Source organism: Ostrinia nubilalis, chromosome 7 (assembly GCF_963855985.1).
Source record: "Ostrinia nubilalis chromosome 7, ilOstNubi1.1, whole genome shotgun sequence".
Classification (NCBI taxonomy): Eukaryota; Metazoa; Arthropoda; class Insecta; order Lepidoptera; family Crambidae; genus Ostrinia; species Ostrinia nubilalis.
The window spans coordinates 9,276,813-9,348,901 of NC_087094.1; the positions used below are offsets into that span (position 1 = coordinate 9,276,813).

The window sequence follows — 72,089 nt, forward strand, 5'->3', positions numbered from 1 at the left end:
ATTGTGAAATTATTTGTAATTAGTATAATTGAGTTTGATCGAGCTTTGATACTCGTACAAATCTCAAAGTACTAAAGCTTTTTAAGCTCTAAAAGCATGTGAAATGATTTTCCCACAGAGCAAGTCTATCAGACGACCTTGTCTATGGCTCGGGGTAAGTGGAGTGCAGAGAACGCACACCGTCCATAACCGGGACATTATCGGATTAGGCGGCCGCCTGCCGCGTGCGCGCGCGACGCATGCACTTGTCTTTTGATTTACTGTCAAGTGTGTCAAGGTTGCAGCGTAATTGTTATCAAAGACTCTGGCTGATAGTAGTTGTTGTCTTAGGTCTCGATGGAACAACAATAGTAATAGTGTGGGATGGTTCTGTAACAATTTCAGGAAAACTCTAAAGAAAATTAAAATAAAAAATAATTATAGCCTACCTTCTCTTGAATATCTTAGAAATGTTTTTTATTGTTCTCTTACTTTAAAATAGATAATTACTCGGTAGTTCTACCTACATACCTAAATATTATTATGAATTTCAGTGTTTTAAGATTCTTTAAGTAAAATAAATTATCTACAGACGTTAATAATAATTTATTTTTAATTAAAATATATTTTTTTAATATTATATTTTAATTTTCGAGGCACCAATAATTAATATTATAGGAATAATTCCGAGTAACTAGTCCAAAACTAAGCAATCAACGTGATAAACAAAAATAACAAACGAAAAATCGTGTCGTAATGAATATAAATAATAAATACAGCGTCGTGCGACCGCGCGTCTCTTGGGAGAGCGGCGTTTGTCGCACCAATATCAATATTGCGAATATTATACGCGTCATTTTCTCATGCTCACCCCTTCCCCCGCAAACTTGCATTCGCACCCCGCTGGGTTCACATGCGCTGTTCTATTACTAGAGTTTTAATCTTGTAATTTTGATATACAGTAGAACCTCGATAAGATAAAGACCAAGGGAAACGTTAAATAATTTGAGTTATAGAGGTTTTTACTTACTAAGGGTTTAAGTTAAAGAGTTTTTATCGGTTTACATTTTTACTTACAGAGGTTCGAAGAAGAGCTTTGTTTAAGACTAATAAAGATAGACGAGGTAGGTTAAATTACTTTATTTTACATTTAAAGGTAGGTATATTTATTGAAGTTTATTCTACATAAAAAAGTCGGTGATTTTTTTTTGTTTGAAACTGTTCACGCTTTCCACGCCCGATTCTTGCTTCTTCAAGAATTCAGCTTTGTTTTTAATATGATGGATAATGTAACGTCTTTTCTCTTCAATCCACTTTCCACAGCTTCAATCGCTTTTAATTTCTCAGCATATGTTAATGCTTTCAGTTTTCGTTTTGAATTCATTTTCACTCACAGTGTGCAAAGAGATGCTGCCGGAACGAAGGTTAAAAGATACTGACACAAACAAACAAATAAGTTACTGTACTTAAACTTTAGTCTATTGTTTACATTTTGGAGCCATTTGGTAAACACGTGTAAGCAATGGACAATAAAAATGGTCTACAGGAAACCTTCTTTTATTGCACATTCGTCTCATTGACAGATAATTGAAGTTACAAAGGTCGTCGTCAGTAGGTACAACTTTGAGTTACTGAGGTGCGAAGCCCAAATTATTCGTTTAAGTTATAGAGGGTTCGTATTTTAAGTAAAAGAGGTTTTGGACTCCGAGGGGAAGGGAACACAACATTTTATGAATTTATAGAGGTTATTACGTTATCGAGGCTTAAGTTATCAAGGTTCTACTGTATTTCAGTACTTGATATCAAGTAAAAGATTGTGACCTTTTGTTTAGTTGTAATACGTGTGATTTTTCAACAAAAAATTAATGTTGATGTGTTGTACCTATAAGAATGTCTGCACAAACTGCACATACCTACTACCTAAGACTAAGAATTTAGAGTTTATTTTATTTCAGATATCTACTATATAAAAATAAGTCGGGTTTTCCTCCATGACGCTATAACTCCAGAACGCACGAACCGATTTCCACGGTTTTGCATTCGTTGGAAAGGTCTCGGGCTCCGTGATGTTTATAGCAAAGAAAATTCAGGAAAAATTTCAACAGAAAAGCGGGAAAGGGGGTAAAACGGGATCCACGCGTACGAAGTCGCGGGCGGCCGCTAGTCTTTTTCTAAATATAAACTAGAGACAGAGTACGTAAGTTAATACTGATTTTAATCTATACATTATAAATGCGAAAGTAACTCTGTCTGTCTGTCTGTCTATCTGTCTCGCTTTCACGCCTAAACCACTGAACCGATTTTGATGAAATTTGGCATAGAGATAGTTTGAGTCCCGGGAAAGGACATAGGATAGTTTTTATCCCGGTTTTTGAAACAGGGACGCGCGCGATAAAGATTTTCTGTGACAGACAAAATTCCACGCGGGCGGAAAGCTAGTATAAAACATCCCGTGAAACACTGCATTTTCCTTATCACCAAGTATACCCACCCAGGGCACCCTATTGAGGTAAGTCTTTGGGTTGATATTAAGCTTACTCATAGAATTCGGTATCAATAATTTTAAAATAATACCACACGTTGGCAAATAAAGTACTTTCAGTTTTTTTATTACTTTTACTTTACGTACATTCTAATAATTCTAGTAGACTGTGGATCCAAGTTTGACCATTGCGGGTCAAAAGTTTCGTAATTTTTCCTACTATTTATGGATTTCGAACTGAATTTTGATTTCATCTTAAAGCCTCTAAAATCTTGCGTCACAAGTTTTTTTAGCTTTAAACAAAAAATGAAATGAAATTGTTGGTGACTTAAAGCTTTTTTCGACTGAGCTTTTTAACATATAAAACAGTTTTTGATTTTTTCCGAAAATATTATAACATATCTCTACATTAGTACCAATTTTATATCACCATTGTTCAATAATACACACGTAGAGGTAAGTGACGATAATATATTAACATCTCTAGCAGTCCATTTTAAAGAAAACTTTTACCATTTGTCCAATTTCAAAGCCCTGATAACCTGAAAATATCATTTATAACTGGCAAATAATATGGGATTGTATTGGAACGCCCATCCTTATGCCATCACTCGCTGTTTGACAGAGGCTTAAAACATTGTAATTTCTGTATTTGTAGTTTTGTAGATAAAAATAACAGTTGTATTGTCAACATAATACTGTTGAATATATTGGTAGAATTATTAAATGACACCTTTACGAAGATAGGTTAATAGTGAAAAATGGGCAACATGTATGCTCGCTGTTTGACAGCTAAAAATAGCCAAAAACTATAGAAATCATAACATTATCTTAACGATCTATCAGCGAAATTTTGATGATCATAGGTATCGCTAATTTATTTAAATGGTTTCAGGAGGTCTAAGGAAATAAGTAAGTACTTAGTCTAAAAATTTCAGCTTAAGTAGTTTTGATTTTTATGTAAGAATAGGTATACAGTTTCCAAAATAAATATTGCGTGTTATTTTTTTAGTTTTTAAAATTTTAAGTTTAAGAAAGTTAGGTACATATTCAGTACACTCATTTATTATTCAACTTAAGTTTATAAAAAAAAGAAAGGAAAAATAGTTGCAAAAATCACAGTTTGTGAGATTTCACAAATCATTTTCCATTAAATAAATATTAATAAATTACAGTAAGAAGAATAATGTAAATAAAAAAATATTTTAGTGTAAAAAAATGGTTAGTGCCTATCCAATAGGCATAAATAGTTTCTTCTTCTTTTCTATTGGAAAAACTCATTTATTAAACAATAATAAAAAAAATATAATGCATAACTTAATAACAACAAACATATCAATACGAAATCTTACAGAAAGTTGCAGAACAGCGAAACTCCGGCAAACAAAATATACCTATAGCCATTCATTAAGTGGGTACCTGGATCGTTAATTACAACTTTTTTATTTTCCTCAATGACAAAGGAACTGTCGGCGAAAAGAAAAGTAGACAAGTGTCGTGACACGCACCCCCGGCGAAGCGCGGGCGCGGGGCGGCGGGGGCGCCGGCGGCCAATGAGCGGCGCCGCCGGGCCCGCCGCCGCGGCCATTGGCGCTGCCGGGGGTGCGCGCCCCGCCCCGTCCTCGAGGCTCGCCCTTATTGAATTAGGCTTATCATTCGATTTCGAGTGGGGCGACCGCGCGGACCTCCGCGCCAGCAAAAACTATCGCACGGATCGGATACCATCTGTAATCGGCATAATTCGATATAGCGCGGCTCATCCAATTATGCGGCTGTGAGCCTTCGCGCGGCGACTGAGACGAGACGCGCGCCCCGCGCGGCGCGGCGCCCTCGCGGTGGTCCGGAGCTGATGTCAGGCGAGCTGGTGAGATAGCTGGACAGCATGGAGTACGGGTACTTGAGCGGGGCCGGCGGCGGCTTCGAGGGAGGATGCCTGGGGTCCGGCGGCGGCGAGCTGTCGTGGGGCGAGCTGGCGTCGTGCGGCCAGATGTCGCAGGCGGCGTACCGGTACCAGGGCATGAGGTACCAGCCTCCGCCGCCGCAGTGCGCCCGCCCGCAAGACGCGGCCATGAGAAACCACCACATCTTCCCGCCAGCGATGAATCTGCAACGTAAGTTACACTTTTTCCATTCAATGTTATTGTTGTAGATTGTTCTGTTGATACTCTTTATTTTGATTGGTTGTAACGTCATATTTTTATCTGAAATGGCATTAAATTCTCAAAAGCACCAGTTATTGTTAAATACAGAGGCGTAGTAAAACACAAACACATGAAAAATATCTACATTTATCCTTTGTATGGTTAAATTTCAATGTACTAAACTCTTGGTATAAACAAAATAATATTAAAACTACTCTCACATAATAAGTGTGTGTTGTGGTAAAATAAATGTTTGAATTATACAAAGAAAACTATACATGACGTGAACCATAACATAGGCAAGCATTTTCACAGATTTTAACCATAATATTAAGGAGCAACATTCGTAGCATGATTTACCTACCTCGTAGCAAGCCCGTAGCCGTAGCACTCGTAGCAAATCTAATTTTTAACAATTTTCTGAGAAAAAACGAGAAAAAATAAATTAATAGAGATTTTCCGCTGACTACAGACATTTAGTTGGCCGTTGGTAGTTGGTCAGCTTCTAATTTTTATGAGTAATCGGCGGATACCAATTTAATGTTGGTATTGTCCTTTCTACCTACTTCGATAGTGTTCATGTCCATGAACTACTGATTAACATCCCGACCAAACTATCAGATGACAAAAGTCTGTAATAATAATATTTGTTTTCATTTTAAACTTTGTTAGGTTGTTTTAATTGTAGTTTCATATTAAAAAACTGTCTTGTATGAATAGATTGAAAGGCATTTACTGTAAAAATACTGTACTTACGAACAAACTTAAAAATAAAATGTTCTCAAACCATAACTTTCAACTTTAATGTAGTATTTTATGCAGCAAAATGCATTGTTTTTTTTTAAAGATTTTTTGTCGCATTGTTTTTCACAATTTAAAATTAAAAAATATCAGGAAGAGAATAGGTATTGGTCAGTAAGTAAAAATTTTCAAATTCCAAATTCTGAATTACAGTGAAATGAAACTACACCAGAGTTTATGTTATTGCAAAAAATTTAACTTAAAATGTATTTTATGTTACATTTTTAGTTTGTGCTAGATTAGATTTTAAAAAATAGTTCTACCTACATCTCCGAATATCTACAATTGCTTTGAACCTGGTTGGGTATTTGTGAAGAGTATTTAATATATTTTTTACATTTAATTTACTATTATTAAATCGGATGGCAGTCTATAGAGTACGTACGTTGTGTTTTTTTATTTTAATTGTGTACATACATCAACATGGTCTAGGGATATTTCAATTAAACCTAAATAACTAAAATTCTATTAACTATTTGTTGAGACACCTACACATTAAAATAAACCTTGTTTAATAGCCTATCTAATCTGATAATAAACTTTTAGATAAAGTTAAATTTAAAAAAAACTTAGAAGAAGAGGAAAAACTCACACACAATCTTAACTTTATTTTTGAAACATCAAAACAACAAAACTTTTTTTTTTACAAATATTATTGAAAACTTAAAATTAATAATCCGTGGATCCACCTAAGACTCTCCTGATACATCTGCATCGGTTCTGCATACTCAAAACAAGAGTGTCAATATCCTGTTGTGGAATACTGTCCCAAGTTCTGTTAAGATGCAAGAAAAGTTGGTTTTTATGCACAATATCTTCAGGGAAATTCCTAAGAGCTCTTCTCTGAAGCATATCCCAGGCATGCTAGGAGGATTTAAGTCAGGTGCAGGCCAGTCTAAAGAAAATCTGTTAAAATTACACCCTGTATTTTTGTTGCATCGATCGCTACGATTAATTAGGATGAAATCTCTCTACTAAACTTGATAAATTAAATGATCCTTTAATTTGACCATGAAAACTGAAACCATTTTATTTATTTACAAAAAATGGTATGGAATGGTAGTGAGTGAATTTTCGAAAATTCTCGGAAAATATTTGAATGCAGTTCTCTTTCACTTCAAAGATAAAGGAATTTTTCCTTTGAGTAAAATTTTCTATCTACAGTAGAGTATTTTCCCTTAAGGTCGCATTACAAAATTCCACCCTGTATTGTAACACCAAAATTAAATGGTGGCAGTCTTCTATGTATAATACTTGCCAAATATTGACTTACCGACAACGTGGATGCTTGTAAAAATTGTAATTAAAGTGTTAGAATTGGCTATACAGCGATGCAATGGCTTATCAAGGTAAAGACATAGTAGGTATATGGTTGTAGGGCTGAGTTGCTCCACATTATTTTAACCGATACTTTAACCAAAACCGGTGTTATTTGTATGGAGTTTGACAGATTTTTGATGTTTTTCAAAGTTAAAATAGTTAAGATAAATAAGAATGCAACTCAGCCTCAGTATTTGGTGCTATTTTGCAACTGTGAGTGAGAATCACAGGTCCCAATGACAGTGACGTGTAGTCGGTTGCACAATGGACAAGTTTCTAATTTTTTTCTTTTAATAAATTTGAAATATATGTAAAACTAATAATAATATGTGAAAAAACATTTCTACAAATAAAGAACTTACAGGGCCCTAAAGTTGCGCATAACAAATATTCGCGCCATTTTGATCGGTGTACCTAGTCACGACAGTCATTCAGAGTACAAACAGTGATTTACTACCCCTGGACACGGTAATACTATCTATACAGTATTCCAACTCGGTCATATTTTTTAAATAAATGTCAACAGCCGCGCGGTACGTCACCGTTTGACAACATGCGATAGGGCTGCCCACCTGCGCACCCTGTTTTCATTACATCTGCCTTCTTGAATTTCTATCTAGTTTTGTAAATGTATTTTGTGATTGTAATTTTTCTTATTTTTTCTTATTATTTCGCTTACCCGCATTTATATATTAAAACAACAATATACATTTTAATTTCCAATTAACATCTGTTTCACAGTAAAAATGCTTACAATGGTGAAGTCAGAAAATTGTTATCATAATTTTTATAATTTTAAGTTTCATACAAATCTGATATTTATTTTGAATGATAATAAAAATAAAATGATATTCACTGACTTCACCATACTATTTTCATGCATAAATGTTAACATGGGCTAGTGTTGACTTATAAATCCATTTACCTAACACCCTGTATAAATAGGTACTTGTAATTATTTTTATAAAAAAAACACTATGTTTAAAAAAACACATCGTCCGTTTATTACTGTGGCACATTCGCGACACCCCCGACTTTTGCATGTCGAGCGCATACCGAGATTTGAATTTCGAAGGAAAGCTCGAGTTTCGTCCGTTTATATGAAGTTACAATACTGTATGATAGTATTACCACGGTAATACTATCTATACAGTATTCCAACTCGGCCATATTTTTGAAATAAATGTCAACAGCCGCGCGGTACGTCACTGTATGACAACATGCGATAGGGCTGCCCACCTGCAAACCCTATTTTCATATCATCTGCCTACTTAGAATTTCTATCTAGTTTTGTTTTGAATGTATTTTGAGATTGTAATTTTTTATTTTATTTTGACAAACAAAATAACTTAGTGAATGAAATAGGATAAAATGCACGTTGTTTTGTGATTAGTAGATTTAATTAAAAGTTATATTTGTGTTAGGATTTAGTAATAAATCTTATAAATTTGCGACCGTAAAATGTATGCGCCTCGACTGAGGCGTACAAAATGCTTGATTATTATACAGGGTGTTAGGTAAATGGGTTAGTAAGCCGACACTAGCCCATGTTAACACGTGCATATAAATGGTATAGTGAAGTCAGAAAATTGATAATCATCATTTTAATAATTTTAATTTTCATACAAATCTGATGTTATAAATTTTATTTTATATGAAAATTAAAATGATGATATCACTGCACTGACTTCACCGTACCATTTATATGTATAATATGTTAACATGGACTAGTGTCAGCTTATAAACCTATTTATCTAACACCCTGTATAAACAGGTAAGTTGTAATTATTTTTATAATAAAAAGAGCACTTACTGTTTCAAAAACAATACATCGTCCGTTTATTACTGTGGCACATTCGCGACACCCCCGACTTTTGCATGTCGAGCGCATACCGAGATTTGAATTTCGAAGGAAAGCTCGCGTTTCGTCCGTTGATATGAAGTTACAATACTGTATGATAGTATTACCGTGGTATTACCGTGCCCTGGACCAGTGCTTTTGGCAGATCCACTTTTTTTAAAATCTAGTTTTTAATTTTTCAGCCAGGGTCACTCAAGACTTAACCTTGTTTTTAAATATCCCAGACCTGGCCATATACAAAATGATAAAGAAGACTTTGACATATAGTGTCATTCTCGACTACGCTCCATGGGTGGTAAGCATTCTTTTTGAAACTAGAACGGGCTGCGTGACATCACAGCACCGCTTATGTTTGAGATCCACGCGAAAATATGTAGGCAATTTAAATAATTAATTTCTCAGCAATTTCTTGATGGATTTAAAAAAAAACTTCACCGTCTTTTTAGTTTTGGTCTATATTTTAATCCCATTCAGAGAAATATAATGTTTTCAACATCAGGAAACTTTTCCATTACTTATATGAGTTCAAAACCAAGAAGTGTTATTTGCCAGGAAAGCTCTTAGTTAAGAGGAAATACTCTTAGTTTAATAGAATCGTATCTTAGTAACCGAACACAAATGACACAAATTAATAAAATATGTACTTTGACAAAAACTGAAAAGATATACCAGTCAAAAACTCGTGTAGTCAAGTATGGTGTTCCCCAGGGCAGTGTTCTTGGTCCGCTGTTATTCTTGGTGTATATCAATGACTTTCCAAAAGCTACCAGTCACCCTATGGTCCTCTTTGCCGATGATTCAAATATTGTTTTTAGTTCAGATAATGTTTCTACTTTAACTTATGAGATTAACAATTCTCTACAGTGTTGTATTAAGTGGCTGCAATCCAATAATTTAATAATTAATTTAGACAAAACTAATGTGATGAATTTTAGAATTAAAGAGAATAACAAACCGAAACTTGACATTAAATTCCTTGACACAAATATTGACGAGACTGAGCAAGTTAAATTTCTTGGGTTGGATTTAGACAATAAATTAAGATGGACTTTTCAAATACAATCTTTATGCAAAAAACTAAGTAAGTTCTCTTATGCCCTATACATGTTGCGGAAGATATCCAATGAATCAACAGTATTAACGGCATATCACGGATACGTCGCGTCAATCTTACGATACGGGATAATCTTTTGGGGTAATGCTACTGACCGAGAGCTAGTGTTCAGAGCACAGAAGAGATGCGTACGTGCAATCTGCCAGCTAAAACCCACAGATACATGTAAACCTCACTTTATACGGTTGAACCTTCTAACTTTGCCATCTATGTATATTTATGAAGTTGCGGTCTTCGTCAGACAAAACCCAACATTATTCAGAAGTCATCACAGATCACGCGACAAGAATTTAATATGTAAGGATCCTTATAAGACAACTTTTTTTGCTAAGAATATTGTAGGCATGGCACCTAAGATTATAAATAAATTACTAAAAGACATTAGATTAATTGAACATCTAAATTCATTTAAAAAAACTTTACTGACTTATTTAATTAATAAATGTTATTATAATATATCTGAATTCTTTGACGATAAATCTAATTAGTTTATGTAACTGCCAAATTTTATTGTTGTCTGACAAATTGTATGCTCTTTGAGCGGAACATAGTGATACTACCTAATGTAACATGTCACCATTTTACCTATGATTCACAATAAATGATTTTGTATTTGTATTTGTATTTGTATTTGTATTTGCCAAAATAAAAGAAGAAGAAATTTCAGTTTTTTACAAGTCGATTAACATTTAGAGTTAGCCATTCAAACATCTAAATAAATGATTTTTTATGCCGGGGACAGGATCCAGGCCCCATATAGTAAATTGGAATAAAAAATCATAAAATTTTTTTTTCTATCCATAGCAAATTGTTGTTGTATTTTAAAATACTCAGATCTCACAGGTTTATGTGTGAGTGAGTAAAGGTGGTAACTAAAGCCTGAAGATAGGTACTTATTTTCCAGCGCCCCATTATTTGTGTGTTACTACCACAAAGTGCTGACAGAATTTACAAACCATTACAACCAAACCAAATTAATTTAAAAGTTAAAATTTAATGAATTTTCATTTATTTTGGAAAATGTTTATTGTTTAATTACATGAATCTTTTGGAAAAATTCACAATAACATTTTTCGTTTATGTAGCTACGACATAAAATATCTACTCATAATTAAAAAAACCTCTATGTAACTTACTCAGAGGCAACTCAGAAACCTACTTACAACCTGTATTCGGGATACTGATATTAATAGTCCATCTTTACATTTTAAATCTCTCTATTCTATTTAGATCCAAATGTACCAACATGATGCAATAAACATTTATGACATGTCTATGACTATTTATATAAATAAAACCTGTAAGGTGTAATCGTAAAAGACTTGGTATCAAAATAAAATAAGATTAATCATTGTCTTTTCTTAATTTTTATTTATTCAAATGTTATTTTAAGTAAACGTAATTACATGGAGTTCGGTATATTGTACGCCGGGTAAATTGTACCACCCTCATATTTCTTAAAGTATTTATTGAATGTTTGTAATTGCAACACTCAGCGATACGAACTAAATTCATTGAATATAATCGGCCTTATGGTTTTTGCCGTGTCAATGAATTGAGATGAATTAAAAAGCTTTTTTTCATTGTTTTCTTGCAACTTTTGTCGATGCATGTTTAGTTTGTAATTTTGTTAAAAATCACACAGTGTTTATAATGTATTATTTAGAAGCGTAAATTAGTGTGGATTTTAATTATTTGAATCACATTTCGGTATTTATAAGCTATATTTTTAATCGATTTTTTTAAAAGTACTATCACCTAGTAGTCGGTTAAATTGTACCACATCAAGTTGTATCCAATTTTACATTTTATTTTTTTAGTAAATCGTATTTTGAAGTTCAAATAGCATAGTTATGTTTGACTTAACAATAAATGAAAGCAAGACTGGCAAATTAGATTAGGTACAAGTGTGCGTTGCGATAATTGGAATCACAAAACTTGTACTCAAAATCGTGATAATGTGTAAAACAATATCGATTTAATATGTTATTAACTACTGTTCCTTTTCGTTACCTAATTTGTTAAGAATGTAGCGTATAATATTTTGCCATAGTTTTTTTTTATTGAAATCCAATTTAGTAACCCAGTGGTACAAATTATCGAACCGGTTGGCTAAATTCAACAAGTCCAATTTAGCCAAATATTTTATTTTTTATATTTAGTAGTCATGTTGAATAATACCTATGAAATAGTAAGTTGAATAATTTATCTTTTATTAGGTATATGTCATGGACATTAGCAAAAACAAAACAAAATTGTGTGTAATATGAGATTGAAAAAAACTGGCCCAAATTACCGGACTCTCCCTTAATTATTCTACGAATACTAATATTATAAATGTGAATATTTGCGAGGATGGTGGGACATTTGCTACTTTTAAAACTACGCCCTGAATGGACTTTGACGAAATTTCACAGTATTTTTGTTGTTATGTCCTACATAAAAATCACAGACCTATAATAGGCTTTATTATAACGATCCGTGAACGTGATCCATGCCGAACTGAATTACACGAGGGTGAAACCGCGGACAAAAGCTCGTATGTCAATAAGATGAGAATATCTAGTTAAAATCTGTATTGGAGTCTTTTTTAAATCAAAATGTGTTATTCAGTAGGTACTTATCTACTTTATAATCAGTATGAGCACAAAATACCGCAAGGAATGCTAATATATACAATTATAAAGTTACAAAGCTATAAGCTGTAAGTAATAGACCGTACAAACTTCGGAAACCAAAGCGAAAAAAGGTGGAATACCTTTCTTAAAACTTTATCTTTATTGCTTCTCTTGGTAATACCAAAGTGAAACCGTTTTCATTTGGCGAACAAGTGGCGGGATGGCGGGACGGGGCTGCGTCGACCACGGTCACGAAACAAAGAGTAGTGCTGGGCGGGGCGGGGAGGGGGACTCCGCCGCGTGAGCGATTGCGCTCCTAATTGGCAGCGGCGTCCGCGAGAATCTTAAGGGGAGGACAACGGAGCGAGCCTTCGCTGTCTTGCGGCGGCTTCAGCGAACCCACCCCCGCCCCGCCGTGCTACACAATAACTCACCTCGGCAACGCTCACGTAATCTCGAGTAAGTCCGGATTATACCCGTTAATCACGCGGAAATTAATTACAAGTTTGCGTATTAATTGTAGTACAATTACGTATTACGGGGTTAAGTTGTAGATGGCTCTGTTAGAGGCTTTGCGTCTCTTCGGGACGGTAAACATGAGTTGCGGGATTACATTCGCACTCGTTACCATAACTTTTGATGAGAGTCTTGTAAGTAGGTACCTACTTAAATGTAAATCTAGGCTTGGTAAGATTCAGACCAAAGTTTCTTCGCCTTACAGCACTTTTTCCAAAACTTGAACAGTTTTGTTTTCCTTGAATTCGCATAGTAAGTGAATGTACGATTTTCCGATTACAGAGGGAAAACATTTCGGGATATCGCCATTCGTATTCTCGTGTCGTCTTTGTATGCAAGTGGACGGGTTAATTCGATTTGATGTGAGGACGGAGGGCAATATTTTATCGCATCATGTGATCTATTCTGTGCCAGTATAGTATAGTAGAGTGGGCCATAAAAAAGGCAATATCTCACAGTTGAGCTGCGCCGGGGCTCGCTCGTAACTCGTACAATGTTACTGCGGTGCGCTCGACAAGGGAACCGACTTTTATTTTTAGAAGGGAATTATTGTTTTCTTTCGACGGTTAACGTCGCCAGACGTGGAAACGTCTAGGTGTCGTCTGGGAGGAATTGATCAGCGCTCATGAATATTGTAATGTAAGCATTGGGAGTGGGCTTCACCTCGAATTCTATAGTTTTATCCAAACTTCCTATTCTCTAAAATAAGAAAGTTGACAAATATTATGAATAGTCGTGCTATGTACTAAAAATTTAATATGATGTATAAATATTGTAAAAGCTTATCTTGAAAATACGAAAATGTAATACCAATAATGTTCCAACGAAGTCTTTAATCTACTGAAAAATACTGTACCGTTCATAAAGAGTAACTAAGTGAAAAGGGTCAATTGCTCAAAGTAATAAGACATTTGCTTAAGTGGCTGAGGTGTCGTAAAACACAATTGTATACAACAAAGCTCCTTCGTTATGTTTTTACGATGGCCTTCGCGCTTCCACCGATGCTGCCGTGTGCTGTTTTACAGCCGCCATTACGCAAATTTACCCACATGTTTATTTGTAATATAAAACATATTGCCATGTATTACTTCGGGGGTTTATAACTTCTTATTATAATCAACAAATTTTTTTCAAGTAGGGGACTATCAACTAAGTACTAAAAAAAAGTCTCCCCCGTAGATTTTCAATGAGAATCATAGAGCTAGATATTTTTACTTCTATTCGTAATGTAAATCTGGAATGTAGCTTGAACTACAAAGCTATGTTAGCCTTTATACTAGAGTCATCACCAGTTGCAGGCATTATTAAAATTTTTAAGTAGGTACTTAAACATTTCAAGCCATTGACAGGTTGTCGAGTAGGAACTGCCTGATGCGCGCATATGCATAGTTTGTCCCATAATCCATTGACTTTCAGAACCCATAATTATTTTATTGTGTTTTCTTGGGCACATTCAATTTCAAATGTTGTGTTTACTTTAGCGGCATATTTTGATTTGGTTGCTAAACATCTTTATCATAACCAATTCCCACATGAAAAGGAGCACTTATTTGCAATAAACACACGTTTTTACCTCTTTACAATAAACATTTTTGTACTGAGTTTAACCCTACACCGGTATGTGATGACGCGCTGACGGGCCTGCATTATGGATGCCCGCGAGTTGCGCGCGTGACGCGAGAAAAATGAACCGCGGGCCCGACGGATGGATTGCCATAACACGCGATTTACTACCAGCTCTCTTGGTTGTAGCACGAATCAGTGCACGCGCAGATTTCAACCCTTTTTCAAGAAAATGGGACAGTCGGGCAGTTTTAGGAGCATTTTCTTGGGCTAGGAAATTCAGAATAAAATTATGTTAGGTGCCTATGTGGCAAGAGGCTTATAATAATGTATTAATTACAGAGTTCACTTCTCTCATTTGCAATAAACAATAGGATGAAATTAAAGTAACTTATTAACTTACATTACTTTTAAGTTACATACATCATAAGCCTCGTTTTCATTCCTCGAGAAGTAAAATAACCATTTTACTCAATCACACATTCGATCGAATATTTACCGGGTGTACCTACCCATGTATTTGCAAAAAAAATGGCTATTCATTATTTTCTCACATAATAACGTTCCAACCGAAAATTCTTTTCACTTATCTTACTACATAACCTACAATAACAGTAATAAATTTTTCAATGGGAGTCTTGCATCCGAGCGTTGGAGAGGTCCTTAGCGCCCTTCAAGCAGTCTCGCCGCCATGTAATTAGCAGGGGGCGGCAGCGGGGAGGGGGGTCACGGATCATATCACCTGTGAATTAATCGGTCTCTGACGATTAATTAGTGCCACGTGTTACCGCGTGAGCGTCTTACGTAAGCACGTGACTTGCTTCGTAAGCCGCCCGGCGTGTGAATGAATTTATAATGTGTGTACAAATACTCGAACAACGTGTTGAAGGTAGTTGTGAGTTTTTACGGAAACTATCGCCCTCAGAATGATTTTAGATTAAGTATTTAAACTTTGTTAGCTGTTATAATATAGATAATACATAATGATTTTACTCCGCGAAAGAGAAAATCTATGAATACTAAATAGTTAAATAAATCACTCTCCTAAATTATCCGAAGTAACTCTAACTAAATGCTTTCGTTTTAAGGCATTATTTCATTACATAGAACAGTTTAACACACTGGCTGACGTTAGTTTAACGATAGGTATATAATAATTCTAAATATCACTTAAAAAAGTTAGGTAGGCATTATCTAATTGACTTTAGGCACTGTTTGAACTCCGCTATAGGTATTTAAAATACAATTAATAAATGTATTTATTACTTAAAAAAATTTAACTAACCGATAACGTGTAAAATTCAGCATAATGTCATAAATAAAGCGATGGCAAACATCGACCACGCCTTTCCAATCGACTGAAAGAGCTCCCACACAACCGCCTGTGACCGAGACCGAGCCGTAACGAAACGGAATCAAGTACAAAGGTGCCGCTCCTTGTCCGATAAAACACAAGCCTGCAATAACAATGAGCGGACCTGACCCACGAACTGCAAACTCAAATTAAACATCTTATGAACAGAAACATCTTGCCAAGATCCTCTTCATTAGGTCCCGCAAATTGCGGAGGGGGTAGGAGGGAGGGAGGGCAGTGACACGCGGTGCGCCCGCCCTCCCCAGCCTCTATTAATAATGCAAATGAGACCGCAGCACGGCCAAGAAGCGAGTCTCGATTAATTCTGGTTCATTTGAGGTAATTGTCGCTGCGCGTGCGGTCGGCGGCCGGCCCATGCGACCGGAGCCGTAATGCCCACGTCAGTTACGGTTTCATGGGATTTCCTTTACGGCCTGTGTTAATTCGGTGGGATATTTCAGGTTGATGCAATTTAGATGATAGCTGTAAAGTTTTCACTTTTACTTAGGCTTGAAATCGAAAGCCAAAAATTAAAGCAATCGTTTATGATGATAGAGGAATGATGGCACCTTAAATTCGATGTTACTCGCGCAGTAAAAATTTGAATATGCATTTGATTACATGTTTTAAAATGTTAGTAACCTTGAATTATTTGAACTCCTATCCAACGTTAGATTCTTCAAGATTACCTGATTACGAAGATGTGATGAGATGATCATTACATGTTGACTCCTCATAACCAATCATAATTACATAAGTCGAACCATCAAGGTATCAGGGTTGTAGAAATAAATAAGTACCATAAAAAATTAACATCAAACATTTACTTTGCCCAATAAAAATATAAAACCACATTTTATTGTAATCTGGCAATAAAAAGAGCGCTCACGTAGCAGCTACGGCGTAGCGCTACACGCTACGATCGATACGCACAGCGCACGCCGGGCGACATCCGTAGCTACGACTACGAGGCTTTCTACGAGGCCAACCATGGACTTACCGTAACTCTTACAACAAGCATCCGTTAAGTTACTTAATTCGTCGTATTTTTATAAGTTATATTTTTTCACAAAAATATTTTCTCATCACTATTTAGACAATTTTGTCTGGAGCATAAAATTAATGTATTCGTATGACATTGCATGAAAAATATCCTAATTTACTTACAAACAAATCTAAATTTCGGATTTATCAGATTTATAATCAATGTTAGATGATGAGTTGAATCAAGATACAAATTAATCTACCTACTTATGTGATAAATAAATATGTTAGATCATTTATGTTAAGAAATCACACCTGTTTGATAAATCATTAGCATTTTTATACGTATAGGTAAGTAAAATGCTAATAATATCTTTTTCTATAATGTACGATTGTAATCGCTGGAAAAGTGAACCGTTAACCGCGACAGGAAAAGCGTTGTACCCAAACAAGTATGTACTTGTATCGTAGGTATATTCCGCCGAGGGCTGCTCCTCGCGAGGGGAGACAAAAATGGCCGACCCAGTGCACACAACTTTGTTTTCATTCAACATTGTACTCTGAAAGTAATATTTTTAGTTGGTCGTCGGTTATTAAGTTCTTTATTTCATGTTTTCGACTTGAGTTTAATAAGATTGTTCATGTTATTTTAGTAAAAACATATTCTATGTACTAGACTGGTTTTAGCTAATGTCTAAAAATTGGGTATAATGTGTCACCCAGAGCCAGACAAAGAAAATGAAATTCAATTTTAGCTGAATACTTGGCTGAGTTAGACAGCACTTAGGCTGGGTTGCACCATTTTACTTTAACTTTAACAAATGTCAAAGATCTGTCAAACTCCATACAAAAAGCACCGGTTATCGTTATAGTTATGGTTAAAGTAAGGTGGTGCAAGTCAGCCTTGGTTTTAGTTTATCATTTTTTCAGTAAGGAGTATGTTTGAAAAGCATTATGTCATATCATATAATTTTTATATAGTAATTCTAACAACCTAGTGTCATGATAGATTTTCATTTTTTAATAAAAAGTATTGCATGTGGCATAAATGGGACCTACTTAATAAGGTTTTATGAAATACTCGTATCAAATAACCATAAGTGAGCAAATTAAGATAACCTTATAAAATTAAGGTAACCTTCAGTACATTTAATTATTTGGTTTTGTATTTCACTCTAGTCTGAGCTAATTTTTCTTGGTTACAATTATCATCTATATAAAACGTTTTTCAATAGCTGTCGCTAAAATCATATTTTTTCTGCAGCTGGCCTCCCCTACAAAGTATACGGCAGCCACGAAGGTTCGCTGACAGAAAAACGAAAACAAAGAAGAATCCGGACCACGTTTACGTCAGCCCAGCTGAAGGAGCTGGAGCGAGCCTTCCAGGAGACGCACTACCCAGACATCTACACGAGGGAAGAAATCGCCATGAAAATAGACCTCACTGAAGCGAGGGTACAGGTAAGATTGTAAAGCTAAAACTTCATATCGAAATCAGATGCTCCTTTCCAAAAAATAAAGCAGAATTGCTTGAGGATAACGTTGCGCTGGCTCAGTTAACAGGAGTTGAAAAGAGTTGGTACATTTACAAAAAAGGAAAACTATGATTTTTCTCTTAAAAACGACTGATGAGGCTTAAAATCGTGACCTTTCTTCACAATCCTTTTATTATTTTCAAAGTTTAAAGTAAAATTTGATTTGATGTGGCTTTATTTGAGGCGTAATCAGAAAGATGGTATTATTAATTAAAAAGTTTTATAGTGGATAGTTTATTGTAAACTAGATTTTTATAAATCTACGTAAGTTTATAATACAAAGCTATTACGGTAAGTACCTAATATTAACCCTTTTCAAATTTCAGCTTAGAATTTTCTTAGATCTTGAAAGCAATCTACTTAGATTGCATGCATATTATATCTTTTCATGTAGAGCCTACATACAGATTTTTTCACCAATCACGCTCCTTACGGGCACGTTCATACACAAAAATACCCGTAAGGTGTTATTTTCGTCAGTACTAGGGTGGAAAAAAGAATGTAGCTTTCCCGCACCGTCCGTCACATTTCCACAGTCCAATTAGCGTCCAGTAATTCGGCGTCGGCTGACGGCTGCCTACATAAAAAAAGCTAGCAGACATTTCGCGGTTAGCTCTAGTTAATTTCATAATAAGCGCTCATTTTTATGTGAGTCGGTGCGAGAGTCGTGTGCGCCCTGAATGTTTAATGCAATCCAGAGCCGTGCGAGCCGCCGCAGTATCTGATCACGTAGCGTGCAGCGGCGACCGGTGGTGACTCCGCGACCTTATATCATATTCTGGGAGATGACGCCCTCGGCGAAACCGACGCTCTTATTGTTTCGAATGGAACAAACTTATGCCGACATTATCTTCTATTTTCGTTAACGGAACGTATATTTCAAAGCTTGTATCAGGACATTTGTTTAGTGTGATATTATCTTAGAATTTATGTGTCGTAGTTCCGATTATAGCAGAGAATACAATATGTATTATCTTTGAATGTGTTTCGAAGACATTCATTGTGAAAATACCTACATTATGAATTCAATACCCGTTTAATGTTTATACACTGACCTATAACAACAAGTTATGCAATAATGATGTTATTGACTTTTGATTTCAAACGTATGCACTGCTATTACAGATTGTGAGGCTACTGCGACAAAGAAATGACTCTACCTCACATAACTGTTTATGTGGTAACTCATATAAGGTTTTCTGTAGCTTTGTACATATTATGTATACATATAGCGGCACCCCAGCGCAAGCACTCATTACGTTAAAAAGTGTATTGGAATGGCGATGGCGCGGGGACCGCCCGCCATAAATATCGCGCGCGGTCGCGTAACTCACGCTCGCGCGACTCCTGATAATTAAAACTCGTTGCGAAATACAAATTCGCGTATTACAATTAAAACCGGAGCGTCCCGTGGATAGCTATCAGCTATATTTATTGCTGTAAATACAACGTAAACGTAATTGTTATCTGACGAAATTGAACTACGAATGTTTAGAATTGGCACGCGATCGCAAAATTGATGATGCTCTGTTGAAAGTATCAATGATCTTTTAATCCATTCAAATGTATGGTATCTAGTAAGCAGTGACTAATTGGTGATTTAAAACCGTCAAGCCCTGTTAAACTCTTTTATCTTAGCCGTGAACACATTGTTAGTAGAGACCATTTACATAATTGGTACCTCGCATTGTTTTTCTGACGTTATAAAACTTTACACGTTCATTGACTTGCTGTTTGAGAACGAAAGTATAATCATACTTTTTGGTTTGGAAAAGTATTAAAAGATATATTAAAATTAACTTTTATAAAAGTACTGAAATATCAAACCGCTGTGAGCACAGCTACATAAACGTAATTGAATGTAAGTACGCACCCGTTAGGCACCGGGAGGGACCGGCCACACTCGCCTTTCAATTATTAATATTCATTCCCCAAATTTCGCTTTGCATTCCGATGGCAAATTTTCCTTTTAGTCAACGCCTGAAATGAATTTTACAACGCAGCTTACGCTTGTTATAAATTTAAAAACACAAATTTTCAATTCGTGGAGTTTTTGTACTGCATCTCCTTTGAATAATGTATATTTTTATAATTGCTGTCAAGTTTTAAAATGGTACTTATTTAGAACTCGTTAATTAAATACAGTTCAAATGGTCTTTATTGATACCTACTCGTGATTTGTTACAATTTTACTATCATCTCTAAATTGAGTAACTACGAATGTATAATTTACGGATGAATCGAATCACAAAAACACCGACATCAATCGGCCATAATTCACACAGAAAATTGATTGGGCGAAGTATGACGAGGTCCACCAATTTATACACGAGCTTAATCAACAAAAATTTACTTTACAAAAGAATAAACATAAAAGGTACGTGTCCTAATTCAACACGGGAATCCTGCTCAAATTCATCAGAGGCGGCGAGCAAACAGCGCTCGGAGCCGTAAGCGCTGAACAAACGCACCATTTTCAGCGAACCAGCCGCTGCCTTCACAAAAAGTCCACCTGCTCGGCCAGAACAAAAGGAATCACTTGAAAAATGACCAGATGCTTTTTAATACACAGCGTATTTTTTCTGGCCCACGTTGTCATAGGGATAGGGCAATTTAATCCATCAAGCACCATACCATCCAAGCCGATAAATTCTGTATCACAGACCATTTTGGTTTTATTGTTATCCCTGTGTGGCGAGAGAGATTAGTTCTAGAAAATTGAAAAAATAAACACTTTACCATTGAACAACTGGAACCTGTAACTACATAGTTAGCGCGATTAGTCAGAATTATTAAACTGTTATTCAGTAACTTTGTACGTTGTTCGTATTTAAAGAAGACCTAGGTATGTGTGTTAGTTTTAAAAAGACATTTTAGCGTGTGTATCTATCTCTACCTGTTTTGAAATTGTGATTTGTGGCTAACATTCCACGTCGATAATGTTGTGCCAGAAAAACAAACGTGTTTTTCAGCTTTTCCTATTATAAATTCAGAAATATCACATTAGATACATCCATGCAGTTATATCACAGTACGAAGATCATTCGTAAACACTGATTGAACTCAAATCAGAAACCAATAACATGAGTGTGCCCGACGGCGTAGGAACGGACAGTCTCATTGTTATTGCAACAAGTGCGGCGGTCGCGTATGATGGGACACGTGACGTCGGCGCCGGGACCGGCCAATAAAGATTGACACGCCGGCCCGAGAGGCGAGCAAAATGTCAATCCGGCTAGATCTTACATCTTGCGCCGATCGCCGGGGGATCGTCTGAATTATGCCTCCATTCATATTGCAAGCGGGCTGTTTTGGCTGTAGAGCGTTCCTCTATTAGTGAAGGTAGCGAGATTATTTACACAAAAGAGACAGTTGCGAACATAACTTTCTAATATCGTAAACTAAGTTACAACTCCGATCTATTTATAATAGTTTTGATAGGACAAATTGCGCTGCGCATAGCTTGTTGTATGAAAGAAAATTCTTATCTTATCTTATCTTATCTTATTTACTTATTGGATATTTCACTTTTAGGGTAATTATACCCTGTGTAATGTTTGTTAATTAATTAAAAAGTACAGGTAACATAAGAAAGTTCAGAAATTATAATTTTTTTATTCAGTACGAATTATTTTTGAAAATCTCGATCACTAACAATCTTTCGAAATTAAATAATCGTAACATGTCTGCAATAAAACAAATAACGAGATAAAATCGCTACTATCCAAATAGGGTAATAGCGCGTCGTGGTGTGATTAATTTCAACCCTCGAGTGGCGCAGGTGGCCGGCACGCGGCGGCACGCGGCCTGCGCACGCGCCGATCAGACGCGTCAATGTGCATCTCGATGGCAAATGAGCAGTGAAAACACACATTATCTTTTCGATTTCTATAATCACTTGTTTGGCAAACCGTGCTATTGTTATTCTATTGTGGTTAGCACATTTTGTAAGTGAAAGCATAAAATCTGTGCTCTACATAAAGCATACATAGTAGAAATCATTTCAGAAAATTGACCAGAAACTATGTCAAGATACTTTTTAAGGATAATTATTTCGGTTAAGGATGATATTTAATTACCAAGTTAGGTATTATTTTGGGACAAGTAGGTAACCAAGATCAATTTGTAGTAGAGATTTTGACTCTACAATCGAAAAACGTCCACATGAACAAGGCCTTGCATTGACAAACCTAAGAAGTTAGAATTTTAGTCTAAATATAAAAATATTTTTTTATCAAAATAAAGTACAACATTTAATCTCCCAATCCGAATCTCATATCCCCAGATGTTACGGTAACGAGTCACAGCGATCCATTCGGCCAGCGTGTCCAACGACGGCCACAATGGTATCTAATTGAAACAATAACGTCGAAGTAATGGAACGGTTAGCGCGGGCCTGTTAATCGCGTTGATTGCGACCGTTCACGGCGCTGGAGGATTAAGTAATCACTTAGCGCGGGTCGCTCCGACCCGCCGGCGATCGCAGGGTTATCATCGAAATCATCCGCCATTTTTGGATGTTCTCGGAATATTGTTATTTAGTTTAATTTTACTGATTAATTAATTAATGATAGAGCTGTTAACTTGAATCTGAAAAGTTAATAGAGGTCTTAACTAATAATACTATTGGTTTTTCTTTATAATATAAACGCATTGTTGAAATAAAATTAATAATTTACGTTTTTACATATTTCAGTATAATGATAATTTTCCAGAACTTCCTGATAATTTAATTCAAGTTCAAGTATAAACTTGTGCTACATCACGTATCAGACTACCTACATTTTTGTTGCAAAATAAAGCGTATTACAACTAGGTAAATAAGGCCCCTGTGTTTGAAGAGCTGTTATACTATATTATGTATCTATAACTACTTGAACTATTTCAGGACGAAATAAAAACCATTTAATATGGCCAATATAGTTTTGTTTCTCATGTCTCCAATCTAAGCGTGTCAGTGAAATTCGATACAGCGCCATCAAGGTCGATATCACCGGACAAGCATGTCGCATCGCGTGGGAGCCGCGCGCGCGCAGTGTCGCCGCGTCCCACGGGACACGCTAGATCCGACGATCGTTTTCACGATTAGCCTTGATCAAACTTTCACACGTAATGCTTTTTCTATTTTGAAAATATATAAATCCGCATTTTGTATTTTTCTGTCGCCTATGGGATACATGGGTGGGACACGCTAGATCCGACGATCGTTTTTACGATTAGATTTGATCAAACTTTCACACGTAACGCTTTTTCTATTTTGAAAATGTATTTAGGTACTATAAAATAATTATTAATCTGCATTTCGTATTTTTCTGACGCCTAGGGGATACATAGGTGGGACACGTTAAATCCGACGATCATTTTCACGATTAGCCTTGATCAAACTTTCACACGTAATGCTTTTTCTATTTTGAAAATATATTTAGGTACCATAAAATGAATTATTAATGTGCATTTCGTATGTTTCTGTTGCCTATGGGTGGAACATGGGTGGGACACGCTAAATCCGACGATCGTTTTCACGATTAGCCTTGATCAAACTTTCACACGTAATGCTTTTCTATTTTGAAAATATGTAAAATCGTTAAATCTGTATTTCGTATGTTTCTGTAGCCTATGGGATACATGGGTGGCACACGCTAGATCCGACGATCATTTTCACGATTAGCCTTGATCAAACTTTCACACGTAATGCTTTTCTATTTTGAAAATATATAAATCCGCATTTTGTATTTTTCTGTCGCCTATGGGATACATGGGTGGGACACGCTAGATCCACTAGATCCGACGATCATAATCATGATTAGTGTTGATCAAACTTTCACATGTAATGCTTTTCTAATTTGAAAGTACTTACGTAAAATCGTTAAATCTGTATTTCGTATGTTTCTGTAGCCTATGGGATACATGGGTGGCACACGGTCGCTAGATCCGACGATCATAATCACGATTAGCGTTGATCAAACTTTCACACGTAATGCTTTTTCTATTTTGAAAAATATGTACAATCGTTTAAGCTGCATTTCGTATGTTTCTGTAGCCTATGGGAGACATAGATGGGACACGCTAGATCCGACGATCGTTTTCACGATTAGCCTTGATCAAACTTTCACACGTAATGTTTTTCTATTTTGAAAATATATAAATCCGCATTTTGTATTTTTCTGACGCCTATGGGATACATGGGTGAGACACGCTAGATCCACTAGATCCGACGATCATAATCATGATTAGCGTTGATCAAACTTTCACATGTAATGCTTTTCTAATTTGATAGTACGTAAAATCGTTAAATCTGTATTTCGTATGTTTCTGTAGCCTATGGGATACATGGGTGGCACATGGTCGCTAGATCCGACGATCATAATCACGATTAGCGTTGATCAAACTTTCACACGTAATGCTTTTTCTATTTTGAAAAATATGTACAATCGTTTAAGCTGCATTTCGTATGTTTCTGTAGCCTATGGGAGACATAGATGGGACACGCTAGATCCGACGATCGTTTTCACGATTAGCCTTGATCAAACTTTCACACGTACTTAATGCTTTTTCTATTCTGAAAATATACCATTCATATTTATCTGCATTTTGTGTCTGTCGCCTATAATAGACACGGGAATACTTAGACACGCTAGATCCGACGACTATTTTCACGATTAGCTTTGAATTTTGATCATAATTATCTATTTTAAAAGTGTACATATCTTTTCGTATAGTTGCTATCTACTGCTGGAAAAGTAGAGTGCATTGGAAGATTTTCTTCTATTTTTAACTTCAGATGTGAATCACCCGATTTCACATCTTGAGCACTGTTTTAGTTTATTTAAGAGCTAAAAAAGTGTCGATATGACTCAATTGGATTACGAGTCCACTAAAGTAGTTTTTTTCTCCAAAAGTGATTTTCAGTTTATGTCTCGTATCTGGGAATCAAAAATTATTTTGTAACCACTAAAATACCGATACGATGCGTTGGAACTGTGAGAGTTACTTTAAATGTGTTTAGAATTTTTGACAAACAATTCAAGTGAATAAAACTCATACCTACTAATAATATTTGAAATGTGACACAATTACCAAAATTGCATCGCATCTCCGAGTCCTATCAGACATTATTTTTGCATGAAGCACCATTCTTCTTCTTTAGCTATTCACGATAAAGAAGTGCAAATCGTAGCAAGCACTTAAAGTGATTAAAAAGTGGCGCGAGGCTCATCGTGGGGGATGCCGTGTGTAAGGCGCTTAGAGAATCGTTGAAAATTATATAGCCTCTTTAATATCACTATGACAAAAACATTTGGAGAAGAAATCGGGCAAATGGCAATAGCCATTAATTTTTACGTGTGAGAACTCACTGCTCAATTTTTCTCACATTAACAGGTCCCAAGTCCCAAGATAACTAGCCCTCCCAACATAAACAATTACAAATCCCAGAATGAGTGAATGTTATAACTTTTTGTCTCTATCTCGTTGCTAGTATTATGGTAGCTCGGTCCCTTTCTCTGGCACCCTTTGAGCGCGGAACTCCTGCGCAATTATTTTTCATTTAGCTCGCTACTTGTTGTGCGGTCTCGCGGGACGCGCGGAATCAAGTGCAGCTATCGTCCCTTTGAGATGGAACTACAATTTGAATGTGAGAAAATTGTTCTAGTGTCGGGGATAGTTTGGTGCCTTGGGATTTGTAATTTGGATATTCGCACGGTTTCGCACAGCAGTTTTTGGAGCCATTAATGATGTTGCTTTCTAGTTTGTGATACAAAGTTATCAATGCTTTCAGTAAGGATGAAAAAAGATATTTATTTTCTTTACGATTATATGATCAGAAAGGAGATACCTATATTAATATTTAATGTTTACGTGACCCAATATTACTTATGTCAAACGCAAAAAGCACATCGCAATAAATAAATCTGTTCAAATTCCAAATCCAAAACGAAACGTGAAAATTCATGCTGGATAGCTACGAGGAAACAGAAAAAGTTCGTCCATTATATTCGAAAATGCAAGTTCATCTTTGTTCCATAGAGGCGGCCCGCCGGGGAGCATAGGCGACCCGTCAGAAACTATCACGCGAGCGCGATATATGGATATCATAACCGATCCTCCGTTGTCGCACTCGCGGCGAGGGAATGGGGAATCTGATTTGTAGATGGACCGTAGCTGAAATAGATTTTCGCATTTAATGTTCCTGCTCTTTCATGATAGTGCAGCTTTTGATTTTTCAAATGGACGGCAATATTTTGATGTTTTATGTAGAGCAGTATAGCGGCAGATAACGAGTTACAGGTCTTATCTGCAACCACGAAATACCTACATTGTGCATTGACTAAATAGTCCTTTTAATTTATTACCAAATAATTGGTTCTATTCTCGTAAACTGTGTATGAGTTAAAAATTATTTATTTTAGAAAAGGCTCTTTAAATTACAATGATTTAACTAACTTCTACTTATTGATACAAAGTTAGACAGAAGTAATTAATTTCGAAACTGACAGGAACATTAGTAAAATGTACCCGGTCAGCAAGTCGAGGTAGAGCTATTGTGTTAGAACATCTGCCGATCGCTATCGGCGATTTGTCGTGTCGCGTGCGCGATTGCTGATTGCGCTGCATTGTCACGCGGAAGACGCGTGCGCATTCACGGTGATTCGTCAAATCGGTTCAAATCTGTCCTATTTTTAATTGAAATTGAAAGCACTTCAATATCGATACAGATGATTAATCGAGTCCTTGTTAGCTCTATTTGTTGCTACACACACGTAGCCGCCAAACCGAATGTCGTATTTTACCAGAAATGACAAGCATTTTCCGTAAACAAGTTATTAATATAGTCGAGTAAATCGTAAAATCATTTGCGAGCCATCATTAGCACTAGTTCTATCGTGTTTATTTATGATCACAGTGAGGGAAGGGGAGGCTGCTGTAGTGTAATCGAGCGTAAGGCTATGAACGCATCTGTTACGCCCAGAATTCGCACTATTTTTTTATTCATCAGTGTCATCGACAATCCAATGTCCTTTCATGATAAAGGGATAAACTCCAATGAAATCACTATTAGACTTGGACCCCAGAGGGTCTGTTTTAAATTATATTTTTGACTATCATAAAATTTAAAATCATACAAAATGACAATTTTGTATTATGAAATATTTGGCCGATTCACTAATTCACTGTTCAAACTTTTTATTAGTAAACTTTACTGCTGAAGTAATCATAAAAGCTCATTGCGTATAATTAATTTGGTTCAATTCAGTCACTGATAAAATTTTTCTTGCAAAGATAAAAAATTGTGTTTAACTTTTTGTGATTTTGTCTTATAGGTCCTGCATTTTAAGCTTAAAAATTCTGCAACGCACAGCGTAGCTCTGTCATTTGTTTCATATTATATTTAGTTGTTGTTTTGTTTACACAAGCCAATCAAATAAGATGAGTTGCGTCAGCACACCTGTCATCCTAAACGCTGTCGAATACTCGGTGCCGACATACGGCTTGAATAAACGATGCATTCATCTCTTTATTATGATGTGTTAATCCAGGATTATCAGCAAATGTTAACACATGTTACCAGTTAGTAAAAAAAATATAGCAGTTGCTAAACGACGTAGCTTATCGTTTATTCCCGTACCGTTTTGAACTCTATTATCAGATGTTTTGAGGCGCGTTTTTTGTGTCGCGGCGAAGGCGATAGAATTGGCCGGATTATTGAGGGTAGCTAATATTATTCCGGGCCGTTCGGAGTTGCCTTTTCATCCGCTGAGTATAAACATAGGGGTGTGTTCGCGGTGTTTGATCGCGTTTGTCGGCCACGCCAAAGATTGATTTAAGTTCGTTTCTTGTAGGCGATCGTTTAGCAGTTTCGGTATATCAATTCGTATTTTGTTTTGAGTATGGGTTTGGGTTTGGGTGACTTTATTTCTTTTATTTAATATACATACGTACTACTAGTCATTCAGTCTATTTTGTTAAAAATATAATGATAATGTAAGTTTGTAGTACCTAAGTACGTATGATACAGGTTAGGACTGATGTTGTACCTAGTAGGTAAATAATATTTCGAAAACTTTTAAGCCATTAATTATTGTGAAAGGGTTTTCTTTACAAACTTCCTCTATTCTGTGAATCATATCTCGGGTGTACCTAACCACAGAAATACAACTAGAATCTGTTATATCTTGACCTCAATAGCTACGGGAACAATCGTACATAGCTGCAGTGTTAGTTCCGACAGCCTCCAGCCGTGCGGCGGCCCGAGGCGAGGTGCGGCAAGCGTCAATATTTGCCGGCCCTGGCAGGCTAATGAATACAATTAGATCATTCCGCGCGGCCGTACGTTTTTCATACGCCTCGAGGGCCGCCCTCTGACGTGTCAAATAAAGACGACCCGCCCTATGTACATAGCGCTAGTTGACAGCGCAAATATAGAGTTTTTGGCAGCTGGGATTTAAGGTGTACAAAATTAATTACGACTCGCAAACTGGAGATTTGGTTGGACTCCGAAAATTGGGACGCCTTTTATAAATTTTAGTTTCTTTTTCGTTTAAATGGTGTATTTCTATTTCAGTTTTCAATGTACAAACCCTTCGCTTTTTATCACATTAATAAATACAACGCAAATGTTATTCACTTGTCACGCCATTAAAATGATAGCCAGTATTCATGAACTCCGCATACTTATAACACTTCTGAATGGATCATAAGTTAATGCATGAAAGCACCGGACAAACCCTCTAGTTTCCGCTACGTTTGATTTGCACTAAACATTTTTTATGGTGAAGCGCTAAATAATAGGCTCAACACATGACACTCCCCTAAGCTAATTTGATGAAAAATGACTCAGGATAGCAAGTCTGTTGTACAAAGCGATATAAATGTTTAATTAGGAGTAGAACGTCAGCGGGTGCATCCTCGTGTTTTAGTTTTGCTACGTTCATTAGAAAGCCAAAGTCAAAGTTGTAAAATCGCCGAGTGGAGTCAACGCGGCCGCTGTATCGAAGCTAGGGTTGAAAACTGCGAGTTCAAATATACAATAGTAATATTATTTCAGAAATAAAATAAAAATAAAATTGTGGGATATTTTTAGAACAGATTTTTTTTCCATTTGCTCGCCAAGTGCTCTATGGAATTTTAATGCTGAAATATTAAAGATAAGTAGGTACGTTCTTCATTTTTATAAATAAAAATCAAGAACAAATAATACAGTTGAATAGGGATTTTGGTGTGTAATCGTAGTAGGTATAAACGAATGTGTTGGTACATTGAAATCTTTATAATTTCATACTTACACTTTTCGTTTAAAACTATATCTGATGTTGTAGTATTTTAATATAGATTCAACATTTACAAGCAATAACAACCATAGATGTATGCTCGAAAAAATAGACTCTAGTTGAATAGGGATTTTGGTGTGTGATCGTAGTAGGTATAAACGAATGTGTTGGTATATTGACATCTTTATAATTTCATACTTACACTTTTCGTTTAATGACTATATCTGATGTTGTAGTATTTTAATATAGATTCACCATTTACAAGCAATAACAATCATAGATGTATGCTCGAAAAAATAGACTCTATTCGTAGAAATCCAACTGTCTTGGCTCTTAGAAATGTAGTCTCTATTATTTACGGTAAAATTGTATTTTGTTTTATTTAGCCAAATACTTATCAGTCTGTCGGTAGCCCTGTCCCAAGTAAGGTTGAGCTACCCGCTGAATACATTAGCCGTGTTGGTGTTTGCCGCGCCAGCGCCACATGGCTACGTCGCTCTGTTTATTTTAATACCCAGCCATTGTTGTCGCTGTTTGCCGAGGGAACTCTATTAAAGTACCCCTTATGACGATTGTATAGACCACCTTCTGTCGGACATACTGTTAAATTAAGGGCGATTCATTGTAACGAGATTTAAAAACAGTATTTATTTAGGGCATTCCTTAAACTATGTCTAAATATTTCTACCACCTTCACCATTAAAAAAACGGATCCTAAAATCTATTAAGATTCTTAATATATTATAAGATATCAGTATTATCTGGAAAATGTCCCGAGATTTAGTAACATTAATGCAAATAGAAAATTGATATGATTTTAGACTCCATGGAACTTTTGACTCTGTAAAGTTATAAGTTACACATTATTGAAGTACCTAAACGTTTTTCAAGTTTATACAACTTATTCTGAAATAGAGATAAAATAATAAAGTTTAAAAGAGTTGTTAATAAATCATTGTCCAATTAGAGTAGTTACGTTATCTGATGGATCCATCTGAGATGGCATCTGCGGAGCGCGTGCATCTCGTGTTTAATTACATTTGTCGAAGCGCCCCCGCCCCCGCCCGCCCTCGCTCCGGAGGCCATTCGGTTCATTTGCAAAGTGCATTTCGATGCCACGCTCAATTGTTCCGACCCTGCGCTTAATTGCCCACCCGTTATTTATTATTGACATTCCGCCTGCACATTCATGTGCAACTATCGAACACCATTCATTTACGATTCCACTAAAATAGATCATCAAATCGGAATGTCACGGCTGGAGAGCCGAACCGAAAACGGTCGCCGCAAGGAAAATTTGACGAAATATTTACGAGAAGCAAGCCACACATTCAATAAACATCGCATCGTTTATTTGCCTCGGGCCCACGCTCGGCTTCGTCGACTTCGCATTCCGCTCGCCGTCGTATCGGTTCTCATTTGTATTGGCGGCGGTTCTTGTATTATTTGTTTGTTTGCGGATGCCGCATACGCTTTGATTTTTTCCAATTCGGAAATAATGCGGAAGGCGTGGAGCCCGGGGCATCGGGCGACCGGCCGGGCCGGAGCGATCGCGAGCGCCAATCAAGCGAATTGGCGTGTTCGTTAGTCGCGACGAGCTTGCCGCTTGGTTACCCGGGCACGTACGTAGGACCTTTCCACTCGGAAGCACTGATTTTCTCTTAGATAGGATCCAACAGAATTATGAACTTCAGCAATCTTCCGCTTGATTTGAAGAACAAAATGTATACGCTCATAGAGACAACGGGTTTTGTTTACTTACGATTCTCTTCTCTTCGATCTTCAATGTTTTTGTTAAGAGTCAATTTTCAAAACAATGTGGTCTAGCCCTAATTACCAACAAAAGAAAATTATAGGAACCTACGAGTTAATAACTTTCGACGAATAGATTGGTACAGTACCTACTGAAAGGGCTACTTAACGGTGCATACAGGTGATGAAGGAGGTACCTATATTTCTGGTTTTTACTGCTTAAACTATTTTCCTAACTAATGCCTATAACTGATGTTGATAGGTACCCGTAGTCATGTTTCATCGCAATTTCGTAGTAGGTACTCGTAAACGAGTTTTTGTTGACAACGATTTAAATAGAAGATTTGTGGTAATAGTGGGAATAACTCACGATACAATTTTAGGTGTTGTAAAGCTACATGTTGCTAATGATGCTGAGCACCTCGTCACGTGAGTTAATGGCAAATTAAATCATAATGATTTATGTTGACGACACATTCCGCGTGTGGGATATTTGGACCATTCCGCGTCCATTAGCGATATAATTGGTATCAAGTGTCGGTAATGGCTCGTCAGGCTGTCATATCTGAGGTGATGTTCAAGTTCACTGGGATGGGAACACGAGTACGTGTTCAGAAGAAGGTCATCGCTCTAATATTGGAAGAAATATGACTTGACTACTGAATTAATTAATTCTCGAAAAATAACAATAGTGTCTATATGTAAGACGAATTGAAAATATTACTAAGAATAGTAATTTAAATGACTACTCGTAAATACTTAGTTTAGTAGATAGGTACAACTTTATCACCATACCCCAAATTTAGTAAAGCTTTCAATCATTTTTTAGTTAAACAAAATATGTGTGTAATTTATACTTTAAGCACATATTTACATGTTATGTAGCCTTTAAATTATGATAAAACGTCTGTGACTGCGAATCTTGAACAAAATAAAAAGACTTTGATGTTTTCTCTTTGTTAAATTTAAAAAAAAAATGTTTTACGACTTTCGCACGAGTATTTCAATCCGAATCCGTATATGATGCATGTCGATGCGTGGGCCTCCAGGCTACAAAGCACAGCTGCGCACGCGCTGACATACGGCTGATGTGAGTGCAGCATTGCCATATATCTTGCCTCAATGTCATGACCACTGACTGCTGCACAAATTATGACGCGGTAAATATAGACAGCATGCAAGGATTTGTTTTGTGACTATGCGGAAATGACAGTGGTAGCAAACCACATCACTCATATCTTTGATTTACATTGTAAACAGACGTAATTACCATCGATATTGAATTCAATATCGTTGATACAAAATCTTGCAACTGAACTTTTACCAACTAATTCAGTGTCTTTAAAGACAGTGACTCTACATTTTTAGATCAATGCAACAAACATTTATAAAATGATCTTTGTTATTACGAACGCAAATATTACTTAAATACTATGGCTCCTGAGAGCCCCAACCTTAACAACTGGACCACAAAGACGTCACTGTTGATGACGAAATAATTTGATTGGCTTGCACACCGATTACTAAGTAGGTATTTTTAGTGTGTGGACATTCTAGTTTCAGAACCAATAATGGTGTTTCAACCGCCTGTCTTGTAGCACCATTAATAAACCTCGGAATCTTTCTAGAACGCCAGTAGGTCATTAACGTTTGTCATGATCATTGCCAAGGCGAATTTGCGCAGACGTCTGTAGGCGTCCACCATTATGTATTGTACATACAACTATGTATTCTGTGGGCTGGAGACGGCTTTATTTATTTGAATTGGCCCACGTACATTCTATTTCGCTATAACAAATTAATGATAATTTGTATGAACACGAGCCTGTAAATATGGTCGTTTGTCTTTTTAGTCATGCACCCAATTATGAACTAAGCCAAAGGTCACTAAACATTGATGGAATGCCACTGGCTCACACAAAACTACTTGAAATATTTTCAAATAAAAAGTAGGTATTCTTCTGAAACTCAAGCGTCAGAGCCGTAAACTTTATTAAGCTCTGGTAGTTAATTAGTACGTTGTATTCTTGCATACTTAGCATTTCATTTGTTTCGGGTCACAAGCATGCAAATGAAGGAGCATAAAGGTGAGCAAACATCATCAGAGCGCGCCGCGATGAGTAAATAGAGCGTGCGTATGATTGTGCCGGCCGCGCGCCCATACCTGCGACGCATTTTTTACTCGCAACTGCCCAATCAGCGCCAGTGGCAGTTGCAATTATCTCTCGCACCAAATCGAATTATGATCAATTCGGATTTGCGCGCATTCGAACGAATATAAAACGGTTTGCATTAAAATTTGGCGCGCGATGCACGGGATGCGTTCCCATTAGTCGGGTCGAGCGCTTTGTTTGTCCACTCGAGCCCGTGTGCGCTTGTGTTTCATTACCTTTTTTTGTTGTTTCCAGCTTTGTTTACGATGCCTTTCGCATCATTGGCTTACAGATTTTAATTTGAGTATAAAATATTTCATTTTGAATGTACGCTGATAAATCACGGTCGCAACGAAAATAGTGGGAATTGTTTTGGTGGGAGGTCGGTCTGTCAAATTCAAGGAAAATTAATGGGTGGAGCCATTACATTCGACGTTATTTTGTGATATTTTATTCAAATTTATTACTTACAGCAAAGTAACTAAAGTGTTATTGGGAAGTTAAAGCTTTCATGTAAAATGGAATAGTAGTCTCCAAAGTAATGTATCGTTGCGAAGTATTTTACATGTATGTTTAGGATATTTTGACGCGAGTTACTCATAGCTAAAACAAATGACTGTCAAATAAATTGATTATCTCGAGCCCTCGTCTTCATCAAGTTGCTCTAATCTATTTCAAATACCGTTGTTCTTTTGTTTTCCAGGTGTGGTTCCAGAACAGGCGGGCCAAGTTCCGCAAGCAGGAGCGCCTCGCGCAGCAGAAGGCGGGTGAAGCCCCTGTGAAGGCGGAGGGCAAGCGCGACAAGCCCGCGTCCCCCGCCTCGTCCCCGCACCCCGCGCCGGCGCCCGCGCCGCAGCCCGCGCACCACGCGCTGCCGCACCTATCCCCGCCCGACTTGAAGCCTATCACTTCAACAGGTAATAAACATGAGAAGTCCTAGTTTTTGTGGCAGCGAATATAAGTTTCCAATTAGATTCTTGTATAGCCGTCTCATTTGGAAACACTCTATTTCACCTACTTTAAATTCTGTTTCCAAATAGCTTTGTTTACCTTACATTAAAAGCCTATCAGATGTACACGTGTATGGGCCCAATCAGTGCACTTTCTTGTTCACAATCGGACGCATGTTCGCCGTGCAGTCTGAATCCATGAAAACGTAACGAACGCAAAGCTCGAGCCATCTCGAGCTGACTTCACCAGTTTTTAAACTACATATACAGCATCTATTCTTCTTCTTGCGAAATATTGACAAATTAGGCACGATAACATCATTTAATTGCCTCGTAGCACTCGTAGAATCGTAGCAACTATTTACAGTTCTCAGTAGTCTGACTATAAAAATAAAATTAAAAGTGTTTTGAAAAATAAATATCATCGAAATAGTTAGCGTTTCATCTATAACGAATTTAGAGTAACGTATAAATAAGTGGTTACAATAATATCAAGCAGCGCACCCATAAATTGCAGTAAGTGCGTGATAAAATATTCGGCGCGCATTTCTAATTTTACGATTAAAATAAGGCGCGGTGGGCAGGTAGGCGCTGGCGAACGACTCTCTCGCAAATGTCGGGTATGGGACCTTGAACGTTAGCTTATTTATTCCAAATTTACATAGTTACACATCGTTTAAATTAGAGGTGTTTTTACAGTTTTCTATGATTATACATAGGGTAAACCGACAGTTATTGGGCGCTGCCAATCATTGGACAAAACGCCCTTTGAATGTTCATAAAATGAATGAATATTTATTCCTTCAAATGAAAATTACAACTTAACGCCCTTTAACTCCATCAGTCGGAATCACTTAGTTGTTGAAATAGAAATCCTATTTTTAATTCAATAAATAACTGTCCAATAACTCCTTTAAGTGGCAGTTTACCTGGTTTTTACTATGACTGGCAGTTTACCCTAGTTTAAAACAAAGTTTTGATAAATAACGACGCCCAAATAAGAGCAGTATTTTAATCAGCTGTGTGCTTAATTTATACACTTTGAGTCCTTAAGTAATCGAGCCAACATTTTTAAGTCATGTACCTAATTTCAATTTATAACGATGTTAATAAGTAAATACTTGAAGTAAGTTAAAGGATGAATAAAAGATGCTGAAATGATACGTGCGTCACTCGTGCGTTACAGAAAAACATCTGAAAGACGTTTCGAAGCTTTGAAAGAAAATGTATTGACCCACTTAAATAGAAGGTAGAATTTATCATTGAAGTCATCCGGTATAATGTTACAATAACAGACGTAGTAAAATCTATACATGTAACACTGAAACATGTAAAGAGGTGGCGAGAGTATTATCGAAGCGAAACTTTCGTCAGTTTTAAACTTGTTGATACGCCGCTCGTGTGAGGCAACGTCTATTTTTGCCCGATTATTTTGGCTGTAGTATGACGAGTACAATGAAAAATTACACTTTTTCCTTTTCGTCAGAATACTGTTTTTTTGCAAATTTCGACCCACGCTAAATGGTGACAACTGTCTAATTAATGGCGTCTTCTTTCATGTTTAAAACTCTAACGGCTACAGACAATTAAAAAAAAGTTAGAAAATAGGTTTTAAAAATTAAAAACACATAAATGTTTCTTCTGCCGAGCAAGAAACAATGATGACAATAGCGGTTTTATTAATATTTGACTCCAGAATATACGAACATACTCGTATTGCAATACGTCTCTACATTAAAGTATGAGCCTGACTGAATTTAATCTTAAATTATTTACCTAAAACTGATGCTATTCCTAGTGCCTATACCACCTCCGAACAACTCCATTACTGACGACACTTAATACTTACAAATATGGCTATTATTTGTTTGTAAACATTAATAAGTATGTAGATTTGTATACTGTTTAAATGAATAAAATAAATTCGGTTGTCGTTTTTGGAAGACTTGTTATACTTCGGATATATTAACACGTCTTTACAAGCTTTTAACAACCACTTTTTACACCCTGTATATTTATTTAAGCTTCACTCTACAGACTAGCTGGAAATGCGAATGTAATCACTAGTTCCAATTCCAACGATTCCAGAAGTATAAAAGCAAGGCTGTTTGATGGTGCAGAAGTTAATTACCGCGTAACCAATACACACAGGCACGCCGCGCGGAAAATGTTTCGTTAAACGCGTGAAATTCCGTTGCGATATTTTTACTTCAGCACGATATCATGAATATTTTTAGCACATACGAGTATTCACCAAATCTCTCTTACATTGATTGCCGAAATTTAGCCGAATGACTCACCCGCACAAAATATCCGACCAATCGGCAACCCGATTGTACTATTTTAGTGCCCAGGTTTGCGTGGGCGAACATAACAAGGATTTTGATGAGATAAACAAGTCACACCGAATAAGTGTACATTAAATATAGCATCTTCATCATGGACACTTTGACGATAGCGGGTCACGCGCTTTGCGTAAATAAGTAGGCAGTTTCGCTACAAGATCAAAGATTTAGGAAAGCTTTTCATACTACGAAATAAAAAGCTTTTTTATTGTCTACCTCAAACTTTGGGAAATCGATTCTCCACTTCACGGTTGTTATTCTAAAGAATTTAAAGCGTTTGTGCCTTTTTAAAGTCTACAGTAGTTCACGTACTAAAAGTGTTGCTTTCTTCCTATGGAAAGCTTTCGACCTAATAGAGCTTTTGACCTCCAATCATAATCTTCTAACAAACCATAAACTATCTTGACACCGGTAGCACAAAACATAAATGTAGGAAGTGTTAGTAATGAGCTTGAGTGTGAACGGTGTGTTTATTGGTGCACATTATATTGCAAGTTTGTGTTAAGGCTGCGGTTACTTTGTAACGTATCAGTGCGGGCACGGCTGTGGGCACAATGGCACAACATGGCTTACCGGCTAATGGCGGACTTGCGGGCGCATTAATCACATTACGCCCCCCGCAGCCGCCGCCGCCAGATTTTCACTTCGGCTCATTTGCGCTAATTGTGCGCGCGATTGTCACTCAGGCTTGAATAAACAACGGAGCCGCGCGGCAAGGATTAGGTGATTAGCGCTTAATTGCGTTACCACGATTATTTCATATTCGCCCGTCGAGCTGCAGTCTGATTTCATATCCGAGCAGATTTGTATGCAGGAGTTTCAATTGTTTGGCGTGCTTAATGCAGCAGTTTTGTAGCTCGTCGAACAATTTAAGTGTTATGTCCAGTGGTTTTGCCACAAAGAGCGGCATTGGAAAGGTTCTAATGTTGTATTTTTTGTTTTGCAGCGAATAAGTTGTGTGACGAGCTGAACGGAGGCGGAGGAGGGATGCCTCCGGTGTCGGGTGCCGGCGGCAAGTGGTCCGGCGGGTGCGGGTTGCTGCGCCAGCCCTCCGGGTTCCCTCTCCTGGGAGTGGCGCCGCCCAACTATCTGCTCTCGGACCACCTGGGCACCCTCGCTAAGACGAACAACCATCTTTTCTAATGGGCGTAAGGTCGCCCCGTTGAGTCACGCACCACCGCGCCGAGTCCGCGGGAGCGCCGCTCGCGGTCACGCGTCCCTACTCGACCTCGCATTCCATGTGACATTCCACGTGTCGGACGCTGTCGAACTTTCCTTCGAATAGGAAAACAAAAACGCTTAAAGTGACTGAACACAGTGAAAATTGTTTATCAAGTGCCAAAACGTGTCCACTAAATCGTATTACACAATAATGAACGTTGAAAATCATTTTTAGGTTCGCCTTTATTGTAATGATGTGTTTCATGTGCGATTGCACAGACAAGGGTGTATAGCTTAAAATAAATCTACTTATAAGTGTAATTTAACTAAGTATTAAAAATGTTAGTCAAATGAATGGAAAATAAAACTTTGTGTGATATTTAATGTATGTAAATAATATTTCCAACGTTGTATACGTTTATCAAGTATACTTAAATTTAGATGAAAGTAAATAAACCATTCCAATTTTTGAAACTTAATAGAGGTTTAATAATTATTTATTTGTATTTACGTAGATTTTGAACAGTCTGATCAGTTCTAGTCATGGTATTTTATTTAGTCAAATAAATAATTTTAAGTTATCGCACGACACGCAGTATTTTCAATTAAATAAACATGAGCATTATTAGTTATTTTAAAATAGTTATTAAATATAAATACTGTCGGGAATGGCATGGGACAACTTTGTAAATATGTAATAAATGAAAGACATTGTACATAAGTGCATAGTGACTGTACCCGAGTGTATGTAATTAAATTGACGAATTTGTCGAAGAGTGTTTTAATAAAGAGAATAATAAATGGGATTTCCTTATTTTATTTTTCTCAGATAGCATTAGATCCACGATTACCCCAATGGAAAAATCTACTCACAAAAAAGATAAGTCAAGTCAAGTACTCGTAGGAGCTTTCGTAGCGGCACCGTAGTGCTACGAAAGTTTCAGAAACTTGAAAAATGAATATTTCATTCATGTATAGTATTTAAGATTTCATTTAAACACAGTTAATAATGTTAGGATTATTTAACATCAGAATGAACTAAGAAAAATATGCCATTTTCAACTTTTGGGTATAAAACTTAGTGTTTATTATGTACGTAACGTAGTGTTTTCCTTTTTTGAAGAATGTATTAGAGAAATTCAATTATGATTTGTACCTTTACAACACAGCATTATGATTGTACATATTATTATGATGTCTTTTCAACAACGTTTCAATAACTTGCTATTACTCGTATCGCGTCGCTTTTAGTTTCATAACGCAACGAGTGTGTTCTGCACCACTATAGCACTGATACAGGTGCTATAATGTAAAATTATTTGTTATTGCAAAATGCTACAGTGTTTAACTTTCTCTGCCGACGTCTCTAATAAACGGAATCTATGGAATTCAATGTGTCACGCTATGCGGAATTGCCTATGACTAATCCCATGCATTTGTAGGAGCTTTTACGAGAAACATTAGAAGTTGTTTGTGACTTGTTTGATGTTTGCTACGAAAGTTGGTAGGGTAAACCAGAGAGTGATTGCCCACTGGTAGTGATTGCCCGCTTTAAGAATAATATTGTCAGGTGCTGACTTTGAATCACTCTAGTTAGATTTGAATTTACTAAGTAGATGGCTCCGAGATCAATGTACAGTAGATTTAAAATTTACAATAGGAAACACTAAAAAAAAAACAGTTATGGCGGATTTTGTCAAGACGGGTGAAAATGTTACTCAAACAGGTAAAGACTTTAACAATTTTACTAAGGAATTACTTGCTTAGAGGTTAAATTTTTTTTGCAAGTTATTTAATATTCAACTAATGGTGTATAGTCATGATGAAATTATAAGTGTTTTCTCCATTATCAATGAAAATGACTGATAAAATTTGATTTCTAACGGTCATTTTAACGGTGGGTAATCACTGCACGTAAATCTGTATATTTTTAGTTATTGCCCACCATCATTTCAGTTATTGCCATATGTTAATGTATAGTTATTGCCCAGGGCAATTATTATTAGAGTGTTGCCACCATGCAGTAGCAGTGTTTAAGTTGCTCATTGCTAGACTTGTTTTGCAATTTACAGGCATAAATATTGAAATGGCTTTTAATGTTTTATTTTCAGTATGCCAAAGACTCCAAAAAGTCCAATATAGCATAGAAAATTTGCAAAAAGCGATCGAAGCTGTACAAGATGTATCCAACAATTTATCTACAAGATAAATTGCTGAAAAATATGGTTTGGCTTGAAAAAATTGATAAAAATTCAAACGCAAACACAAAAAATGAAAATCCTACGTTAAATCTACTAGTGAAAATGTTAATTGTAAGGAAATAGATACAACTTTAGGGAAGAATAACCAACAGCTAATTGAACATTCTGAGCAACCACTTGAACTGATATCAAAGAAGATAAAAAAATAAATACATATAAAATTCAAATTTTTGCGTCATCTATATGTTTTGAAGTAGATGATTCTGTCTCTACCGATTCTGACTCATCAACGTCAGCTCAAGAAATATTTGATAATATGTTAATAAGGCCAAACGCAATTTATTTTGAAATTTTGAAGACTGTACGTAATAATAATGTGTAAGCATTTAAGTTTAATGTGTTGTTTTGTTTATTTAAAGCCTATTTTGTCATTTTAAAATTGATTATTTTGTTTTAAGATACTGGGCAATTACTGTGCTTTGATGTGGGCAATTAGTGTAAGTAATGGGCAATGACTGTACTTTTTGGAGGATTTTAAATTTATTTCAATATTTTCTAAGTTACGTAAGTTTTAACTAAAAACTGTTAATATTCTGTTTAACAGTTTATTGAGTTATAAGAAAAAAGTCATAAATGGTCGATAATTAAAATACTTTTTTTAATTTTTCATCTCAATGTGTTTGAAATCTTTAAGTGGGCAATAGCTATATGGTTTACCCTATATGAACTAATAATCAAAACAAAGTAGGTAGGTAAGTACCTCTGTTCTTTAAATGCCCTGAAAAGTACGTCTTTTTATGAAAGCTCATAAAAGTAGGTAGGTATTTAAACTTTCATTGACGATAAAAGCTTTAAAATAAGACTTTCAAAGTATCTGCATTCTACGAAAGTAAAATGAAGGTAGTCGCATATTATAACGATTAAATTCCACTCACTAAAAGCAAGACAAGGTTTTATAGCTTCTTATGAAATGCAGTTATTTATTTCCCATGAATCACAGTTTTTTCATTGGACCGAAATACTCAAGGTTGAGAGTACCAAGGTGTTTTTTATATTCGTGTCCACTCAGGCGTGGGCACCGGCGACAATGATAAGTCATCGGGTACTCACTGGAGGGTGGTGGGAGGGCGCCGAGTTCGAACAGTAGGTACCTACTACAAGCCGTGACGTCAATGGTGGAACGTGCCACAAGTTTGGCGCGTGTAGTCCTTAAATGGGTAAACTGGAATTAAAACAAAATACTTCATTATTATCAAAGGCTGAACATCCATTACTAAGGCTCTATACTTCACTGGCTTTCAGTGTAATGACTGTAGACTAAGTTGTACTTATATGCTATCAACTTCTGAGGGTATTTACGTCCACTCTCTGCAGAATATACTATTGAATAGTGATGATCTAAGTTGTTACAAAATCTCCAGGTTCGATTCCTGGTTAAGGTCTATTTCACAAAAAACTTTGTTTTTTAATTAATTTTATTGCCAGTCACGCTAATTCAAAAGTTCATCTGTAATTGAATAAGTATTATGGACGGGTTTCAATACCTTCGCCTAAGGGTCTACGATTTAAATTATTGTCGTTATGTAGATCGTGTTGGCATAATACAAAATTATTTTAATATGTTTATCGTTGGGGTACCAAAGATCAATTAAATATGCATCAATTAAATTAAATTATTGTGATGACCAAATGTTAACCTAGTACCCTCAAATATAGTAACAGTTAGGTGCTGAAATCTGAACTCAGTATTTCAATCAGCACTTGTACTTGATTGACCGACAGTTTGACGCAAAACAATATTTCAAACACCGAAAAATGAGAATTTGAATGGCACGTGTACCTACAGTTGGGTGAATGAAATATGTAGTTATCATCGTGATTTATTAGTGCACTTCCTTTTATGTGGCATGTCCGAATCTAATTTCGCTATCTTGTAACATTGGTCATTACCCTTTTTTTAAAATAAACTTTACCTACTACAACATCACGTATTATGATGTCAAGAAACTCGTATTGAGATAAAAATAGTTATTTTTATAGTTCAGCAACGACAAAGGTTTACCTAAATAATTTAAGTATTCGATGGTAGGTACTACGTCTTTGCTTGGTCGAAAATGAACCATTCTGTGAAATTTATCATTGATTAAATCATTCGTACTTTTTCTCCTTTATTTGAGCATTTGAACAGTCCAGTACCTCTAGCATGAACAACTTTCGTCTTCGAATCGTTTGCGTATTCGATAAAATTCGATACTCAGTCTTCGAATTAAACGATAACGTGACAATTTTGATTCTCAAAATTAGTTTCGTGCAACCACATCTCATACTAAGTTCAATTTACGACACGTTCACAAAGGCGCTGTTGTAGTTTTCTTACTAAATCTTTTGATGGCGATTCGAGTACGCAAACGATTTGAACTCGAAAGTTTTTCGTGCTAGCCGTACAGGTGCGGGAATAAGAAACGGGCCAAAGAATCGGAAGGATCATGGACGAAAAGGTTATTTAAAAAATCATTAACATCGTTATTTTGAAACTATTGCCAGCGTCCATTTTAAATTGACTTTTTTTTAGCATTTTTAGCGAAATATTACTTGTATGTCACTGAAAACTTAAGTGGTAGGAACAACAAAGGTTGTTGAGTCAGAGCCTATTTTGCGCGAACGCTCATCGGCGCGGGCGCAACGCGCGAGTTTTCCAGAAGGGCGGAACCTGCGCCACTATAAATACGTGCTCTCCGCTTTCAGGAGTTCAGTCTTACAGAGCTTTCAGTGCACACACACAGCCAACGCAAACCACACAACATGTCTCTGGAACGCCAAGTTCGCGCCAAGGTATATACACACATTTTTATATTCACAATAACGGTCTTCTAAATAAACGTTTAGTCAAAGCAAATTTTGAAACTCAAAGTTTAGCCATGAAATAACTTCACTAATTTCACCTTAGTATTCTTTAAATAGTCATTAAAACATTTTTTAAGCTTTTTGAAATTTAGAAGTTATTAGACATCCATATCGAAAGCTTTTCAGTGCTTAGGATAGATACATACAGTGTTTTCGTATTACTGATATTTTGTAAATATCCAGTAAGGAAGCAGCGCCGTTAAAACAATCTGCTTTATCATCCGATTCGAACACAGTACATTAACCCTCAATTCTTCCTCAGCTCGCTTCCAAGCGCAACCCCGACCAGGAGAAGGAGGTCCAGGAGTGGATCGAGACCGTCCTCGGTGCCAAGTTCCCCCCTAGCGACGCGTTCGAAGATGTCCTCAAGGACGGCACAGTCCTCTGCCAGCTCATCAACAAGCTGAAGCCTGGCTCCGTCAACAAGATCAACACCTCTGGTGGACAGTTCAAGATGATGGAGAACATTACCAAGTAAATAACTTTTTTATAGTTCTATGTACCTACCATGAGTTTACGTTAGGTGTGCTCGCTAGCGAGTACGTCAAAAATCTCTATGAAGATTTTGTTTCTTGAAAGTAGCCGCTAGGGGCGCTGCTCAATATGTCATACAATTAATGTCATTTTTTTACGCAGTCGCTAGCGAGCACACCTAACGTAAACTCATGGTAGGCACACTGGTTAATAGTCGTAACGTAAACGAACCATTTTGTAGATGAGCAAGGTCTGCTGCCAAGATAGAGATTGTAAATTCTGAAGACTCGTAAAGACCATTACACTAATCTGTAGAATGAGACTAAAACATCCAACCGTTGCCATTTTTCAATGAGGACGTAACTGATTACTCAGAAGACGTATTATTATCATTTAAATTGTGACATCTAACCAACCAATGGTTTCTTTGTACAGCTTCCAGGCCGCAATCAAAGCATATGGAGTCCCTGACATCGACGTGTTCCAAACAGTCGACCTTTGGGAGAAGAAGGACATTGCCCAGGTCGTCAGCACACTGTACGCCCTCGGCCGTGAGGTCAGTATCTATATAAAAATTACCATTAATTATGTCATAATATAAACAAATAATACCTAGATGTTACGACGTAATAACGGGCTAAGAATAATTGTTACGATGTTCGCTTCCCTGGTGTAGGTGGTAAAATAATAAATAGTCTGGATCTGTTTTAAAATTACGCAAGATCATTTTATGATTTTATAAACATTATAAAATTTACGATAACTGATCCGATCCATATTCGTTTATCGCATAACTTCAGGAATAGAATCGTGATAGCTACTTAAAACAACGCGTTCACACACCATTTCGTTTTGCGATACGTTTCGAATTTGAGTAGTTGGAAAATCGCCAAGTTCAACAGAGATTTACGAACATGCAACATTACCTCGGTTTTCATAAATATCCAAGGCCATGTGGTCATGTTGAGGCCGAGTAAGGGTTATTTAAGTGTTGCACAACGGATTTACACATTCTTGGGTTTTGAAGCGTTCTGACTTTAATGTTTGATGTTTGGTTACAGACTTACAGACATCCCGAGTGGAACGGTCCCTACCTTGGCCCCAAGCCCGCTGATGAGTGCAAGCGTGACTTCTCCGAGGAGGTCCTGAAGGCCGGCCAGACCATGATCGGTCTGCAGGCCGGTTCCAACAAGGGAGCCACCCAGGCCGGTCAGAACATGGGCGCTGGCCGCAAAATCTTGCTCGGCAAGTGAGCACTTCGCCATAGCTCTGCTCCAAGTGATATTATTTTTAAGATTTTTGTACAAAACCAAGTGCACAAGAACATTGTTGTGTGACTATATTGTTCTTGAGAAATCTAGTCAAAAGTGATGGGAATAGAAACATTGTCTCAATTGAGATTAGGAAAACACCATGTACCTAGTTTAGTATAGCTGTGCCTATTGTCTGCAACCTATTTGTTCCATGTAGCGCACACAAGATTTTGTACATAAGTACTTAGGATAAGTAATATATTTATTTCCATTTTATTATGCCTTTTTATAATAAAACAGTACCCACTTCAGAACTCTGAATTTGATTTTCATTCATTTGTATTTCCTAATCGATAATATTGAGATAAAATACTTACCATTGATGTTCATGTCATTGATAAATACCTACCATTTCTTCAAAACAGTAGTTTGTCCCATCTTATAGTACCTACAACTGGTTAAATATTGCTATTCCGACAACTATAAATCTAATTAAAACCTATACCTATTGGTTTTTGTATAAATATTTGGAAAGATTAGTAACTAATTAGAACAATGTTTTAAACACAAACTAAGGAATTTTAACTCTTTTCTTAACTTACCCACTAAAGTCTAATAATGGCATTAAAATAATGACTACAGTACCACAGGTAGTCTTATGGGAGAAGGCACAGTTTAGATTTCTATCTAGAATTATTTAAGTGCCTCTATACATTGACCTATTACAGACGCATGCAAACCTACCTTCGTTTTACATTTGCCTTCCAAACTTCAAATTTATTATTTCGTAGCAGCATTCTTAAGGAAGACGTGGGGCGATACAACTATTTCGGAAATGTTATCCAACTACAGACTTCAGTAAGATTTGCAGAGGGAGGAGTTAGACATTGATAGGAGAACGATTGACGAACGAAGGGTCTAATTAGGCTCGTTGGCATTAAAAACCTGAGTCCATGAGCAGATTAACCATACATACATTTGTCGTTTCAGCCAAATGACGTCCACTGCTGGACAAAGATTTTCCCCAAGGATTTCCACAGCGATTTACTCAACCGTATTGTTATGTTATCTTAAACCTATAACGATGTTCAATAAATAAAACCAGAATGTGGTAATCAAACATCCTATTAAAAATTATAGCTTGGTACACGTAGCAGTCGTAGTGGAACGTAGAGCAAGGAAATCTAATAAGATAGGTTGTGTTTTATAAAATCAGGTCCAAAGTTGCCACTTGGCGAAGTCTCTCTGCAGTGAGATGTATTTACGATAATACGTCTGTATAATTACAGACTTACCTACTTCTCTTAGTACTTGTATCACTGCTAAGCAGTTAAAAACAAAACACAACTAAACAGCTGTATTTATTCAAAGTTTTGTACACGTCTAACTTTTTTTATACCTAAGGACTAATTTTACTTTATTGCACAAAGAGTACAATTGGCAGTCTTATCTTAGTGGAAATACAAGCAAGAATAAATGGCGTGTTCAAGTTTTTCCTAAATTAAAATTTAATTTATACGTGCCTAGCCCGCACTTATTCCATATCTTGTAAATGGTATTTCCTGTAATAAATAAGAGGCTGAAAAGGTGACTGAATTTCTTCCTCCATTTTTAGGGTTCCGTAGTCCTGACAAGGAACCCTTATAGTTTTGATATTTCTTTTCACGAACTTTCAAAGGAAAACTATACGGTTAAGATACATTAGTAGAGTAATAGTCATTTAACTCATATGTATTATAAAATTTCTTAACTAGTAAAAATTCCTTAGAAGAAAATATTAATGACTATTAGATGAAGTGATTTCTTGCTTCTGAAAACAACTCGGAACCCTACACTGCGCGTGGCACGACACGCACTTGGCTAATTTTTTCAGCACCAGTCGATATTTTGTTCCAAAGGATAGGGTAAGCTTTATTTGGGACATGTATTACAGTTTCTTGAAAATGGCCTATTTATCTAATAATGCATGTAGATTATTGCACAGAGCACGTAATAATAGATGTAGCGGGTAGTACTTTACATAAAAAATATTAAATAATATCATCCTCGTAACGCCATCTAGTAAAAAATGTTAGCAATATGTGGTGAGAACCAAAGAACGATTGCGAAAATTTTGCCTTACATCGCGAGTTTAAATCAAGAATCCAGCGCCATCTATTAAAAGAGTTTATAATTTTGTATATGTGTTATAGTCAAACCTCGAAGCTCAGGCGCTCCTAGGTTTGACTAGTCAATCCTCAGGTTTGACTTGAAGTCTTAGTCAAAGCCCAAACATTTCGGCCTTTGACTAAAGAATGTTAGTCAAACCTAGGAGAAACTAATTTGGTCAGTCAAACGTCGAAACTCCATTTAATGAAATCGGGGTTTGACTAGTCAAACCTCAATTAAAACTTTAATCTAAACTATACTTCATTCTGTTATAGAACTTATTGCATAGGAGTTACGTTCGGTTTTCTCTAGGAGAAGGTAATTATTTACTGTTTCGAGATTGATCTTGAAATTACTACTTTTAGGGTTCTGTACCTTAAAAGGTTAAGGGTAAAAACCATTTCCAAAATATTTAGTTAAATACATAATTATTCACTTTAAAAATAAGTAATAAAAAAAAACCCGAATGTTAAGGGGGGCATACAACAATAAAAAAGTCGTACGGAAACCACCGTGCGCGTATCCGACTCGAACTTGGTCGGTTTTCTATAATTGCTGCCGGCCTCTGTAACGCCCCGCGTCTACTTTTGACCGAGTCTATCAGTCGCTTCTAGGATTGACTAGGCAAAGCTCGAAACAGATTATTTTCATTTCGACGTTTGACTGAACAGTCAGAAACTTCTAGGTTTGACTTAGTCAAAGGCCGAAATAGGAATTTATTTCGGGGTTGGCCCGAAGGCCTTGGTCAAACCTAGGATAGACTAGTCATTCCGCGAAGAGACTGCATATCGACCTTTGACTATGACATAGGTATGCATTATGGATTTAGTATGAAACGAGATCGAAATGAAAATTAATCTTTACAAATTATTTTAGTAATTTTAAAAGTTTATAACATTTGTAGGAATTTATGTATTTTTAGTGCTTTCAGACTTGCAATTATATGTAGGTATTATTTCATGATTATGAGGTAATGGAGAGTCAATATAAGATATAAATACCAATAAATAATAATGTGCAAACGTACAGGGGTTATCATTAATTCTAAGTAATAAAGGTGACTCTACCACTTTAATGGAATGTGATTGCCAGAGAAGGTATTTTTACTCAGAATAATAATAATATCACTTCAGAACGCTTTTTACTTAGTGTAATCATTTCAGGAGATAAGTATAGGTAATTATGAGAAATTCCAGTAGTATTTTACACCTCACTTTACTATAGAAGGAAATCTCTAGAAAACTAAAAATTCCACCGACGTCATAATATTTACTGGAACAAATATTTATAAACGACCCGCCGCCATCTGGCGAACGAATCGTTGAACGCCTGGCCACTTCTAAATATGTTCCGAGTAACGGCTAACGAAAATAACGGCTGAGCAACGAATAACGGCCAGCCTAGATCTCGAATTAGCCTCGAGATTGCTGCGCAAAACCTCTAAATAAAACGAAGCCATCTTGATTACAGTGTAGGTGTATTATTAGACGTGTGGATGTAGAAGCCTGCGCGGTTCAGTCGTTCGACGGTGCGGGAGCCTCCCGCACTGATAAACCGTCAGCCAGATGGCGCAAAATCTTCAATCTAGTACAATTAATTTCTATTAGATGGCGTTCGTTCGGGGGCTGCATCGCAAGCTCTCTCAAAGAAATGGTTCCCTAAATCGCTACGAGATGGTGTTACAAGCAACAAAAAGACTGACTAGCTGTAAGGTAAGAGACCAATTGAGGAGTGTCTATTCAAAAGGGGATATTTACATTTTTATTATTTATTAAACTGAGTATGCAGTCTTGTTCTTAGTGCTGAATACTCACTTTCGTCACTTGAATCTTAATCAAAACGGGATATTCTCCCAAGTAAAGCAGCTTCAAATATGAGTGTTCATTTCAGAACAGGATATTTACACTTACAAAATTAAAAAAATAATAGTTATTTTTCATTTCATAACAAGAGAGGATATTTACAATACAAATATTTACACTATACCGATTAGCCGTTTCAAAACGGGATATTTACTTTTACATAGTGTTTTATTTCCTTTAACTTTATGCTTTAGGATTTATTTTTAGACATTTTACTCTGTAGAACGGAACGCAAAATTAACGTAAAACGGAATCTATGTTGTGTGATTGTCTGACACCTGAGCCCCGATTACGGTAACTTTTAACGTCAACAATCCAGACACGCTTCTCGATTCTGCGATACGATTGGTCAAAACAGCTGACGTACGCTGTTGAACGACCAATCGTATCGCAGAATCGAGAAGCGTGTCTGGATTGTTGACGTTAAAAGTTACCGTAATCGGGGCTCTGATATTGGACAAATCAGTGGGTCTAGTCAAAACGCACTTTAAAATCGCAAACCCATCGCAAACCAGTCGCAAACAAATAAACAAATCGCAAAAGAGGTCGATAACAAAAAAGGCTTAGTCAAACGGCAAAAAATCGAATCGCAAAGCCCTACCTATCGATAATCGAAAGACTGGATTGAAATTTCCCATACAAAGGCTTAGCCAACATGCATTTAAGACTCAATCAAAATCGAATCGAATCGCAACACCCGCCATTTTCATTGCGATTACTAAAACCCCGGTGATAAGCTTGGATTCGATCGAAAACCAATAGGGTGAGTTGCACCACCTAACTTTAAACGTAACTATGACGTTAACCGGTGTTTTTTGTATGGAGTTTGACAGATTTTAGACGTTTGTCAAAGATAAACTAAGATGGTGCAACCCACCCTAAGGCTGTTTTGACAAATCCGTATCGCGATGTCGTTTTGACAGCTAGTTTGACAGCGAAGCATAGACGTAAACAGAGAGCAGAAAGAAGGAAGAAACTAATTTAAAAAAAAAAAGCTAGAAAAAGTAAAAACAATCGCAAAGTCATAGACATTTTTTAACTTTTATTCGATTTTGAATGAACTTTTATATCGCCGCGTCGTTGGTGGTTCAATGTGCATTTTGGCTGCCATTTTCCGATCGAATCGAATCACTGGTGACGCGGCGACTGACATTAGTGAAAACTTCCCATTGGTTTGAGATGGCATTTTGACTAGACCCACTAGTGGGTCTAGTCAAAATGCCATCGCAAACCAATAGGAAGTTTTCACTAATGTCAGTCGCCGCGTCACCAGTAATTCGATTCGATCGGAAAATGGCAGCCAAAATGCACATTGAACCACCTACGACGCGGCGATATAAAAGTTCATTCAAAATCGAATAAAAGTTAAAAAATGTCTATGACTTTGCGATTGTTTTTACTTTTTTTAGCTTTTTTTTTTAATTTGTTTCTTCCTTCTTTCTGCTCTCTGTTTACGTCTATGCTTCGCCGTCAAACTAACTGTCAAAACGACATCGCGATACGGATTTGTCAAAACAGCCTTAGGGTGGGTTGCACCATCTTAGTTTAACTTTGACAAACGTCTAAAATCTGTCAAACTCCATACAAAAAACACCGGTTAATGTCATAGTGACGGTCAAAGTTAGGTGGTGCAACTCACCCTATTGGTTTTCGATCGAATCGAAGCTTATCACCGGGGTTTTAGTAATCGCAATGAAAATGGCGGGTGTTGCGATTCGATTCGATTTTGATTGAGTCTTAAATGCATGTTGGCTAAGCCTTTGTATGGGAAATTTCAATCCAGTCTTTCGATTATCGATAGGTAGGGCTTTGCGATTCGATTTTTTGCCGTTTGACTAAGCCTTTTTTGTTATCGACCTCTTTTGCGATTTGTTTATTTGTTTGCGACTGGTTTGCGATTTTAAAGTGCGTTTTGACTAGACCCGCAGGATTTGAATGTCTAATAATTAAAAAAATATAATTCTGTTTAGTAGCGTCTTTAATTTTGGTCATTATTATTATTAAAAAAAAAATCTGTGTTTTATTATCATTTAAAATCTTGAGATGTACAATACAAAAGAGGATATTTACAAAATAGTAGGCTCAACTAAAGGGGATATTTACAGTAAGTACAGAACAAAGGGGGATATTATAAAAGATCCGTGTCAAAAGAGGATATTATGATTTTTCTGAACTCTGTAACTTTAAATTAACAAGTCATATTTTTTGGCAAAAAGTGTAGTTAGAACACTGTAATGAAATAGTTTCATAACAGAAATAATGCTTTTCGGTAGGTCTGTAAATATTTCCCATATAAGTTTTTCCCATTTTGTGAAAAATAAGATAGAATGTAGGTATCCCCTTTTGAAAAGACACTCCTCAATTATTGTAGACTCTATCTAAACTCATTTCAGGTTTTCAGGTATCACGTGAACCTTAAATTGAAATAAAATACTGCAGCATACATTTTTTATGAATTGTAGAGATGCCTTTTTGTACTTCTTCTTTAGTTAAGGGACTATAGGTATGACCCTACTCTACATTTACTATCTACTTTAGTGTATCTGATTTAGAACCATAATTAACATATACGAGTACCTACCTACGTCATATAGGTAAGCATTTACTCATTATAATCTTTTAATGATAAAAAGTTTCCGGTGTAGGTGCCGAATGAAGATTGAGGTATCATCTTTGTAGAGAATTAGAACCTGAAGTCATCAGGGTATTTTGTTCTGGAATGACGTGTATCTTTATATTTTTTTTTAATTTTGTTTCGGAATGGATAACAATACTAAGCAGGTACTACGAGTATTTAAAAATCCTCACTAAGAGGATCATCTTACTAAGCTGAACCACAGGCTGCACATCGTTATTGATGCCTCGTAGCATACCGGCTCTACCTAAATTTTAACTGTAATTAGTAATACATTCCAGTACACCACATCAGGTTCAATCTATAGGATTCGGACTTTATTTACATATAGCAGCTAAATAGCTCTATCTACAAAATATTATGGCACTAACCAACCCATTTTTCTTACGTATTTTCTTTGTTGACATTAGCTTTCAATCAAAAAGTAAAAAAGTAGCATAAGTAGGCTGCTACGTAAATATGATTCGCCGTTTGACCAATTGTAACCCTCCTAGTTAGGCTACGATTGAGCAGAATTTTATGTATCATACTTACTGAAGATCAGAGAGGGGAGGGGCACAATGTCACACAAGGGCGTCTACTGGTTGCAGAGGACGAATAACAAAGTTGGTAGTACTGAAATACTTTTCGTAGCTATCTACGTAGGACGGTAAACTACAGTGACATATTCCTGGATCCGATGCAAGATCACACTGGTGTTCTAGTTAGTTAGTAGAAAAAAATTAATCAAGGATTCTGTATTTAAATTCCAATAGCTTTTTTTCATCATTTTCATCTGCTGCCTTGCTGCTGAATGATAGGCCTTTCCCATTAAACTTAAGCGCAAACTCTTCATAGTGCGTAAGACTATGCAAAGCACTATCCACCCTAATCAAATATAAATAATAAAGCACCCAGAAGTTGTGCTTATTAAAAAGAATATATCGTGCCTAATAAATGTAGTCTAAAAGAGTTGTAACTATTTAATTGTAATTTGAAAATTATAAATAACTTGAAAAATCGAACTGCCTAAGGCGAGAATTGAACCCACGACCCATTAATTTCAAGTTACCTGTTTATAATTTTCAAATTAGTTTGAGATGCAACTCTTAACGCTAAAAAGTAAATAACTATTTAATTGCCTAGGTACCTAAGTAAAATTTAATAATTTCAGTCTACTCTACTGTCAAATATATTTGATTCATCTTCTTCGAGAAGCAAAGAAGTCAGTGATATCCAGTAGTAGCGTAAGTAGGTAATTGATAGAACCTAATACAAAATGCAGTGATTATGCATTTCTTTGTTTTACACGCTATGCGCTTGAAGGAAGTACTTTCTCCGTACAAGCAAATAAGCACACTGGGTACATTCTTGTATAATTAGATTTGAAGTTTAATTGCTGTAACGTATTGTTAAATATGTAGAGATTACATAGATCAATTAGCTAGCCTTAAAATTACAATGATTGGTAAATTACTTTTACACAGAGATAAAATTAAATACATTAGCCCCCTTATTAATAAAAAGTTACACCTAGGATGAACCCTAGATTAAAATGACATTTCCATACTAAATGACAATTATTAAGCCAAAGTTCAACTAGCGTGTAACTTTTATTAATAAGGGGGTATAGGGGTACAATAATTTCGAGCTTATAACTAATTGATGACAGTTGATGTAGAGACGTATTATTAAATTTTAATGGCTACCACGCACCTGAAGTCGTAATGTAGACAATGGATAATAAAGGATGCAGGAAGCGGGCAGGACTGATCGATTAATTAATAGTCCAGCAGTGGATGTCTTTCGGTTGAAAAGAAAGGAAAAGTTCATTAAATAAATACTGCTATACTTAAATACCTACTTGAAATCTTGAAATAAATGTTGTGGTATATTCAGCGGAAATCTTATAACTAATTAATAGTATTTTCTCTTTTATTCCGTCAAATTATAATATTACTTCTTGCTTAATTGAAATTTCAAACCATTTTATTAATTGAAGTTATTTCTCGAATTAGGCTCATCATACACCGTAGGAGTTCTACTGCTATGTACTTGTAGACGATTCATAGAGTAGTAAAAAAACTCTATTAGGTAGGTACACTCCTCTTATCAAAATTCTACTTACCATCCAAAATTAAACGACCAAAGCTAAGGTCGAGGTCATAAGACAGAAAATTCTGGAAACCCCTCCAAGGACTGAAATCACAAAGTGGACGATATTATGTGGCAGATGTGCGTCGAGCCTAAATGTCTGCTCCTCGCCAACAGTTTGTTTCAACTATAAATAGTTTGGTCATCTCCTTACGTACGACTTGCAATATTAATAGAATATGGTACCTATTCTATAACTACGAATACATTTATAATTGCTATCTGATTGTGTCAAGGAAGTGTGAAAATATACGTCTATCTTTAGGCCACAGGTAGGTTGTTGGTAAACAACGGTTTATGACAATAGATGACGAAGAATGTCAGTATTTGTTGGCAGGGTCTGGTATGAGCAATCCAGCTATTCGTATGATGGACTGTCCAATAGTGCGGTGACGCACAGGCTGCGCTGGCGTGCGTCATCCAGCTCCTGTCAACGAACCTCTAAATGTCAGACACAGGGAAAATTCCATAGGGAATTCATAGATCATTTTAATGACTACGAATTTATTGTAGGGGAACGTAGAGTTTTGATGAAATATTTAGTATTATTATGTATTACGTTTAATAATTCGTCGTGATAGGGGAAAATAATAATTTAACTGTAGAGACAGTATAGAACCATTTAGTTGAAACGCCTCTTCTAGTAGAGGATACCGGATCTCTTTTTGCTGCAACGCCACCTTCATTAATTATTAAAAAAGACGTTGTCCTCTTTTATTCAGTTGGTTCAGTTGATATGTAAAACTCTTAGCTAAAACATATAACGTCTTTAATTATTTTTATGGGTTTTACGTGATACAAAACAGACATGATGGCTCGCCATAGGCGTCTGATATGGCTCTACCAGACCAACAGCGTTATGTGCCAATATCGTATTTCTTTTTATTCAAATTATTCCTCTACAATTTAACAAGCCGACGATAAATGCCTAACACAATTCATGAAACCCAAGAAGCGTGATCTCTCTTTTACTCATCCTTTCTTTTATTTCGTTCTTTCTCAAACATTTCATAAAAATAGACAGTATTTGTGTTAGGCCTAAATTGTTGCCTGTTACCAAATTAATACGTCGGCGCGTAATCTGGACGTTCCGTGAAACGATCGTGCTCCAGCGTGCGCGCGCGCCGCTACAGAAATAGCTTGTTACGAAGAGTCTCTACATTTTTTCCTCCGGGAAACATTCTTTTTACTATATTGTTTTCTGGCCAAAAACATGACAAGTGAAAAAGATTTAACACGTTATTATTTGTTTAATTAACATTATCTTTGCTCTCTTGTGCCCGGCTATATTTTTTAATGTCAGAACTTTAAAAATGTTTCAAATTATTTTCGTTGATCAGATAAATAAGTAAATAGAGAGCTTTTTCAAATATCTCTAGAAAAAATAATTAGACGGGACTACTCGATACAAAATAAATAACATGTATTTATTATGAAATAGAGTAAGTACCTCTCAAGATACCGTGAGTGGTATTTTACTACCTAATTCGAACGATTCTACGAAATTGAGATCACCAGACGAAATGTTTTATCGAAATAGTGCATAAAAGCAGGAAATCGTTTGTGTCGAAAGTTCTATTCTGGTGGCTGCTTAAAAATATCTGGTTTCAAATGTTGTGCATTTCACTCGCAATCGCACAGGCTGCGTCCGCGCCGGCCGGACTCGAATAACTAACACTCACTGGATATTTGGGTCCGTGCATTCGCAAATTAGATGATACTCTGCAACATTGTGTAGATTAGATAAATGTTTGTGTATCTGAAATAATTCCTTTCCACTTCGGAATCCTTGCCAAATTTTGATGAAGAATGTCGCGGGCATCATGACTAATTGCTCACTTGTCATGACAGTGTTATTGTTTTGATGTTCCCGTTTCATCGTTATTAGTCATCTGTTTTTATCGTAAGTTTTATTTAACCCAGTAAAATTAAGAGGCATTTTACCAGAATTTCAGCAAGCTCGGCTGAAGTCAAATGGCATCATGTTGTTTTAAACTTTTGCATTACATGTACGAGTAAGTACTTAATCATGTACTAAAGGTAGAGTTTGAAGTCTCATTGCTCACAGTTTTAAAGGCTGTTAGTTAAAAAAATATATTTTCGTATTGTAAAGCACGACTCACTTTTGTTATTATTGTTTTTTTACACGCTTCAGGGTGCTTGGTCTTGAAAAAAAAATGTAACTGGGTTAGTTGCATTACTTTCCTCGCTCGTAGTACGAAGCCAAGTGGGTTATTCTGCTCAACGTGGGTAATATATGCATGTGATCGTTGAGCGTAAACAACACTTTTTTACAGTGGTAAAAACTCTCACACTCGCCCGCGACAGAATTATTTATTTTATCATGCTTTACATAAATCTGAAACGGCGTGATGTTTGTTTGAGATGCCCGCCAAATGATTACGTTTTATTTAAGTTAAAAATAAAGTGCAACAAACAACTTATTTTTCGCAAATCTGCCAAATAGGAATTAGATCCCGGCAGTCATCAGAAAAACAAAATGGTTTTTACGCGAATTCACACAAACCTTTTAGAGATCATTATGATTTGGATAGGTACTTTGTATTACACACCACATAAAACAGACAAAAGAAATACAAAATTGAAAAAATTTCAGCCAACTTGTCGCTACGAAGCGAGAAAATTCTCCCCTGGGAAGAGATGTTTTACACTGTGTTCGTTACATTGAAAATATTGTTTATAAGTATTAAATTATGGCAGATATGTAAATAACAAGGAAAGTTAATAAACAACAAAGTAGATGCAATGACCTTATTTCCCATGCTTTATAAAAATAAAACTCTTTACAATTTATGTAAAGTATTCTTTATGGAAATTGAGTATTCATGCAAAAAGGTGCAAATACCTAACTGAAAGTATTAAATTAACAGTAGGAAGTAGTAGCGTTGATTTTGTTAAATTATAATTTGGGGAAAATAGAAAGTCGAATCAATTCAACCATAAAAATTAACTTCTTGCGTGTTAATTATGTTCTAAATGATGTTAATTATTTAAAAACTAATTTTAGCACATTTTATCAGTTTTAATAAATGTTAACGACCTACCTACCTGTATTTACCATACAACTTTTTAAGGACTCTATTTTGTTGAATTATTTAAATTATAAGAGCAACAATCCTCACGCTCACCGCCGACTGATTGTTCAGGTAGCGCTTCGGTGGTATTCTAAAAGTAGTGTATGAAATTTTGATATGGCGTGGGTGCCGGCTGCCCACGGGCATGAGTAATCCGCAAGTTTGCTGAGTAACACGACGAGTTTCCACGTTATTTTAGACGCGGCCCACGCGCAGCTCCATGGATCCACCACACCTGCGGCCTGAGTCGAGAACACCTGAACGTTATCCAATACTGAATCCATAACATTCGTTTTATAAACGCTCCTTACATCACTACGGATCAAAGCTTTCGTTCAATCGGCCGAGTGGAAAATTACAGGAATATCTTTGCCACTTATTCCTGACTGCATCGCTTTAATCTGTGTGCAGCAGTAACTTGCGATTTATTTGTTTGTTTACCATGTAAATCGGTTAAAAACATTGAACAAGAATAACCAACTTCAGGACTACAAAATTTTCTTTTAATATATCCTGTGGAGTTTTATTTTTACAAACGTTTTAAAAACATAGTTGGCATTTATCAATGCATATGAAATAGTAAATGCTGCCTTATGAATTAGAAACTAAATTAGGGCAATTAAAATTTTATGATCAACCATTAGTCTCAATCTGAATTTTCATTAGTTGGTTGTCAAAAAGATTATTATGTAGGTAATATTAATTATATTAATATGGAACGTAAGGTTTAATTTTCTTACAAATAAACATTGACGAGTTAACGAGAGGTAACTAATGAATGAACATCTTGCGGACAAGCTTGCATTTGCACCCTCTGGGTGGAGAGATGGTAATTAAGTAAATTCAATAAAAAAACGTAAAAAAAATTGAAATCCGCGCATAAGATATAATAAAAATGATTAATATTTATATACATTGAAATAATTTCTGATTTAACTGGCTGATGAACGTTAATTATAGCGTTTTTAATTAAATTTAACAGAAAACCTAGAATCATTAGTCTGGAGACTCACGTCACTGCAAAATAATCGGCTTCAAAGCGGCGCGATCGCGATATGGACAGCTTTGAATGTGTGCCAGCGCAGATTCTCGCGTAAGACATTTTTCAAAGATCATTTCACGCCATAAAATTAATGTCGCCTCTGATAAAACTTGAGGCGAAAATAACGCTCTCAATCGTCTGGTTTGACTTTTAAGTTTTCAGTCATATTCAAATCTATCATATTAACAGTCCACCATAGTACCCGATGCAGGATAGATCAGTAAGTACTATGGTTTGTTCAGAATCATAAATATTAACTGAACAAATGAGTATCTCTTTCATCTAGCACTCTAGATAGTAGAGTCCTAAACGATATGGTATCTTTAACTAGATAGTGCATAAAAGGGGGGGAGATAAACACACACGAGGATTTCTTAGAGCATCAAATAGTCTCTTAATCTGGTACCGACTGTTCTAAAAGTCAATGGAGGATGTTCTGGAGGAGTTTTAAGTTCAGCTGCTTTAGAAATAACGACCTAACTTAAAAATTAAAAAGCGCCCAAATCGATCACGTAAATAAGATGATGTTACTGATTTGTGCAAATAACGAGTGTGGTATGTTTGTAACACCTCTGATGAACTGATTGTGACTGAATTTTTTTACATGTCAGTCAGTTCTTAATAGTTTATACACATAAAACAACATAAATAAGTACATTGGGAGTTCTCAGTGCACATATGGTCTCAAGTAGGTACACGTTACTTAAAAGGAATCAACATTGAACGAGAAATGGTACGCGACGTTACGTGTCTCGACATTCCTACTTGCTTAAGTGATGGATAGGATATAACTTAGGCATAATACTCGTATTACGGATTTTCTGTGACAAACACAAATAAACACGTCTTCTAACTTAAATACGATAAAATTATAACATCATATCTTTGTATTAAGTAGGTAATCCACCAAAGGCTTGCTTAATAAATTATTAGCAGACAAAACTAACCACCCTTGTTGCCAATACTGTTTTTCCGAACATCATTTTGCCTTATTATGATATTCAAAGAGATGCTATTTTTGTGAAAAATATTAATAGATAGGCAGGTGCGCACAAGTTGGCAGAGTATGCCATGCCTTGATGTGACACGGTACTGGACTAATTGTAAACGTATTAAAGAGCATATTTGTTGACTATTTCTGGCCCAGATGTAGATATCCCTTCGTGAATCCCTTCGATGCAGTTTTCAAATGCCGCAATGTTATCCGATCATTGAACCGTGCGACCAAAATGTTGAGGAACTAAAATTAAACGTGTTGTTCAGACATTTCAAGATGTTTGCACTCATGTTTTCGTTTTCAGCTATCTGTTTGTGTTCGATTCGTAATCGGTGACGATATATCTGCAACCACAATATGCAGTCATGAATATAATTTTATAGTTTCATCTTGTTACTATGCCAGCTATAATTTTTAATGAATAACACAGTTCGTTTCACAAATTATATCTTGCTGCCAACAACGTCTCATAATTACCGAAACGAAAAACATATTTTTATTAAATCATATTTATCGTTTAGGTAACGGATTGCAAAACTGCAATAGAGAATAAACATGTATGACAAGGTGACATCATAAATGTGAGTGATTGCTCGCGGTATTCTGAGTGGTGGCCGCCAATGCACATCTGTTTATGTTTTGAGATTACGAGCACGCCTTTGTAAGGTAGGTGATGAAGTGATACGCGGCCCTTGCTCATTGCCGAACTACATTTATGGACACAACTTACTTGCCAAAATTATGATTCAAATGTGTTCCTTGTTTTATTTCTGTCCACACTGGCTTGATTTAACAAGAATTTAATAATAAACTGTACACTGTATGACAGTGAATAAGTAGTGTAGGTACTTTAACTGTCACCAACTTATATTAGGTCTACATCTACATATTGATTGACTGCTAATTAGGTCGCATTGTCTTTCAGCATAGTATTCTTCTATGCTTAAGGGCATTTCAGGATAATATTAGTACCTACTCGTAACATATGGCTTTCCATGTAACTTTCTTTAGGAAGGAAAGGTCTCGTGTTTCGCTTTGGGCTCGCGTGGCTACTACTCAAGAAGCTTTTCTTAAATTGCTGATCAAGTCCCTTTTTGCGCTATTCGTCGCACCTAATTTTGTAAAAATAATAAAAAAGGATTAGGATTGGATGTAAGGTTATCAATCTATACTATAATATTACAAACGCGAAAGTAACACTGTCTGCCTGTCTTGCTTTCACGCCTAAACCACTGAACCGATTTTGATAAAATTTGCCATAGAGATAGTTTGAGTCCCGGGAAATGACATAGGATAGTTTTTATCCCGGTTTTTGAAACAGGGACGCGCGCGATAAAGGTTTTCTGTGACAGACAAAATTCCACGCGGGCGAAGCCGCGGGCGGAAAGCTAGTTGGTAAATATTTAGAAAAAGTCACTCTACAGGGTGGAAACGATAAGTGATCTCACTCGATTACTTGTAAACTTTAGAAAAACTGGAAAATTATATCACGGATATTATTATATTGGAAACTTCTAGATTGTATTGACAGACGACCGTTTCGACCTTGATTTGTTCATTGACCGTTCATGAGTCAGTATATATATGGAGTAAGTAGTAGGTAAGTATTCTTTAAAAAAGATCCAGATGAACCCTTGGGTGAATCTCAAGAGAATGTCTGTAACAATAACACGTAACTAGTCAACGTTAAGTATTTTATTTTCTATGAAATATGCAAAAGAGTCTATTGCCAGGTGTGAATTAGAGGTGAGACGCCTCTCCCCCGCGCATACTTTCCCAAAATAATGTGCCTAATTCACCTTAACCATTATTACCTGGTACTTAATGTTTTTAAGATGCAAGAAAATACCTACGTAGGTAACCCGAAGCTTTATAGGTTTTTTCTATTTAATAAACCGGAAACATCGTCTTTTTGCTTTAGAATAAAAAGCTCATTTTTGGGTACGTATCAATAAATTCACAAAACAATTGCATCCAAAGCTAACTGACTGTTTGTATCTGATTTTATTTGGATATGGATCTAAATTACTATTTTGAATTTGAATGTGAAAATAGCTGTCCGCAGCAGTTTAACAATAACGAATAGATCATAACTACTATGTATTATAATGTATGGATATTAGTTCCACTCCCACGCAAAAAACTACTGAACAGATTTTGATAAAACTTCACAGTATTATTGTTTATAAATCAGAATAACATAATTATAGGCTAATTTGTAACATAATATTTCGAAAATATTATATTTTAAAAAGGCTTCTATATGTTTTAGATACCTATGCCGTTTTATATAGTACCTAACTGTGAAAGTTACCGCGGAATGCGAAAGCTTGATAAAGAGCTTTGGTTAATGAACCTTAATTCTATTGATTTGGCTACATCGTCTATCAGATTAATAGCGCGAGACTTGGCAAGAGTGCTTGCCTATGCCTGTCAAGTGGCTCTCGTAGATCCTTCTGTGGGGGGTGTTACGGTGATGATAGGGTGCTACCTGGGTTTTGGAAGATGGGGGTGGTCGCGAGGGCGGTGGCGAGGGCGGCGGTGCGGCGCCCCCCCACTGGGGCCGTGTGCAACTCGCGCATAGACTACGCTGGCGCGCTGCCCTCGCGCACCATTCGACCTCCGCGCACCGCAGTCTCGGCATCTTCGCCCTGTACTGTAATACGCGTTCGGGAGCTCGACTCTCGTAGCGACTCGACGAACAGGTCCGTGATCTGGTGAAAGTGACGTAGATATTTTGACATAACGTAACACGACGCAACCGGGAGTGAATTTGCGGCTTCTTCCCAATGCGGCCTATTATTAGCGATGCAATACCGCGCTCCAGCGGCGTAACTTTACCTGAACGACCCAAATTAGGCGCGTAAGCGCAGCGCCGCCCAGGCCGCCCGCCCGCCTTCCACACCTACCGGCATTCTTTGCGCGAAACGCACGCATTCGGAGGAAGCCAGCATCGCTAACATTCGTGCTTGTTGAGCAATAAAGTGTCAGTTTGGATGCAATTGAAGTGGTGCAGGCGACTTGGATTTCGGCCAACGAAACATGCGTTAACTAGAACAAATTCAACAACAATTTCAATGTTTTAACTTGTTACACAGTGATATAAAACGGTGTGATTTTAATAATCAGTGTTAACTATTTTACATTGAACATATTTCAATGGAGATCAGTGTCACGCTGGGACAGTTGAAATTTTGAATTGTTCGAGATTGTTTCTTCGCGATGCAGTGCCAAATTACAAGTCGCCCTCGCCGCCGTAACCTCGATTTGATCGGTGTAGTAGTCGGTAACTGTGTTTGAACTGGTGATGTTTTGTTACAGGATAAGTTAAGCGAGCACAATGCCTTTCAAACCAGCAGACAACCCCAAGTGTCCGAAATGCGGCAAGTCCGTATACGCAGCCGAGGAGAGAGTAGCCGGTGGACTGAAGTGGCACAAGATGTGCTTCAAGTGCGGTAAGTTTTATAATTGTATATTAGATAGAACATTAAATTAATTAAACAGACTCCTAATTACCTCACCAACAGCAAAATCCACAACACCTAATAGCTGATAATGATATAATTCCTGGAAAAGCTTTGTACTGAACTGTAAATGGAAGGATAATTTGTGTTGGAAAAATTTGGCGTTATTTTGGCAGTTTTGGAATTGCGAATATTACATGCTTAAATGTAAACTAAGTAGGTATTCAGGATAATCTAAAAATAACTTTATGTACTTAGGAATAGGATAGATGGTAGGTAGTTGCTACAAATTCTAAGTGTCAACATCCGATGCCGATGCCAGTAAAATAAGGGAATTATGAAGTAAAAAGTTGTAATAAGTAGGTACCTAGACTATTTCGTGAAATGGGTTTCTACGCTCATAAAATATCATATAGGCTATCAATAACTGACAAGGTTAAACAAAAACCGCTTCTTAACTTAGGAGATGATCGATGGCCAACATCAGTTTCATAAAAAAGTTCCAAAAATGTAAAAAAAATATTCTACTTAGTTATGTCTCCTACTTATTAATTTTTGTATTGTTTGCGTATTCAGGACTGTGCCAGAAGTTGCTGGACTCCACCAACTGCTCAGAACACGAAGGTGAACTGTTCTGCAAAGTATGCCACGCGCGCAAGTTCGGTCCCAAGGGCTACGGCTTCGGCGGTGGCGCTGGCTGCCTTTCCATGGACGCTGGTGAACACCTGAAGGCTGAAGATGCGTAAGTAACAGCCCTCTCAGATCTCCCGCCGCCCGCGCCACTGAGGGTCTTTCCTTATCTAAGGTCGCATCGACGACCGGCCTCTGGGCCCGTGCGTAACATTATTAACCGCGTGTATATAAAAACTCATACAAAAGTAGAAAGCGCGCGCTCGGCTGTACATTACGCGCCGCCTGACACGTGCATGATCAGTCTCCGTTTATGTCGCAACAGGAATTGAGCGCGAGCAGCCATCCAGCAGAGCTAGCGGGTCGCCGACACACATCTCGGCCAACCAGCGGTGCCTCGCGAACGCACGCCATACTGTACTTTAATTACTTTAGTTAGGGTTATTTATTCGCTATTGCTTAATTTATTTTGTTTATCGGAACAATATTTATAATTTATACAAAATCCAATAAAAGAGTCGACTACCAACCCTGAGTTAGTTATGTTATCGAGTCGGAGCGCGGTCGAGGCGGCGTGGGTCCCTCGTGGCGCCTGACGCACGCCGACTCGAGCGCGCTCCTGCCCCGACCAACCCCTCCCTTACGACCGGGGCGACCCGAAAACAACGGAGCAACGGTGAGAATACAATCTGTTAAGCCTTAGCACGGCTTATGGCAACGCTCCAGACGCACCTAGAAGGCATGCGCTCAACTACCTCCTGTCTAATAACTTTCTACGCCACTGACTCTAAACTAACAACGCTAACGCTTCTTCTTAGCTTTAACCGTTAGTCCTTAAATGTGATGGGATAAGGAAAGCGCCCTCTATGTCCATACCTGTAGTGTTATAGCGAGGCCGGTGCGGAGCGGGCGGACGGGAGCCCTTACCTTCTCCCATTACGGCGGAGGTGCGCCGCCGGCACGCTTCGCCGTTGTTAGAATAGCGGCAGTCGGAGTGCTCCGCTGCCTGAGAGGCTTCTAACTATTCTTCTGTCAACGTTGCTGGACTGGCAACTGGTCGAGCTACGACTCACACTAGCTATATGTGCAGGGGTGTAAGGACAAACGGAGCGTGCCTGGAACCGCGTGTCATCGCGAAGGCTCCACCCGGCGAAGGATGCCCGCGTTGCGGCGGTTACGTCTACGCCGCCGAGCAAATGTTGGCTCGCGGAAAGGTAATCTTGCAACTATTGTTTTTATCTACCTACTCACCTACACATTTGCTTTATCCCATACTTGATCTCTTCTGGGTTATTGGTTGTAGATTTTAATAAAATAACATGAATTTCTAATGACAGGGAAAAACACTAGGTTTTAACGTAAAATTCTTGTGCTCTAGGGCTATCACAGGCGATGCTTCAAATGCTTAAATTGCAACAGGACCTTAGATTCTACAATGCATTGTGATGGACCAGATAGGGAGATTTACTGTCGAGGTATCTAGATATTATTCCCCCAGAGATTGAGTTCAATCGACGATGTTTGTGCAATAACATCACTATCACTGTGATAACTGCCTGCACCTGTAGGTTAACCAGTTACCGACTCTATTCGCAAGTCCTTGCATGCTCAACACACCCTCATTGTTGCCTTATGTCCAGGCGTGGCACAGGGAGTGTTACAAGTGCGGCGACTGCCACAAACGGCTGGACTCTACGAACTGTTGCGAAGGCCCTGACAAAGACATTTACTGCAAAGGTTCGTTTTTTCTTCCTTATTGTATTTAATTAACAAAGCTTGGATGTCAAAAAACTGATTCCAAGCTGATAAAATGTGTGATTTACATTTTCATTACAAAGTTTGCACCTGTTTGTTTTGTGATATTAATTCTGTGTTTTTTCCTATAGTATGTTATGGGAAGAAGTTTGGCCCCAAGGGTTATGGTTACGGCAAGGGAGCCGGTGTCCTTCAAAGTGACCCTTACGCCAATGGGTAAGAAGAGATGTTAGCTGTAAAATATTCCATTTACTCATCTGGCGAGGGCACAGCTATAATGTAAACGAAATGCACTTCTAAACTTATATCCAAAACAAATAAACGCTGTGTACTCATTAGATGTAAATATTAATGCTTATTTGCTTTTGCTGTAGGATGCTACGCACAAAGATTTGGTCCTAGGGGTATTGGACATGGGGGTATGTCATCCCTGGGTCTTATGTGTGATATAAAGGACATGGAGTGGCAAAGGTATATATAAATGGTGTTACACTAAGTCCCTACATGGATGCAGTCTATAGGACTGCAGGTGTTCACAATTAACCTATCATCTAACCTTATTATTTGCTTATAGATGCTTTAGCAAACAGTTTTCGTATTTTTTGATCTGTATTATTTTTTCTACGTTTCATAATAACCCTCATAACTAAACCCACATATTTTATTTTTATTTAAAATATTTGATAACTTGTTACGTGTAGAAGTTCTCAAGTTACACGACAGGTTCAGGTTATTTCCATCGTATAGTCACTTTCATAAAAACAGCTTATAATACAAACAAGAGATGGCAACATGCCAATGTTAAAATAGAACGCGCCTCGCTCTCGGATGAACTAATTTTAATATCGGCGAGACGAGCCACCATGCGAGTTTCGAGTTTACGACATGTTATGTTATCTGCGATTAATCCAGGATAATCTCTGTATTAAGTAATGGGTCACGAAACCTCGCAACTTCCTGCTGTTAACTTTCAGTAAACAACCACATTACCTACAGTTAAACTGAGTGGGCGCTTAATCTTTTTTGTAAACACTAATTTCATGAAACTTATTATGGCTCACGAGCCGCATTATGTATGTGACTGGATTTTAACACTTCAAGAAAGAAATATTTGAACACAAAACTCTACTTTTCGAGAATATCATTCATCACACATTTTAATCCGCACGATTATCCATGAAAATGAAATTTGAAAGAGTTCAAATAGTAAAAATAATAACGAGACGTTTGTTTGTTGGGAACTCACGAATATTATTTATGGGTAATGGTGTTTTATCGTATTTCTTGACTAACCCTTCACAGCCTTTTACAAAAAATATCAGCATAAAAACGTTATCAATTTGTCGTACAGTGATCAAGCTCCTAAGACCACACTGATCGACACCGCGTCTATCATGGCTCCCCCCGGCAAGGGTTGCCCGCGGTGCGGCGGTGTTGTGTTCGCCGCTGAACAGGTGTTAGCCAAGGGTCGCGAGTGGCATCGCAAGTGCTTCAAGTGTCGCGACTGTACTAAGACACTGGACTCCATCATCGCTTGCGACGGACCCAACGGCGAGGTCTACTGCAAGACCTGCTACGGCAAGAAGTGGGGACCCCACGGCTACGGTTTTGCTTGTGGCTCAGGATTCCTTCAGACCGATGGCTTGACGTGAGTTCTTTACTATATTTGGTAATTTATAACAACGAAAGTTTATGTATGTTTTTGCGTCAGATACGCGGTTAATCGCGATGAGCGCAAAATATTCCGAGTTCGATTCCCAGTCGAGATAAACTCAAAAGAAATGGGTTATTTTTATTAAAGGCTTATGAATTTCAGTCCAGGCGGGAACATGTTTTGAGAAAGAAATTATTGACAAATTAAAATCAGTTAGCCATATCGTTAAAATGAATTTAAAGTTAATTTTGTTTGTGCGGTGGTTAAAATTTTAAATGTTTTTGTTTTAGCGAGGACGAGATCTCGGCCAGCCGTCCCTTCTATAACCCAGACACAACTTCCATCAAGGCGCCTAAAGGACAGGGCTGCCCACGTTGCGGAGGCATGGTCTTCGCTGCCGAACAACAACTGGCAAAGGGAACCGTAAGTTATCATAATGATAAAAAATTTATACGATATATTAATACGATAGAGTAGAAAAATTGCAGTAAAACAAAAAAAACACACGCTTCCACAAAAGCAAAATGATTTTCAACCCTGATTAAAGAAACTGGAAAGTCAGTGACTCAGGTGAACTATGATATCTCTATGATTAAGCTATCCTACTACGTAACGTAACCTTTACGTTGGTTAGTTTCCACCAGGAAACGTGTGGTTTGAATTACTACTACTACTTACTAAGTTATAAACTGGCAGAGAATGCCTTATGGCATTAAGTTCGCCCTTTGTCGTAACAATTTAGGCACTAAACAATCAATAAATAGTTTAGGACTTACCATGAACTGTTTTCTTCTCAGATGTGGCACAAGAAGTGCTTCAACTGCGCGGAATGCCACCGGCCGCTGGATTCGATGCTGGCGTGCGACGGGCCCGACAAGGAGATCCACTGCCGCGCCTGCTACGCCAAGCTCTTCGGGCCCAAGGGCTTCGGCTTCGGCCACGCCCCCACCCTCGTCTCATGCGACGCCGAGCCCTCTGTTACATAGTGAGTATCGTTGTTTTTAAAAAAGTAAACCCACGGAATATGTACTAGTATGGTAAAACTTGGTTTAAAAAATTTATGGGTACCTACCTAAATCTCGTTATGCAACTCCAGTTTGGTACTGGGATACAAACTTTTAATGCTCTTTGTAAATTAAATAATGACGCCATTTCCTTTTTTGATCTAGTAAAAATATTTAATGTCAGGAAAATTAAGAGATTTAAGACAAACACTATTGCTATTGATTGTTTATCCTTTTTTGGTAGATACCTAGGTACCACCTACCTATGAGAGATATGAATTTTCTAAGTAAAAAGAATCCACAAGTTGCTTACTTATTCAATAAAAAGAATAGTAGAGTGAAAATAACAAATTAATATTCTTTTGCAGCACTGAACAGTTACCATTCACGGGACAGAAGGCTGCTAAGGGTCAAGGCTGCCCACGCTGTGGTTTCCCAGTCTATGCCGCTGAACAGATGCACTCCAAGAATGGCACATGGCACAGAAGGTGCTTTTCATGTGCGGACTGCCATAGATCTCTTGTAAGTATACATTGTTATATTAAAAAAAGGTATAGGTACATAGCTGTTCTTCGAAATAAAACACAATATTCTTATTTACACTTAAAATATATTCTTCTCTTATTAAATTTGGTTAGTTTTTAAGTAGTGACGATCATCTTCTTCTTCCTTGACAAGATGAGTGTTTAAAAATTCCTCAACGGAATCAGTATTCCATTTTTCAATTGCCACTGTATCTTTAACGATACCATCCTTATCCAGAAGTTTTATGATAGGGTCTAGACCACGTACGTACTTAATTTGAAGGTTAGGGAACTTAGCGGGTCTGTCACTTTTCACAAACGCCTGAATCTGGGGATAGGCAGGAAACTTGCAAGTACACACTTCTAGAATGGCACGGGCATACTTTTTCTCTTTCGGAGCATTATCGTCATTATGGCAGCATTCCTTGCAGTGGACTACCAAGTCATCCAAGCTAAAATCCTTTAGTTGATCACAGGATGAGCACAGTAAATTGGCTTTAATAAATCCAAGAGAAGCACAGTCTTCAGATGTGAACTCTGCTGAAACTGTGTATGCAGATAGAAGTACTATCGATATAAAAGCTGAAAATGTAAACATTTTCCTAGATTTCTTGTAATTGTAGTGGAAATTAATTAGTTACCGCTACGTAAGTAAATCCACAGATGAGACAGGGAAGTAAATCAGTCTGGCTGGAATGACATTGACATGAAATCAAATGACATATCATATTGACAGATGACGTTTATCAACTGGTTTATTTGAACGTTTCAACAACAGTAAAAAAAATTGATCATACCGGTACCATCGAGTTTTATGTATTAATGGAGAAGACTTACAAAGAATACCTACATGAGTAACTTGCAAAATGTGGGAAAGTTTCCACCAGACCTTAGAAGATTTGATTGTGATTATTAAAGTTTGTAGAAGTTCGCACGGAAAAAAAGGATTTTTACTAACCACAGTCTTATCATTGTTCCAGGATTCCACAAACTTGAATGACGGACCCAATGGTGAAATCTACTGCCGAGGCTGCTACGGCAGGAACTTCGGGCCCAAGGGTGTAGGTTTTGGAATGGGCGCAGGCACATTGACGATGGCGTAAATAATTTACTATAAAGCTGGACTTTGTAGGAATTAAGTGTGAACGGTAGCTTGAAAGGAATTTAATCTATTTTAACAGTGCTGCCTGTCTTTTGATCATACCATTGATTAAACTGGATTTAATAATGGTTGATACTATCCAATGAGACTAATAAGTAATAGATTTTAATTAAATACAATTGTGTAAGTGCAGATATTTTATGGAATGAAGTTATAAATTAAAGGTTACATTCCTTTCATATATGTACAAATTGTGATGAATGTGTCTGAGCCCTTAGTTTATATATTCGTCATAAAATATTAGTTTTGTAAGATAAATAGACTTAAAGTAGGAACGTAAGTAATATAAACAAAATACACAAGAAAATATTTAAAAAGTAAAAAAAAATCGAACAATTCTAAAAGTAAACAACGGCATTGTGACTACCTTCCAACTTCACGCACGTGAGATGGAGGTAGAACAACTATCCTGTAAACGCGGACAAGATTGCCACTGATGCAATCGTTTCGACCGACCAGGTCTTTTTTTAAAGATCTGAAGTGTCTATACATATTTTTATACACCAAAGAATTTTGTATATAATTTTGTCATAATATTTCTTCGGCACGATAAGCTGTGCTAAAGTAATTCCTAACTTTAATATGCTTGAAGCTTTTGCTATGTAACATGCACGTAAAGTAAATTTTTATAATTAAACAATAAGACAGCTTATAGCATATGACAATTTAATGGACGAAAATTGTATATTTTATCATTTTTATTTAATAAATTTATAATTTGTAGAATAATCGTTTTATTTCACCTGGCCATACATAGGTGCAGTACTCGTACTGTGCTCGTACCTACAAGATTTAAAGAAAAACTACCCATTTAAATTTCTTATTTTATTAATACAAAAAATAAAACATAACAATAAAAACACAATTATGCAAATAAAATATCACTGGAATAATGGCATTAAATTGAAATTGTGATGAACGAATTAAATTATACCATATCGAATACTAACCGTTGTGTTCTAAAGACAGTGAGCGAAAAGGTAGACGGACACAGCTCATTTGTAGAGTTCGCTCAATTTAAGGCCTCTACACACCAAGCCCGCCGACGGCTTTATTTTAAAAGAATTGCCGAACAAGTCGATAATGACGTCGACTCATGTCAGCAGATTTGGTGTGGAGACTGCATTATATTTAAAAAAATGCAATTGAATTGAGTATTGCATGTAGCGAATAGAACAAATTGGCTGCGGCTATGTTCGAGAAATTAATTAGATTGTTACATGAAGAATTTGTTTTGAAAACAAAACACATTGCAAAAATAATTAGATTCTAGATTCATTAGTAGTCCAGTCAATAAAGCATTATAGATGGAAATCCATGGAACACAATTTTTGACTTCGGGAATTTATTTAGACTAGTTAGGAGGTGAACATAGCAAAAGTCCCCGCCTTTAGCCCTTGAGCCGGCGGGGAGAGGGGGGTTTAAAGGTGCCACTTTTCGGTTTTTCGCTTAATCCTCGGAAACTATGCGTCCTAGTGACATGACTACTATGAACGAAAAAAAGCTTATTCAATTTGCTATAGGTGAGATAGACAAGTTTTTCTATAAATTGTATAGTTTTCGAGGCATCTGCTCTAGAAGGTCTGTAATATTGGAAATTTTATTTTTGTCTTACATGTTCCCATCAGGAGAAAATCGACTAAATCAACATTGAGCAAATATTATAGACATGCGGGAGCATGTTAAGCCTAGTTCCAGGGAGGGGACTGCATCGTGCGTATATTTAGACGAACTAATTGGAGCCACTTTTGACTCCTCATCACTCAAAAAGCACTGTGCATTAACACTTCAAATTTGGCTCATGTGTTGAGACTTGCAAGATAAGCATCAGCTTCAAATTTCATAAATATACCTCAAACGGTTCTTTAGGTATTGACGTCTAAAAATCTACATGGCTGACCTATAAGACCAAATTCTAACCACTTCCAGATGACCTTGAAGGTTCAAATTTGGGATCCAGATAGGTAGTTGTGTAAATACAAAGGAACAAATTAAAAACCAGTAAAGGACATTGGGAACTTTAATATGAGAAAATGCCCCACGGCGGACAAAGATGAAACGTATTTTATTTCAAAGCTTTATACTTGTAGGTATATTGACTTAAAGCGCTATGTTGTGAGATATGGGAATTCTGAGATATGACGAGTCTAAGTTGAAAATATGTTTGTCTAAAATGATTTGATATTTTTACATGTTATGTTGTTTGACATTGCAGAGTAACCAATAAAAGTAAATAAAATAATATAAATAAATAAAAAATATAAATAAAATAATATAAATAAATAAAATATTATAAATACTTAAATTAATATTAGACAACATCTCATATATTACTCCAACCCAAAATAAGTAGCTAAGGCATTTGTGTTATGGAAATCGGGAACGACGAACCACAACACAGCCAAACCAGAGACAATGTGAAAAGATCGTTTTCTATATTGTCCCGGCCGGGAATCGAACCCGGGACCTCAGGATTGGCCCGGCACACCTTGAAAACCGGTGTGTGCGCCTCTCCGCCACGGAGGTCGTCAAAAATGTTACCTAAATGTAAAATAAAATAAAATATTAAAACTTCATTTTCTCAATATTCCCATATAAGAGAGAAAAAAAAAATGCACGGAAATTCATTGGATATTAGTATGTATCATCTGTGATAGGTTTCGTTTGTGTCCGCTACTTTTCGAAAAGTGGGGCAAAAAGTTCCCAATGTCATTTTAACATTTCACAGGTGATAGATAGATTTGAGTGTCCTAAATGTCGATTTTTGAACGTCAATACCTAAATAACCGTTTGAGGTATATTTATGAAATTTGAAGCTGATGTTTATCTTGCAAGTCTCAACACATGAGCCTAATTTGAAGTGTTAATGCACAGTGCTTTTTGAGTGATGAGGAGTCAAAAGTGGCTCCAATTAGTTCGTCTAAATATACGCACGGTGCAGTCCCCTCAGTGGAACTAAGCTTAAAATGCTCCCGCATGTCTATAATGTTTGCTCAATGTTGATTTAGTCGATTTTCTCCTGATGGGAACACGTAAGACAAAATTAAAATTTCCAATATTACAGACCTTCTAGAGCAGATGCCGCGAAAAGTATACAAGATATAGAAAAACTTGACGGTCTCACCTGTAGCAAATTGAATAAGCTTTTTTTGGTTCATAGTAGCCATGTCACTAGGATGCATAGTTTCCGAGGATTAAGCGAAAAAGCGAAAAGTGGTACCTTTAAACCCCCCTCTCCCCGCCAGCTCAAGGGCTA

General features: G+C 36.8%; 4 protein-coding genes and 1 long non-coding RNA gene across 13 annotated transcripts; 3 read left to right on the forward strand and 2 right to left on the reverse strand.

The window, feature by feature from the left end:
- Window positions 1–4,504: 4,504 nt before the first annotated feature.
- LOC135073605 (paired mesoderm homeobox protein 2B-like) lies at window positions 4,505–38,702 on the forward strand. 2 transcript variants are annotated; one of them, XM_063967766.1, is made up of 4 exons: window positions 4,505–4,572; window positions 17,998–18,194; window positions 34,144–34,357; window positions 37,682–38,702. In XM_063967766.1, exons 1-4 carry the CDS (start codon window positions 4,530–4,532, stop codon window positions 37,876–37,878), a joined length of 651 nt encoding a protein of 216 aa, XP_063823836.1. In that variant the 5' UTR covers window positions 4,505–4,529; the 3' UTR covers window positions 37,879–38,702. The 2 variants fall into 2 exon arrangements, 1 of the variants encoding a protein (XP_063823836.1); XR_010257657.1 differs by lacking the exons at window positions 4,505–4,572; window positions 17,998–18,194; window positions 34,144–34,357 and adding an exon at window positions 37,314–37,458 and having other exon boundaries at window positions 37,682–37,770.
- A 4,117-nt stretch (window positions 38,703–42,819) lies between these two features.
- On the forward strand, window positions 42,820–45,049 carry LOC135073230 (muscle-specific protein 20). The gene is made up of 4 exons (XM_063967329.1): window positions 42,820–42,929; window positions 43,264–43,475; window positions 43,911–44,031; window positions 44,537–45,049. The coding sequence occupies exons 1-4, from the start codon at window positions 42,900–42,902 to the stop codon at window positions 44,726–44,728; spliced, it is 555 nt and encodes a 184-aa protein (XP_063823399.1). The 5' UTR covers window positions 42,820–42,899; the 3' UTR covers window positions 44,729–45,049.
- Window positions 45,050–52,711: 7,662 nt separating this feature from the next.
- On the reverse strand, window positions 52,712–56,673 carry LOC135073606 (uncharacterized). Of its 2 annotated transcripts, XR_010257659.1 has the most exons (3): window positions 56,576–56,673; window positions 53,481–53,551; window positions 52,712–53,155 (listed from the first exon to the last, which is right to left on the reverse strand). It is a non-coding gene; the product is annotated as an uncharacterized LOC135073606 (long non-coding RNA). The 2 variants fall into 2 exon arrangements; XR_010257658.1 differs by having other exon boundaries at window positions 52,712–53,551.
- A 4,563-nt stretch (window positions 56,674–61,236) lies between these two features.
- On the forward strand, window positions 61,237–69,562 carry LOC135073231 (muscle LIM protein 1). 7 transcript variants are annotated; one of them, XM_063967336.1, is made up of 12 exons: window positions 61,237–61,345; window positions 61,962–62,095; window positions 62,681–62,846; window positions 63,825–63,948; window positions 64,375–64,471; window positions 64,621–64,705; window positions 64,892–64,960; window positions 65,841–66,137; window positions 66,434–66,566; window positions 66,941–67,128; window positions 67,516–67,669; window positions 68,652–69,562. In XM_063967336.1, the coding sequence occupies exons 2-12, from the start codon at window positions 61,981–61,983 to the stop codon at window positions 68,772–68,774; spliced, it is 1,551 nt and encodes a 516-aa protein (XP_063823406.1). In that variant the 5' UTR covers window positions 61,237–61,345; window positions 61,962–61,980; the 3' UTR covers window positions 68,775–69,562. The 7 variants fall into 7 exon arrangements, with proteins under 7 accessions (XP_063823406.1, XP_063823401.1, XP_063823403.1 ...); XM_063967331.1 differs by lacking the exons at window positions 64,375–64,471; window positions 64,621–64,705 and adding an exon at window positions 64,113–64,209 and having other exon boundaries at window positions 64,864–64,960; XM_063967333.1 differs by lacking the exon at window positions 64,892–64,960.
- On the reverse strand, window positions 67,738–68,335 carry LOC135073232 (selenoprotein F). Its single transcript, XM_063967338.1, has one exon. It carries the CDS (start codon window positions 68,267–68,269, stop codon window positions 67,772–67,774), a length of 498 nt encoding a protein of 165 aa, XP_063823408.1. The 5' UTR covers window positions 68,270–68,335; the 3' UTR covers window positions 67,738–67,771.
- Window positions 69,563–72,089: the final 2,527 nt, after the last annotated feature.

Bases quoted from the DNA above. Each gene is read 5' to 3' on its own strand.
- LOC135073230 (XM_063967329.1), top strand. From the start codon at position 42,900: ATGTCTCTGGAACGCCAAGTTCGCGCCAAG. The intron at 42,930-43,263 runs GTATATACACAC...ATTCTTCCTCAG, and splicing joins AACGCCAAGTTCGCGCCAAG to CTCGCTTCCAAGCGCAACCC. The intron at 44,032-44,536 runs GTCAGTATCTAT...GTTTGGTTACAG, and splicing joins TGTACGCCCTCGGCCGTGAG to ACTTACAGACATCCCGAGTG.
- LOC135073231 (XM_063967336.1), top strand. From the start codon at position 61,981: ATGCCTTTCAAACCAGCAGACAACCCCAAGTGTCCGAAATGCGGCAAG. The intron at 63,949-64,374 runs GTAATCTTGCAA...CCTTATGTCCAG, and splicing joins AAATGTTGGCTCGCGGAAAG to GCGTGGCACAGGGAGTGTTA. The intron at 66,138-66,433 runs GTGAGTTCTTTA...TTTTTGTTTTAG, and splicing joins CTTCAGACCGATGGCTTGAC to CGAGGACGAGATCTCGGCCA.
- LOC135073232 (XM_063967338.1), bottom strand. From the start codon at position 68,269: ATGTTTACATTTTCAGCTTTTATATCGATAGTACTTCTATCTGCATAC.
- LOC135073605 (XM_063967766.1), top strand. From the start codon at position 4,530: ATGAGAAACCACCACATCTTCCCGCCAGCGATGAATCTGCAAC. The intron at 18,195-34,143 runs GTAAGATTGTAA...TTTGTTTTCCAG, and splicing joins TCACTGAAGCGAGGGTACAG to GTGTGGTTCCAGAACAGGCG. The intron at 34,358-37,681 runs GTAATAAACATG...TTTGTTTTGCAG, and splicing joins GAAGCCTATCACTTCAACAG to CGAATAAGTTGTGTGACGAG.